The 71590-nt window shown below is 43.2% G+C and overlaps 3 protein-coding genes and 1 pseudogene across 11 annotated transcripts in view; 1 reads left to right on the top strand and 3 right to left on the bottom strand.

The window, feature by feature from the left end:
* Positions 1-734: 734 nt before the first annotated feature.
* LOC139540239 (RIB43A-like with coiled-coils protein 2) lies at positions 735-1929 on the bottom strand (annotated as a pseudogene).
* Positions 1930-3492: 1563 nt separating this feature from the next.
* LOC139540238 (NADH dehydrogenase [ubiquinone] 1 alpha subcomplex subunit 9, mitochondrial-like) lies at positions 3493-9858 on the bottom strand. The gene is made up of 11 exons (XM_071343909.1): positions 9707-9858; positions 7835-8005; positions 7508-7605; positions 7265-7356; positions 6835-6976; positions 6542-6644; positions 4717-4787; positions 4569-4645; positions 4108-4203; positions 3846-3912; positions 3493-3754 (listed from the first exon to the last, which is right to left on the bottom strand). Exons 1-11 carry the CDS (start codon positions 9759-9761, stop codon positions 3584-3586), a joined length of 1143 nt encoding a protein of 380 aa, XP_071200010.1. The 5' UTR covers positions 9762-9858; the 3' UTR covers positions 3493-3583.
* A 5438-nt stretch (positions 9859-15296) lies between these two features.
* On the bottom strand, positions 15297-49340 carry dyrk4 (dual-specificity tyrosine-(Y)-phosphorylation regulated kinase 4). 7 transcript variants are annotated; one of them, XM_071343911.1, is made up of 14 exons: positions 49186-49340; positions 48386-48458; positions 24521-24595; positions 22965-23114; positions 22217-22531; positions 21437-21573; positions 20698-20838; positions 19064-19202; positions 18806-18887; positions 18486-18658; positions 18290-18350; positions 17809-17938; positions 17478-17659; positions 15297-17349 (listed from the first exon to the last, which is right to left on the bottom strand). In XM_071343911.1, exons 1-14 carry the CDS (start codon positions 49215-49217, stop codon positions 17081-17083), a joined length of 1959 nt encoding a protein of 652 aa, XP_071200012.1. In that variant the 5' UTR covers positions 49218-49340; the 3' UTR covers positions 15297-17080. The 7 variants fall into 7 exon arrangements, with proteins under 7 accessions (XP_071200012.1, XP_071200013.1, XP_071200014.1 ...); XM_071343912.1 differs by having other exon boundaries at positions 48386-48468; XM_071343913.1 differs by lacking the exon at positions 24521-24595.
* A 12176-nt stretch (positions 49341-61516) lies between these two features.
* The window catches only part of LOC139540242 (FERRY endosomal RAB5 effector complex subunit 3-like), a 15063-nt gene continuing 4989 nt past the window's right edge, over positions 61517-71590 (top strand). Inside the window, exons 1-10 of one of the 3 annotated variants that reach the window (XM_071343918.1) lie at positions 61517-61606; positions 63122-63310; positions 63408-63553; positions 64820-65001; positions 65128-65227; positions 65342-65463; positions 67053-67159; positions 67363-67560; positions 67852-67980; positions 70838-70912. In XM_071343918.1, coding sequence (XP_071200019.1) covers positions 63130-63310; positions 63408-63553; positions 64820-65001; positions 65128-65227; positions 65342-65463; positions 67053-67159; positions 67363-67560; positions 67852-67980; positions 70838-70912 — 1240 coding nt within the window. In that variant the 5' untranslated portion in view covers positions 61517-61606; positions 63122-63129. Of the gene's footprint in view, positions 61607-61836; positions 61972-63121; positions 63311-63407; positions 63554-64819; positions 65002-65127; positions 65228-65341; positions 65464-67052; positions 67160-67362; positions 67561-67851; positions 67981-70837; positions 70913-71590 lie in introns of those variants that run through there. The other 2 variants (XM_071343917.1, XM_071343919.1) reach the window with 2 other exon arrangements.

The raw sequence follows: 71590 nt of genomic DNA on the forward strand, positions 1-71590 counted from the left end.
TAATCCTTCTAACCCCCCCCCCCTTAAAAGAGTTAGATGCACTATTGTAAAGTGGTTGTTCCACTGGATATCATAAGGTGAATGCACCAATTTGTAAGTCGCTCTGGATAAGAGCGTCTGCTAAATGACTTAAATGTAAATGTAATCTGGGATGTTAGTGTACACATTATCCAAGTACTTTTTCCTGAAAAGAGAAGAAAAATGCATTTGGAATTTGATAGTGTATGTCATCTATTGTTGGGCAGGTCAGCACGTTGTTGTTGATTTGTTCCGTCCATTAACTGTGCTAATCCTGTTGGTGACAGTTTCTTCTGCCCAATTTAATTCACAATTCAAAATAAAATGACTGACATCAAGCATGTGAATGATACTGTACATTAATGGACTGAAAACAACAAACAGATCAAAAGGTGTACAGGTGTGTCCATGTGTCTAAACCTAATCCATGTGGAAAGCTTCTTACTGCTCACGGTTGGCCTCAGACAGCTGTGCGTTGGCGTTATCCAGGGTGCGACGGAGCTGCTTGTTGATGCAGGCCTACCGTCTCTCCAGTAGTAGGGCGGTGCGAGCTGAGGTCACACAGAACCGATCATGGCGGAGCTCCCCCTTCTGCTGCTCAGCCTGCACAACCAAACATGAAGAGAGAGTTTCATTCCATTCGATGCTTCTCGATGAGAAAAAATAAGAATTGGAATTTAATTTTCATTCCTGAATTGAACTGGAATTGACCCAAAACCTGGTCTGCATTCATGGTTGTTGCTATCCACCCCATTTCCTCTTTTAGAACTGTTTAATTGTCAAATATCTTTGACTGCTCAACGCAGACATCCCAAAACAGGCAAAAGAGACAGATAGATAGATGTGGCAGATGTACACTCTTCTCCTCTATCTGTTGCTGATGGCAGTCTGACGTGCTGCAGCTGCTCGTTTGTGAGGCAACTGTCAGGCCTGAGGTGGGGTAGACCCAGCACACTGATGCCCTGCTCCTGGCTCTTACTCAGCAGCTCCCCCTGAAGCTGGTTTAGGATCTCTGTCCTGTTGTCCTCCTCCTGCTGCCACTTTTCTAACTGCTTCTCTGTATTCTCTGCTGCCTACAAACAGAGACAATGTCACACAGTAAACATATTTTGACAGAAGGATGTCCTATTCCACTACATACAAAGAACAGGAATGACCACCACACCTGGTTAGAAAAGGCTACTGTACTACCAATACTAATAACGCACCTTTGCCAGTTTGACAACCACACCTGGTTAAGCATCAGGTAAAGTATAATGACTCACCTTTGCCAGATTGAAATCCTTTGTAGCCAGGGCTGCGGCTCTCCTCCTCGATCTTCTGGAGCTGGAGAGCTTGGATGTCCAGGTCCACTCTGTCCTGGTCATACTGCTGCTCTGCAATGGTGAGGCAGAGAGTGTTTGAGATGAGGCAGTGTGAATGTATGAGAGTCGAGCGACAGGCCAGTTTGTGTTGAGTTGTTTCCTACCTTCCAGTCTCTGCTGGTGTCGTGCTGTGGCCAGCTCATGTTGCTGCTGGACGGACCACTCTCTGAGCTGCTCCTGCTGCTTCTTCAGCCTCCCCTGGCTGTCTGGGTCCTCACCCACAAGCCCCGGCAGCATCTGGATCCCGTCCTGATTCATAACTTTGTCCGGGTTGCTTAAGTCATACTCTCGTCGGCTCCACCGCGGCTGGAAGTCCTCTATGGCTCCCTGCAGCAGACGCTCATCCTTGAGTTGGCGTTGTTTAAGTAGAGAGGCAGCCTTGTCGTAGAGGGCATGCATTCGACAGACATAGCCTATGACACTAGCTACTAAACAGAATTCCATTGAATCTCATGAATAGAAGCTTATAGAGCTCTATTATAGGCCTATCAATCATCACATTGAATTGAAACACCTTAGTCCTTTGTGTTTTTGCCAGATATAAAAACGTCTGCCCATACTGTATTTTATTGCACTTGCCATATGCTTTTAGTGACTCTGGCTTTTCTTTTTTCTTTCTTTCATTCACTTGGGATTCAAGAGCCACTTTATCTGTCAGTAAGAGAAAATTGTGACAAAATGGCTTTACAACTAACATGAATGGACAGATGTCACAGCCGGTTACAAAGTTGCAAGCAAAGTTGTAATGATTTACCTCAATTGTTCTAACTTTAGCATTGAAAATCCTATCTTGACGTTGCGCCTCTCCAAACTATCCGCAGCAATGCGGTCCGAAAGTAATTCTATATTGTACATTTTCTATCTTGTAATGAGGTTTTCCCGTACTGTCTCGCTGCAGTTAGAATCAAAGAACGATGGGCCGAATTCACTCCGCCAACATATTCGTTGCTAGGATACCTGGCTTCCCGATACTTTCAGGTCTTCTGGGTCTCAGACTAGTATTCTGCCAGCGACACAAATGACGTCACCAATGACGTCACCTTTGTATGGTAATGTAATCAAATGTTATTTGTCACATGCACCAAATACAACAGGTGTAGACCTTACAGTGAAATGCTTACTTACAAGCCCTTAACCAACAATGCAGTTTTAATAAGAATACCAACAAAAAAAGTAACATAATGAAAGAGCAGCAGTAAAATAACAATAGCGAGGCTATATACAAGGGGTACCGGCAAAGACTCAATGTGCGGGGGCAGCGGTTCGTCGACGTAATATGTAGGTAGAGTTATTAAAGTGACTATGCATAGATAAGAGTAGCAACAGTAAAAAAAAGGGGGGGGGGGCTAGACTTGATGCTCTGGTATAGCTTGCCATGAGGTACTTGAAATACTCAGTAGGGTTTCTACTAAGCAAATATGTTTAGTTTGAGGGGCCGGCCTGCTGCTGGCTTTTCACTCCGCCCCCAATGCAATATTTTTTGGGAACTGGCTCTATGCACACTCACTGCACTCTACCCACACACATACTACACTGACACTCCAATACACACACACACACACATGCTGCTGCTACTCTGTTTATAAATTCTGATTGCCTTGTTACCCCTACCTACATGTACATACTGTATTACCTCGTACCCCTGCACATTGGCTTGGCACTGTACTCCTTGTATTGTCTTACTATTACTTTTTAACTCTGCATTCTTTGGAAAGGGCTCATAAGTAAGCATTTCACGGTTAAGTCTACACCTGTTCTATTTGGCGCATGTGACCATTTTGTTTATTTGATTACATTGTAATAGACTGTACATGGGATATATTTAGCTTGAAGAGAACTCTTGTCTCAGCTAAAATGGGGTGAGAAATACTCAGTAGGGTCTCTACTAACCAAATACAGTTAGTTTTGGAAGGGGAGTGTCCTACATATCCAGCAGCACTTTGTTCTCCATAGCCCCCAATGTAATATACTGTACATGGGATACATATTGGCTTGTAGAGAACTTTTCAACACCTCTCAGCTAAAGTGGGGTGACTTTTTTGCTACACAATGAAAGTCATTTTCATGGATCCATGGAATCCATTAAAGACTAAAAACAGTCATGACAAAATAGTTTGACTCATTTATTTATGTACAGAATATTTGTATAGGAGGATCAGCCTGTGGCTATAGTGGTGGTGCTGGGCTGATAGACAAGCTACTCAATAGTTAACTGTCTTGGCTGGCTTGGTATCGGCCAGCTCAGCCTCCAGGAAGCGGAAGCGACGGTGGCGACGCAGGACCTCAATGGCCTTCTGCTCTACGGAGGCAGGGACGATGCCCAGGTCCTCCAAGCCAGGAAGCCCTGGATACTTCATATCTGTGGTGTGGAACTAGAACAAACACATTCATGTCATCACACAAATCCATCATAAGACAGTGTAAAATAAGCTTTACAAGGCTGTTCATGTTGCTTTTTCTTACCCGATCTACTTTGTCAGGAGTTGTCCAAGGCTCGAATGGGTTCATTGCAAAGAAACTTGCAACAAGACTGAAATCAGAGACAAAAGGTAAGACATTTTTATCACAGTATCTGAAAGGATTGCATTTAACCAAACCAACCAAGCTTCCTTGCCACCTCAACTAACAGCTTGGCACACAACTTTATCAGACAGCCTATACAGTACATTTTCTTCTGAAACTAATTGAGGTTACCATGCAGAATCAGCAGTGGGTGCATACTCACTGATAGAGAGGGCGTGGGAGTGGGTAGGGCACAAAGGGCCTGTGTGCCACAGCATATACATACTCCACCAGATCATGAAGGAGATAACGGTTAGGTCTGTGTGATGGAAAAACAAATCTAACCAAATGGCTGAGAAACAGGTTGGTTGCTACTGACCTTTTAAAAATAATGTACTGCATGTGTGAGAATGAAATTGCCATTGCACAATCTATTTTATTTTAGATTCAAGAAAAGTCCCATATCCTGGATGAGAACAAGATACAAACCAATGGCACACAAAGAGCAACTCATCAATGAGATGATCAATCGTTTATGACTTATACTAGGTTTACCTTATATTCATTGATAATGAACAGTTTCTAGTCAACGGATTGAATGTTACTTCATTCTCTGAACTGATTAATGCAATTGACACATCCCTAACAAAACAGACAAAAGTCAAGCCCATAACAAGTCCTTACCCGACTAGTGCATATGTCTTTCCATTAGCATCAGGGTCTTTGATGGCGTTGATGATAGCCTTTGCCACATCCACCACCTGAGAAGAGCAGAAGCAGAGTGAGTCTGTTGAGTACACAGGGCTGACATCATGAGGACAGACACACTCACATGAACAGGCTGCTTCACGGTCTTCTTTCCCATGGAGATAAGAGGCACAGCACTCCCAAACCAACGCATGTCTGTGCAATGGGGGGGGACAAATTCAAAACAATGACTGAGAACTCATCCTGTTTTAAATGATAATAGCATTGCATCAAGACCAATTGGAACTGTTAGATCACCTTAACTTCTTATGGCTGCAGGGGCAGTATTGAGTAGCTTGGATGAAAGGTGCCCATAGTAAACTGCCTGCTCCTCAGTCCCAGTTGCTAATATATGCATATTATTATTCGTATTGGATAGAAACCACTCTGAAGTTTCTAAAACTGTTTGAATGATGTCTGAGTATAACAGAACTCATATGACAGGCAAAAACCTGAGAAAAAATCCAAACAGGAAGTGGGAATTCTGAGGCTGGTCGATTTTCAACCAAGATCCTATTGAATTCACAGTGAGATATGGATGAGTTTGCACTTTCTACGGCTTCCACTAGATGTCAACAGTCTGGAGAACCTTGTCTGATGCCTCTACTGTGAAGTGGGGCCGAAGGAGACAGGAATTAGTCAGGTCTATCATGACCTGACCATGCGCGTTCACATGAGGGAGCTATGTTCCATCGCACATCTGAAGTCAATGTAATTCTCCGGTTGGAACGTTATTCAAGATTTATGTTAAACATTCTAAAGATTGATTCAATACATTGTTTGACATGTTTCTACTGACTGTTACGGAACTTTTGGACATTTCGTCTGCTTTTAGTGAACGCGCTTCCTGACGTTGGATTTGTTTACCAAACACGCTAACAAAAATAGCTATTTGGACATAAATGATGGACATTACCGAACAAAACAAACATTTCTTGTGGGAGTCCTGGGAGTGCATTCCGACGAAGATCAGCAAATGTAAGTGAAGATTTATAATGCTTTTTATGAGTTTTGTTGACTGCACAATTTGGCGGGTAACTGTATGGCTTGCTTGTGGCTGAACGCTGTTTTCAGATGATTGAATATTGTGTTTTGCCGTAAAGCTTTTTGAAATCTGACACAGCGGTTGCATTAAGAACAAGTGTATCTTTAATTCTATGTAAAACATGTATCTTTCATCAAAGTTTATGATGAGTATTTATGTTATTTGACGTGGCTCTCTGCAATTTCTCCGGATATTTTGAAGGCATTTCTGAACATGGCGCCAATGTAAACTGAGGTTTTTGGATATAAATATGAACTTTACCGAACAAAACATATATGTATTGTGTAACATGAAGTCCTATGAGTGTCATCTGATGAAGATCATCAAAGGTTAGTGATTAATTTTATCTCTTTCTGCTTTTTGTGACTCCTGTCTTTGGCTGGAAAAATGACTGTTTTGTCTGTGATTTTGCGGTGACCTAACAATCGTTTGTGGTGCTTTCGCTGAAAAGCCTATTTGAAATCGGCCACTTTGGTGGGATTAACAACAAGATTACCTTTGAAATGGTATAAAATACATGTATGTTTGAGGAATTGTAATTATGAGATTTTTGTTGTTTGAATTTGGCGCCCTGCACTTTCACTGGCTGTTGTCATATCACCCCGTTAACGGGATTGCAGCCATAAAAAGTTAAACAAATCTTTATTTTGGCCACACTGCAAATTCAAGTGTTCAACCATGCAACAAACAGCTCCATCCACAGTTGTCATTCCTATACAGTCAACGAAGGCTGTGTAATTATGCTAACATGATCCCACAAATATTGACACTGTCTGCTTAGCATTCTGACAAGTCACAAATAAAAGATCATTTCACTTTTGAACTGTTTTTACACTGAAATTAACTCTATGCTCTGCTAACTCACTGGCAAAATGGTTGAAGAATCTGTCTTCCCTTCCAAACATCTCAGAGGGCTTCATGATGATGGCATCAGGGAATTCTTCTCTCACAGCCATCTCACCTACTGCCTGCAAGGTAACATCACACATGACTTCATCATGACATATTAAACCAAATGTCAAGCTTTACCGATTTTCACCCATCTGAATATTCAGAATTGTTACGCATATCAGGCAAATAAATCAATATTTCAACCTAAAATGAAATATGTTCAAATGACACTGAAAGAGTTCAACCGTGCCCTGCATTGGCCAGTACCTTGTTCCTAAGGTATTTGGAGGGGCTGCGGATGTCAGCGTTGAGGTGAGATACGTGGATCAGCTTTGTGATGCCTGCCTCCCTGGTGGCCTTGGCAATCTGCTGAGGGATGCTCACATAGGTGTCCTCAAAGGGATAGTTCCTTTATACACAGAAAGAGGAAGAACAGAACACTGAGTACAGCCAAGTACATCAAACATTTTCCAGAAAGCTGTAAAATAAGTGTACCCAATGGTGGAAGCACTGTTGAGGTCCTTTGCTCCACTAAGGAGTAAGTCAAGCCTCACTGGTGTAGTTAAAAGTAGGGAGATTCATATATTGATGGAGTGATGGAGCAACTCTTTATAAGAATGTTAACCACCAGTGGGTTCTTTTTAGGTACAATGTATTTCTCAAAAATATTTTCTGTGTTTAGTCAGTTGGGCCATACTTCGTCTCCCACTCTCGTCCCACCAAGTTGATAACCACATTGGAGTGCGCCAAGGCTTCTCTGATAGAATCCTTGTTCCTGGCATCCCACTCCTGAAATAAAGTAAGATGGAGGGGAACATATGAGGCGTGGCATAACTTGGCATGAGAAAAAAACAACACTTAGCTAACAAATGACGAGATGAAGGGACTTCAAAATGAAATGGTTTGAGATGTCACACCTGATAAATAGTATTTCTCTCACCATAAAGATGATCTGGCCGAGATCCCCCATGGGCCTGAGGTACATGAGGTCATACTGGTCACATCGGTGAGGAATCACAATCTGAGAACCCATACGACCTGCAAAACCGCTAGACAGGTCAACAAACACATAACTGCTCCATAGGAAACCCTTGTATGGAGTCACTACAGTGTATCCAAAAAGGATTAGCACATTACCAAACAAATGAAGGCATCCCTCACAATCACATAGAAACATAAGACATAAGTAAAAGAAGACCAAGGAGCTGCTATGTCATTTGAAAGGTTATCATGTGAAGCCTTTGGGACAGATGATGGTGAAACTTACCCAGGCGGTTGACAACATATCTGCCCAGGAAGCCGGTGGCTCCGAAGACTGTGGCTGCTACCCCACTGGAGGAGGAGCGCCCCCCTTTCCCTCTGGGGATGACAGCATGGTGGACCTTCCTCTGCTGGACTGTCAAAGGGATGGCTGACAGCACCACAGGGGAGCAGGAGCCTGCAGGGGGAGCAGTGCAGAGGACGCTGTAGTCAAATTGCCCAAATCAGAAATTGTCAACCAACCAAAAACATAGGCCTAGTTAGCGATGTTGCATGAGATCACAAACAGATCTTAAATTACATTTTTTAGCCCTTTTTTTCCTCCCCAAATTTGTCATATCCAATTGGTAGTTAGTCTTAGTAGAAAGAGGAGGAAGGGAAGCACTACTAAGGTACACAATAGTATATTTGGTATACAGAAGGTGCTCTTTGGTAAAAGGGGTAAATTGGTAATCAAAAAGAAAGGAGGACCAAGGCACTCTTAATTATAATTATATGAAGAGTGCCTTGGTCCTCCATTCTTTTTGGTAGTTAGTCTTGTCCCATCGCTGCAACTCCCCTACTGACTCGGAAGAGGCGAAGGTCGAGAGCCATGCGTTCTCCGAAACACGACCCTGCCAAGCCGCGCTGCTTCTTGACACACTGCTTGCTTAAGCCGGAAGCCAGCCGCACCAATGTGTCAGAGGAAACACCGTCCAGCTGGCGACTGAAGTCAGCTTGCCCGCCATAAGGAGTCGTTAGAGCACGATGAGACGAGCCGCCCAAACCCTCCCCTAACCTGGACGATGCTGGGCTGTGACACAGCCTGGGATTGAACCAGGATTTGTAGCCTCAAGCACTGCGATGTAGTGCCTTAGACCGCTGCGCTTCTCAGGAGGCCACAAACAGATCTTTTAACTACTTTTGGGACACAACATCAGGAGTCTGTATTTGTTGGATTCCCTGAGTTGTGAATCCTTCTGGTGGGTGGCGACAGAAAACAACCCTACTAGAATATAGCCGGCTACACCCCCCCCCCCCCCCCCAAAAAAAATATCCTGTCAACAAAGGCATATGTATAATCTATAGGAACTCTACTTACCAGATGTAAAGTGAAATGTGACCCTCGCTATCAAATAAAAGTCTGAATCCAACTTTTGTCCAAAATGCACCATATTCCTGCTATGTAGACAGTGGTAGATTTTGTGGTAGGAAGTCTTGCGTGAAATGCGTGGTTTAATGGCATCCCGCTGTCTAACTCAACAGGAATATGATACACAACTCAGGGAGCCCAACCAATAGACAGACTCCCGATGTTGTGTCCCAAAGCTACTTTTAACTAACCTTAGTATTGGTCACTGGGATACAACGAAGGTCCACTAAATAGGTACCACAGTAAACAGCAGACATAACCTGGCATGCATATTGACAACCACGGTCTGTCTAGACGAACTAGCTAGGTAACGTTAGCTAGTTGGCTAACTAAATGGGGAAATTGGGAGATAACTAGCTAACTGTTTGGCCGTGGAGTTAATCCAGTGAAAGTGATACAAATAACTTTATAAATTGGTCATGACTGCCAAAATGGATATACAGGACTGTCAGGAGCATAGCTTTTTATTGGTTTACATATGACATGGTGCTAGAAACCAGATCGCTACGTAGTTAGTCGTATTCGTCGGCAAGAGTTAGCTAGCTAACCGGCTCCTGTTAGTTACCTAGCTAACGTTAGCTCGCTATCTTAGCTAGGTCATAGCACAAACAGGGTCACAGATGGTTGCAACGTTGCTTAAAAACAATTATGTGTTCAGGATAAACATTATTGTTCCCACTTTCTCGCAACAGTGCAGCTATCAGTGCATTTCTATAATATAAAATTGCATGTTTTGGTGTTACTCACTAGAAAACCTGGGAAGGACACTCGCAGGACGGCTAACGAGCACAGCAGCCGCCATGTTTCTTGCTACGGTATGACAGACCGGTCAAAAGCAAATCAACCGAAAAATTCAATTCTGCGTTTTTCGTGGAGGTAATAGATTTCTGCATGTAGGTATGTATCTTGTTTGTATAGGTACCTTGTTTTATGTTTGTTTGAACATTGTATAATTAACGTGTTGACAATGTAAATGTCGGTAATTTGCTATAATGTAATCACTGTTTTGAAACGTTACCAGCCAGCCAGGGGCTGAAGATGGAAATTATCATAGTGATTCTATTAAATTACTAGTATTCCAATTCATAATGCTATGGAAATTAGCCTGTCGTCAAATATGGTGTAATATTAATAAATTCTATAAAAAAAGATTGATCATCAGGTATTCTTACTGATCTTATAATATATTTTTGCTCTTGCAGTGCATTGTTCTTCTGTGTTATTAAGGTGACCAAACCGGTGTGATGATGATATAACTTGATCCGGTGGAATCGATACGAGCGCTCCGTAAGCCACGCCCCAGTGGGCAGAGCTAGGCACGTTCAAATCAAATCAAATCAAATGAAATTGTATTGGTCACATATACGTGTTTAGCAGATGTTATTGCGGATGTAGCGAAATGCTTGTGCTTCTATTTCCGACAGTGCAGCAATATCTAACAAGTATTATCTAAAAATTCCACAGCAAATACCTAATACACACAAATCTAAGTCTAAGGATTGGTACACGTTTTAATATGATGAAAAGCCTCTCATTTTACAGTGGGCCCGCCATGGTTCTGTGTAGCCTAGTTTTGCTAATATATTTGAGACCAGTGTATTGCAGTTAAATTCGTCTTTGATTTAATAAGTCAAATATATTTTGACTAGTAAACAGGGAAACAACAACGAGTCTCCGGGCATCGCTTACTAGGCTACCTAAATTATTGGGATCATCTGGTTACCACAAGTCTTACAATACATTGAGCCCGTTGACAAAACAGACCATGGAACGCCTTTTCCCAATAAAGTCCGCGGTGCGTCTGTGTAAATTATGCGATTATAATGGAGACAGTTTTATAGCAGTAAATGGCATCTATTAATTTACTCATATAGTATTTCTAAGTAGAAGCCATATGAGCCAGGGAAACTAATTGTTCTCACTTTATGATAGAACATTCAGATTTGTCTGTCTGACTGTTGGGGTTCTTTACCGGAATTATTGGAAGTTTCTTGTGATCACGACAAAACTACCTACATTTGCTCAAATAGAGATATAATTTAATTGTGTTTCAATGAAACGATGGGCCTGGATGAGCATATAACATTCCGCCACAGTGTGGCGCTGTTTATCGCATTTATCTGGATTATCTTGTGACCAGAACAAAGCGATTTATTTGACTCAACTATAGACTGAAATAAATGGTGTTTCTTAATGAAAAAATAATAATAAACAGGACATTTAATGATACCTGAATTGACTCAGAAAAGTAACATAAGAAGGCTTACAGTATCACAGCTAGGTCAAACAGGTGTGCCTGAGGCTCTTGGACTGCTACTAGCCTGTTGTTTCCTACATTGGTTCTTTCTCCCCCTCAAGTCACTGACCCCACACAGACAGAAACTTGCATTCCATTACTTACCATGACGTCTTTATGAAAAGCCATCTTTCCAGCTGACCAGGGCTCAGGTCAAATGTCGCGCATTATAGAGGGGAAAGTTATAGGGAATAGGGTGCCCTTTGGGACCCATAGCCTGTTGTATTTATTATGAATCAACATTAGCTGCTGACAACAATTAAAACGTTACATTTCATATTTCTGTATTTTGAAAGTTACATATCTTGATGGCTAACAATCAAAACATTCTGGGACTATGTCAACAATAGACTAATGAAACAAATACCAAAATATAGTTTTGGGGTGGAAATTTCCTTTAAGTATGTGCGCTCAGGCCACTACTCTACAACACAAAATCCATGTGTATGTGTATGTGTATGTGCGTCTGTGTATGTGTATGTCACTGCACAGTCTCCGCTGTTCCATAAGGTCTATTTTTATCTGACTTACTGCTTGCATGACTTACTTGATGTTGAATAGAGTTCCATGTTGCAGTAGTGTAAAGTACTTAAGTAAAAATACTTTAAATCAAATCAAACTTTATTTGTCACAAGTACCGAATACAACAAGTGTAGACCTTACCGTGAAATGCTTACTTACATACAAGCCCTTAACCAACAGTGCAGTTCAAGAAGAAAAAAAAATAACACAATAACATAACAATAACGAGGCTATATACAGGGGGTACCGGTACCGAGTCAGTGTGCGGGGGTACAGGTTAGAGGTAATGTGTACCTGTAGGTAGGGGTGAAGTGACTATGCATAGATAATAAACAGTGAGTAGCAGCAGTGTAAAAGCTAATTTGGGGGGGGGGGGTCAATGTAAATAGTCCGGGTGGCCATTTGATTAATTGTTCTTCAGTCTTATGGCTTGGGGGTAGAAACTGTTAAGGAGCCTTTTGGTCCTAGACTTGGCGCTCTTGTACCGCTTGCCGTGCGGTAGCAGAGAAAACAGTCTATAACTTGGATGACTGGAGTCTCTGACAATTTGATTTGCTTTCCACTGATACGGCCTATTATATAGGTCCTGGATGGCAGGAAGCTTGGCCCATTGATGTACTGGTCCGTACGCACAACCGTCTGTAGTGTCTTACAGTCAGATGCCGAGCAGTTGCCATGCCAGGTGGTGATGCAACCGGTCAGGATGCTCTCGATGGTGCAACTGTAGAACTTTTTGAGGATCTGGGGACCCATGCCAAATCTTTTCAGTCTCCTGAGGGGGAAAAGGTTTTGTTGTGCCCTCTTCACAACTGTCTTGGTCTGTTTGGACCATGATAGATCGTTGGTGATGTGGACACCAAGGAACTTGAAACTCTCGACCCGCTCCACTACAGCCCCGTTGATGTTAATGGGGGCCTGTTCGGCTCGCCTTTTCCTGTAGTCCACGATCAGCTCCTTTGTCTTGCTCACATTGAGGGAAACGTTGTTGTCCTGGCACCACATTGCCAGTTATCTGACCTCCTCCCTATAGGCTGTCTCATGGGTGTCACATTCATGACACCCAGGTTAAAATACCAAAACTAACTGGGAACTATATTCATTTGGGGAGGTCAAAACACATATGAACATAATTTTCATAGACGTTTAGCTAGCATGCTGCTGTTAGCTAATTTATCCTGGGAGATAAACATTGGGTTATTTTACCTGAAATAGATATGGTCTTTTTTTTTGCTGGATCTTTGAAGGATTTTGACCTATTTTGATTAAAACCAAATTGTGTGTTCTCTACTCTGACAATTAATCCATAGATAAAAGGGGAAACCTAGATAGTTTTTAGTTTTCTTTGATTATTCTCGCCTCGTTCGTTCTTCTTCTGTTGATTTTATATGGAGGTTGGCAACCAACTTTAAAGTGTTTGGCGGATCCCATCCACCTTTTAAGGGAAATACACCGCCATCTATTGTACTGGAGTGTGATGCCAGTCATTGCATACCTACATTAAATTCTCTTCATTAGCCTCAGCAGGTGTCATCCTGAAGGGACCCACACACAATCTCAGGGCCCTTGACTGTATCCTATCTAGCGTTTTGGCTGTCAATCCATATACAAAGCCACCCATAATCCAAAGACAACCTGATCAATGCCTGATACATACACAACAGTGTTTGTCTATCTGACCTCCAATCATATCCTGCCACTGCCCTCATGGGGTTCAGCACCTTCCTACACTTAATATACTCAACATGTCTCTTATCTAACCACATACCAAAATACTTAAACTCAGACACCCTACCTATATCCTGGCTGTATATTTGCTGCCTAACATCTTTAACCTTCCTCCTAGAAAACACCATAAAGCAGGACTTGGCCACAGACATCCTAAACCCCCATGTTAGAGGCCAATCTTCCACAACTCCCACAGCTTCTTGCATCTTCCTCATCACATATTTTACATTCCCACCACTCTTCCATACAGCCCCATCATCAGCATACAAGACCACACCCACTCCCTGTCCCACCTTAAAAATGTAATCTATCATCAGGGTGAACAACACTGGACTAACCACACTTCCCTGAGGAGTACCAGTGTCAACTTCAAACCACATTGACAATTCTGACCCCATCCTCACCCGCATGACCTGATCGAACAGGAAGTCCATGATACAGTTATACAGACATCCCCCAATGCCTAATGTACTCAACTTGACCAACAACCCTTCCCTCCATATGGTATCGTAAGCTTTCTCAATGTCAAAACGTGTTCATCTTTCAATCACCCACGTGGGTATATGCTCGTAAATAACCAATGAGTAGATGGGAGAGGCGGGACTTGCAGCTAGTCAATTATATAAAATAGAACAAGTTCTGGTGCCTGGCTACGCAGATGCTCGTTGATGCGCGTGAGCAGTTTGGACAAAATGATTGAACATGTACACTGAACAGAAATATAAATGCATAATGCAACAATTACAGTTACAGTTCATATAAGGAAATCAGTCAATTGAATTAAATTCATTAGGCCCTAATATATGGATTTCACATGACTGGGAATACAGATATGCATCTGTTGGTCACAGATACCTTAAAAGAAATAGGCCTCACAATGGGCCTCAGGTACTCGTCACGGTATTTCTGTGCATTCAAATTACCATCGCTAAAATGCAATTGTGTTCTTTGTCCGTAGTTTATGCCTGCCTATACCATAACCCTACCGCCACCATGGGGAGCTCTGTTCACAACGTTGACATCAGCAAACCGCTCGCCCACACGACGCCATACATGTGATCTGCAGTTGTAAGGCCGGTTGGACATACTGCCTTATTCTCTAAAACGAAGTTGGAGGTGGTTTATGGTAGTGAAATTAACATAAAATTACCTGTCAACAGTTCTGGTGGACATTCCTGCAGTCAGCATGCCAATTGCATGCTCCCTCAAAACTTGAGACAGCTGTGGCATTGTTTTGTGTGACAAAACTGCACATTTTAGAGTGGCCTTTTATTGTTCCCAGCACAAGGTGCACCTGTGTAATGATCATGCTGTTTGATCAGCTTCTTGATATGCCACGCCTGTCAGGTGGATGGATTCAAAGGAGAAATACTCACTAACAGGGATGTAAACACATTTATGCACAACATTTGAGAGAAATAAGCTTTTTATGCGTATAGAACATTTCTGTGATCTTTTATTTCAGCTCATGAAACATGGGACTGTGACATTTAGTCACACAAATAAAGATTGACGAGTAACAGGATTGAACAAGAATATGAGTGGAAAGTGAGTAATTTCATGTTATGTTTATATTTTTGTTCAGTGTATGTGTACATTTATTTTGCAACGCTCGCGCACGAGGCACGGACGCTTTGGTCAGCAATTACGCTGTTATTTCTCTGCAAGTAAACTAGCATATGATTATATGTAATGGAATGGGTTTACATGGCATAGTCTTCTAATTATACAAGACCTGCAGTTTGGTTGTTATTTGTGTGTGAATAATTAAGATCAAAGACTGAGACATACAAGTTGAAGCAACTATTTAATTTCACAATAAAAATGACTCACTTTCCACTTATATTCTTGTTCAATCCTGTTACTCTTCAATCTTTATTTGTGTGACTAAGTGTCACAGTCAATTCATTTAGTTGTATATACTATTGAGATACAGACAGATTATGGTGACTCTCCCTGTATGCTTGTGTAGCTAGTTCATTTATCAGATGCAAGTGAAATGACAGCATACATTTCACAAAACACTGTACTCTGGCCTTACAGCTACAAAGACATTATGTCACCAATACAAAGATGTTTAATATGTTCTATTCTTTGCCATTACATTGACTTATAGAAATTGCCATGGGATAACACACAATGATGCTACTCCCTAGCTGAATATTTCCTGGCAAGCAATATCAATAATTACATCATTCTCATCTGATTACTTTTACATGGAGAATCTTAGTCTTTTATCCCAGGTACATACAGAGGTAACCTGGTCCCCAGGCTCGAATTGCTGGAATCTCAACAGAGAGAGCAGCCGGCTGGTGGGCGAGATAAATACAGAGGTAAAGTGCAAGGATTCTAATACTGCAAGGCACAAACTATTAATAGGATTGTCTCTGTCTAATAGTAAAAACAATTCCAAACACAAACATAATCGAGTACAAAATGTTTTTTTTCATACATAGATAATACAAGTAAAACCTTGTCTACACTTTACAATAACCTGTAACATACTCCATACATTCTTTTCTGCATTACATACATCAACCATCACAGCAGGTATGTACAGGGAAAACAAGCCATTACAAACATACCCTCTATGTCTGGATAAATGTACATAAACAATCCTCATAATCATCCGCATAATAACCATGATAATAATGTAATATCGTGCCAATCTTATTATTCAATCTAATAAAGACGCCGGTCATAAAGGTTTGAATAGCACATTTTTTCTTCCAGGGCACAACTGAGCTGAAAGATCAGTAGTGACAAAAATGTCTCAGCCTGTATTGCACACGCTCCATCAGAAACGAAGAGCCATTTTGTTGAATGTAAAACCATTTAAAGGAAGATCTGTTTTTGTTTTGTTTTGTTTAAGCCATGCAAAATATTGCGCAACACAGAGGCTTTGGTTTGGAATATCTACACAAAAAGTACAGTAGTAAAAGATGAACCTAAAATAGAAATAATACATTGTAAGAAGTAAATGTACAAAAGGTAACACTAGGTGGGACTGAGGATTGTGGTCTTGGATACAAAGGGGGCACATAACAAAAGCGTGCCAGGGTGCCAGGGTATGTCGTGCGTGCCAGGGTATTCCGCATGTTTAACTTCAACTGATCCTGTCTCTGAGCCTCTTTTATACAGTAAATGGAACATCAACAATAACCTTTGTTTCAGTCAGGATTGGTAGCTTGCCAAACTATCAATATTTGCTCTCCTCCATGACAAGTAGACAATGCAGGGTTTCCCAAACTCGGTCATCGGGACCCCAGGGGGTGCACGTTTAGTTTTTTTCCCTAGCACTACACAGCTGATTCAATTAATCAGCTAATCATCAAGCTTTGATCATCTGAATCAGCTGTGTAGTGTTAAGGCAAAAAACTAAACATGCTCTTCTTAGGTCCCGAGTTTGGGAAACCCTGAGCTAAAGTGACTTTATTAAACGTATTGAATGCGTGTCATAGACCACAGGAATGTTACAAAACAGGAGATCCCCTAGACATGACCACAGTATTCATTATCCACTGTGCCTCTTTGAGGATGTTAAAGTCCATAACGCCTAGTGCTGCCTGCCTGTGCTGCTACATGATAGGGGGCAGACACTGGGACGACTCCTGGCACTCTCCGTCGGTGCCCACATCTAGCTGAGGCTTGATGACGATGTGCACGGGCCTCTCCTCGCTCGCCTCATGATTGGTGTCCCTGTTGACCTTGGCCACGCCCTCACACAACTGCTCCTCTGCTGACGCTCCAATGGGACGTAGTCGCTCAGCGGTCACCATCTTGCCCCCTGCCTTGGCGGAGAGGTCCCTCTTCAGCTTGTTGTTGCTATCGGACCCGATCTTCTCAGCTGCAATGTAAAATGGGAGGACATGGTGTTTCACACATACAAAATGATGTGGTTTAATCCATAAATTGATCTGACACATTGTGAAGATTGATTTTAGAGAAAAAAGCAAGCGAGAGGCCTGGTCTTACCTGTCCTGTTAGTAACTACTTTGCGGTAAGTGGCCTTGTAGTTGTTTTCTGTGCTGCTCATGCTTTCACTGGGCTTCCTCATCATGGGTCGTGTTTTGGGCCTGAGCTTGTTGAGACGGGCCTCCTGGATCCACTCATGCTGCATCGCCTCATCTGGTGTCATACGCTTGGTTGGATCCCACCTAGATAGCACAGGAATACACAGTGAGTGTGGGTGGAGAAGATGGAGAAATCTCATGACAACAGTAACTCTGCTATTCATGACGGTGTCACCATAGCGTAATAAGCCTGTGCTGAATGCTAGATTTCTAGTGTGTTGGTGTTGACATACATGAGGCAGCGTCGAAGGAAGTCCAGGAACAGAGGATCATTGGTTTTCAACACACTGGCCAGGTCTTTGGAATTGGGTCGCCTCTTCTTCCCTTTGCTGTTTGTGATGTTTCTGGGGTTTCCTTTGGAGTCTGCAACAAGTCATCAAACACGCCAGTTAGAGACTTACCAAACCTCATGCTTCAAACACAACCCAGAGATTCATCTGATTAATCCTAGACATAATCCTTTGTTAAAATGTTTTATTGCTTGCATTGTATACGTCTATACGGCTGCGTTTAGACAGGCAGCCCAATTCAGATTTATTTTCTCACTAATTGTGTTTTTGACCAATCAGATTTGAAAAGATCTGATGTGATTTGTCAAAAGACCAATTAGTGGAAAAAACATCAGAATTAGGCCGCCTATCTAAACGCAGCCTACCTTATATATCCGAGCTAAAGAAACACATTTTTACTGTACAAACCACAGAAAGTTCTTACCGAAAAACAATCTTTTCCTGGATGCCGTCTGCACAAAATCATTGGGAGGCATACCGAATACCTAAGAAATAAAATAACAAGAAGGTTCTTGAATGGTGATGGATAAATGGATTGCTAAAAACATCCAACATCAGATAGTCCAATTGGCTAGCGCTGAGGTCTGAGGCTGTATGTCTGCAGGTGGTTGGTTGTGTACCTCCATGATGCAGGCGATCTGCTCCACCTCGCTCTCCCCAGGGAAGAGCGGGAAGCCGGTGTAGAGCTCAGCCATGATGCAGCCCAGGCTCCACATGTCGATGGCCATGCTGTAGGGGTGGCCCAGAATCACCTCTGGGGAGCGGTAGAAACGACTCTGGATGTAGGTGTAGACTACAATGGCAGGCAAGGAGAAGAAGAGGGAGAGAACAGTGTTTATGTTCAAATGTGGCTCCTGTATATGAGTGCGGTGGCTTTGGAGCTTTAAATATCAGACTTATACCAAGTGTAACAGGTATTTAAATCAGGTGAGACACTCACCTCTCTGCTGCTCATAACAGCTGGACCCAAAGTCCACCACCTTGATATTTCCTTGTCCTTTCTGAGACAGAAGGATGTTCTCCTTTTGTGAAAAAGAGAAGCAATGTTCATTTTCCAAGTAACCAATCAAAGTGCAGCGCAATTCATTTTCTTTATAGAGCACTGGTACTGTGCATTAGCATGTCTGACTCATCAGCCAAATATTATTTGTGTTATTACTCTATGCAGAGCCGATACAGTATGTCTGAGGAACCTTACCGGTTTGAGGTCACAGTGAATGATCTTCTCCTTATGCAGCATCTGCAGGCACTTGAGCAGGGAGTGGGTGAAACGACGAATCAAGGCCAGACTGAAGCCCTGGAAGTTGTTCTTCTTGATCAGCTCATACAGGTTGACTCTTTAAGAAGACACAAAGACACAATCATTTAAAGACCTGGTAGACCGATAAACACAGCTTTCTGCCACTAGTCTCAGTCTCGCTTCTTTCTCTTTTTCCCACAATTGCACTTGGCCTCAAACGTTCCAGTTTATTAGTCCTCTAGAGGGCAGCACTTCAGTGTTTTTTTTCATGCCATGGCTCTGTCGAATCTAGCAGGACCATGCAGTTTAGTAATCAGATATGGAAACGGAAGTGAACATGCTATATCAGATTACTGAACATTATAGAATGTCTTAACATAAAGAAGAGAGACTTAAGAAGAGAGATATTCCTGGTATTTTTCAGTACTTATGTGAAGCACAAATTTCTCTGGTCAGTGTAACCGGAGCCTTCACACCCCGAGCAGGCAGAGGATAGAGATAGGGCCCTAATCAAGGCATTAACTAAGGGATTGGGTGACGGTAACGCTAGACAGGGCAAGGTGGCAGTCTACGACGTCTACTAAAGGTCAGCCAGACTGGTATAGAAGGGTTGTTCCACTAAATTAGTCCCTTTGATATTTTAGGTTGAAATTGTGCACAAATATTGATTTTTAAAAGCCTGATATATTAAATGAAGTGCCCCTAAATATAGACCACATGGAAAATTCAATACATCTGTTTTTTTATGTGAATAAAGGCATTTTGACATGTCCCTCTGTGACTTCTAGGAAGATTTTAACCCACCCACTTAACCCCAACATTTCTACAAGTTTTACCATCATTGTAAAGCCCTCCTTATTTTGTTGCTTTGCCAATGTAATTTCTGAAGATGATTATTTATTTCACGTGATTTTGTGATTCATTTTAAGGTAAAATAAAAACCTCTCATTTTAAGGTCAACCCTGTTACGTGAACTGATCTCTTGTTTTTATATGGTTAAACTATTTATATAATTACACTACTCAAAAAGGTACTCAATTGGTGGAATGACCCAGAAGACTATCTTGTCTCCGAGGGAACCTAAGGCTAGTTTGTTTGAGGCAGATTGTTCTAGGTGGGAAGCTCACTTTGCTCAAGTAGTGCAGCACATGGAGTGACTAGTGATAAGCGAGCTGTGTATGTGATAGGGGAGTTCAGGGCTTAAGTCTTGTTGTTGTGCCCCGGGAGAGGTGCCCAACCTTGAATACCTTTGAGTAACACATTCATTATTCAGGATTTCATTTATCTTCTACCGGGACTATTTTGATCGTATTTGCGCATGTGTGTGTGTCAGGGCTGGGGTCAATTCACGAAGTGATTTTAATTTCAAATTCAAAAATGGAAAACATTTGAAATAAATATCTTCTACTTCTCAGTTTATTGATTAGTCATTGCAAATAGATGCCCCGTTATTCAAATGTTGAATTGCATTTAAAGTTTATTTTGTGAATTGACTGCCTTCAATCCGAATTGACCCCAGCCCTGGTGTGTGTGATCGTTTAATCACAGCCTAATTCCAGTTGTCTTATAATAGTGTTATACACACTACACACCCTAGCAGCTCGAAGGAGATGCAGAGATGGTTGCGGAAGTAGAAGTATTCCTTCATATGGATGACATTGTGGCAGTTTTCCCTGTCTTTCCTCCTCACAGCATCCAGGATCTTTAGTTCCACTAGGGCCTGGTGATGAAACCTGAAGTCCAATAAGAGTTAGTCAGGTCATATCTCCATTCTGGATTTAACCATTCAAAACAGTATGAAAGCCCAACAAAAATAATATAACATGAATCACAGTGACAGATTTTGACTGACAAGCTTTAGTTTTGCAGTGACCATGGAAAATCTTTTAGCTAATATTTTTCAATTCCATTTAATGTCCTTTGATGTGAGAAATTATGACAGCTGTAAAGAAGGGAAAAGCTCCTCTCCTCTCCCAGGAGAAACAAGATTTTTGAGAGAGGGCTTTGTTCAAGACAAGGCCACAGTGGCGAGACCAAGGCAGCCCTGAGGCGTTAGGCGCCTATTTTGTTTTCTGCATTATTGAAGGGCAGTAAGCACTGATGACATCTGCATCAATCAAAGTCAAAGAGGAGAAGGGGGAGTACCATTGACACACAGAGCTTTGGATCACCTGAGAGAGGACTAGTAAAGCAATAGCGAGGAGACTCCTTTGGACCTCCCCATGAAAAGGTCACGAAGAGGTCCATGTTTAATGACCTCACACAAGAAGGTCAGTTTCAGAGTCTTTGAGCACTGGATGCACATTCAAAAGCAAAACGTTTTGTTTCTACCTTTTCTTGTTGCGAATGACCTTGATGGCAACCAGTTCTTGGGTCTTGTGGTCCAGACATTTCAGGACCTGTCCAAAGGATCCCTTCCCGATTACCTCCAACACCTCAAAGCGGAAGCCAATGTGGTCGTGTAGAACCTGGATACGGGACAGACAGAACATTCAATAGGATGTTTTTGGTGTACTGTGGTGTATGGTATGTCGGACAATATTGTTTAAATACAAGAGCTTCATTGTACGTACTTAATTAGTAGTTCATGATACAGTACAATGACATCCTTTAATGATGGTTGTTTGTAATGACTACATAAGGAACATTTCCCCTACTACTTCCAGTGCCAAACACTAGTTCTGGTCATGAGTCTAAACAATCCTCACAATGCATTGGACTGCTGTTCTTGTGCCTTAACGTCATTTCAAAGAAGTTTACCTTGAAACTGAGACAGAGCTCACAGCATAATGTCTTGCAAATAAACAAAAACCCTCCAACTTCTTAACTTAAGGAACCACAATAATATTTATACATTTTTTTATTTAACCTTTATTTTGACAGGGAGTCATGCTGAGACCAAGGTCTCTTTCACATATGGGCCCTGTATATACATCAATAGACATCAAACACATCAATATACACATCAATATTCACATCAATATACACATCAATATTCACATCAATATTCACATCAATATTCACATCAATACACAAAAAGCAAAACACAATCATAGAAAATAAACACATGCTTATGAGAAACATGTATTCAAATCCTTGATGAAACGTTACCTTGTTGTAGCTGCCGTGCTCGTCGTCGTAGCCTGCGTTCTGAGGAATCCCGTGAGAGCCCTCAATCTTCTTGGTCTCCAGACCCAGGAACCAGATCTCTGAGTAATCCATGATCTCCTCCTGCTCAAACTCTGTCAGACGCCCCTGGAAGTGCCTCAGTGCCTCTGTGGGAGACATGGGCAGCCTCTGTCCCTCATAAAGCTTCTTCTCCTCCAGCTTGTTGCTGAGGCTCTTGGTGGTGATGGAGTCAGACAGGTTCTCCACGGAGGAGCCGAACCGCATGGGGAACTGGGAGGAGGGCTTTGATCTCTCATCCTGCCAATCACAAAGGACAGAAGAGGTCAGCTGATCTGATCTCACAACACTGTGGCACTATCACTTAGCCTAACCCTGATGAAACAGGTCTCACTTCCTTTTACATTGCTGGGAGCGATACATGTCAGATACAGCTCAGAGCACAGGAGGCTGGTGGCACCTTAATTGGGGAGAACGGTCTCGTGGTAACGGAGCGGAATCAGTGGAATGGTATCAAATACATCAAACACATGGTTTCCATGTGTTTAATGCCATTCCATTTGCTCTGTTGTTATGAGCTGTTCCTCCTGGGGCTCAGAGGGTTCATCTGAAGATGTATAAACTATCAGCGACATATTATTTACATGTGCATTTACAATTGACAACTGGAGTCAAGTGATCTACTGTTGGAGGCCAACAGTATAGTGTGACACAGTGTGAAATGTAGCCTCACCTGGTGTGTCTGGTAGTTGCTCTGCACCCCCTTGTTGACGATGTGGGGCAGGATGCTATCGGACTGCTGGTGGTGTAGTTTGGCATTGCTGACAACCACCTGTATCACTGGGGGCTCCAGATGGGGCAAGGTCCCCTCCGAGTTAAACTTCTACAGGAGAGAGAAAAAGGTTCAAATAAAGGAAGTTTTTTTTAAACATGCAGATGAAAACAGTAAAAGTGCAATAACATATTGTATCGTCGTAACTAGTCTTGCTTGCCAGACTCATGGCGCTCTAACCCCAGTGTTGTCAGAATTACAGCGGCTGTGGGAAGAGACTATGTGATCACATACTTTATAGCCAAGGTTTGGAGAAGGGAGAGGGAGTTGGAGCAAAAATAAAGGGAGGGATAGAGGGAGAGATCTGCTCTGGCCATTCTAAATGTGGTGGCTCAGGTAACCAGGACCCCCAGGGTTGAGGCTGGAATTACTGAGCAGGGTGAGAGTGAGTCGGGGACAAAACATCGGAGACTGGGCCCTGACAGACCGCGTCAGCACTAACTGCTGCTGTGGGGGAGCTGAACTGGAGCAGGCCTTTCTCTAGCTGACATCTTGCTTGCTGTAGGAGCAGGTTTACATGTGTCACTGGCTGCCTTGCAGGCATAGCCAAGCTAATGATGGGGAAAGGAGACCTCTAACCTAGACTGCAACAACGGCAGGGATCATGAGTTTATTAAGAAAATCATAAAAATGATGCATACCAGTAACATATTTAATGACTTCCTACACGGTAATGACTGTATCAGCCTGTATAAATAATGTAAATACATTGATGTTATTATAGACAGTTATTGTATATTGGAACCGGTAGTTATATATCCCTTTGCTTTGGTTACAGCAAACTGTAGCCTCACCTGGTGTGAGACTACAGTTTGGTTACAGCAGCCCAATGTTCCGTTACAGCAGCCCAAAGCAACAGGTTGAAAAGTGCACCCTAATCTATACATAGCGGTGATATTTAATCGCACGTGCACAGGCTGCTGCAGTAGCGGCCAACTTGGTCATGAGGCATAGAGACACGGGCTGCTGCAGTAGCGGCCAACTTGGTCATGACGCATAGAGACACAGGCTGCTGCAGTAGCTGCCAACTTGGTCATGACGCATAGAGACACAGGCTGCTGCAGTAGCGGCCAACTTGGTCATGACGCATAGAGACACAGGCTAAATATAGGTCCAAGCACCTGCCATAACAAGCACATGGATGCAAATACAGTATCATGCTTATGCACAACTGGATTCACGCTGACTAGACTACTACTCTGTGTTCTTAAACACATCCAGGTCTGACAGTGAGCAGCACCATGATTTTACCCCTTGGGAGTGGTTACGAGGTAGTTGCTCCATATATTCTGTGTACTCCAGTGCCCTCCAGTAGCATGACCTAGCTAGGGTAATGAGTTCTGGTGGAGTGAAAGGGGAGGGCGTCGCACAGACAGAAAGATACAGGATTGAAAGAGTGGGTCTGCAGGGGCTCAAATGCTCTGCAGGTCAGGGGTCACCTGTGAGTAAAGGCTCACCTGTAAATAGGGCCGGTTGGTTGCCTGTTGGGTCTGGAGTCTGTGTGAGTGGGGGAAGGCCTCTGGTTTTGAAGACTGTGGAGGAATATGGGAGACTTGACTTAACATTACATTTACACACAAAACTCGCTTCTATATACCTCTTTAAGTCAGTGAGGGGGCGGCGATGGATACAGCATTGCCAAGGGAATCTCTCTAAAATCAGATTCAGTTTTGTTAAATAGATTCAATATGACTCATAACAAGTCATTGAGGTCATTCATCTGAATTATAAATCACTTATTTTTTTGAATTATATTTTTTTGTAACCGAAACTGATTAACTTCAAAGCGCCTCTGTGAATGAGGAGAATAAACAGCCTGGTTGTTGCTGGTGGGACTTTCAGCACAGCGGTGGGTCCCACAGATATAAACAGCCAGTGGGCAGTGAAGTAGGATTATTACCACGCAAGCAAAGATGATGCACACTCCCTGAAATTAGAGTATTTTATGCAAGTCGCTACCACAGTAAAAATGGTCTCTTTATCACTCAGTTTTTCCACAACCTGCAATCCTTTCCTGGAGCATAGGCTCTGATGTTCTATGAAGAGTGTAAGGGTGTGGTGATGATGGTGGTAATGGAGAGGAGAGCAGAGGGCTGTTGATCGTTGACTTCATTTCACAAAGCACAATTCAGTCTGGTGCCAGGCTATATGAGCCACTGCAATTCTATTAGTTCTGGTGCAACATTGTCAGCGTAGCTGTACTAACGCGTGCCTTAATCAGAGGGGAGCATGTCAACTAACAGTCTGTTGAGAGACTGAGAGACACCGTATGGGTGGACTAAAACCTCCAGCCCAGATGGGCACAGGCTAAACTCTGAGAGCCTGAGAGGGCATGGGCAACGGTTGGCTGGGTACTTGGGTAGCAGAGCAGATTTATAATTGAACTTGACCTAGACCTCCAGTAACACTATACTTTTTCACGAGTTCACTAAACAGATATCTCTTCCATCCATATGCTCAATATTCCTACTGACCCAGTTGGGTTCCTTTGCGAGAATATGACAGTATTTTGATTCCCATGCATACATACCCAGGGCCATGTATAAAAGGATATGGCCCGGTATTTTGTGTGGATTTAGAGTCGTAGGACAACAGTGCCCACACCATTGGCTGTTTGGAATCTGAGTTCAAGGCAGCACACACACATTCAAATATTAATGCAGGATGCACACATAACACAACCTTGGCTGCCCCCTGGGAGGTTTGTGAGAGTGAGGGTTGTACTGCGATGTGGGTCACTGTGGTAGGGCACTAAACTTTACTGTAGTAATAATTATTATTTTTTGGTGGGTGCTTTTATTTATGCAATTTCACACATGTACAAGTGTGTATTGGAAATGTTGTTGTTTTTTGCATATCCCAACTCCCCCTCCAGCTGAGACAACCTCAGAGAGTGGGATCACAGCCAGGGTCTGCCATTATCAATGGTGACCCTGGAGCAATTATTGTTAAGTGACTTGCCCAAGGGCACATAGACAGATGTTTCACCTTGTCGGGTAGAGGATTCGAACTAGCATCCTTTTGGTTTCTGGCCAAACACTCTAACCGCTAGGCTACCTGCCGCCTACTGTCAGCAGATACAATCCAACAAAACAGCTCCTCCATTTGAAATGGGCACTCAGCAGACATATATTATACCAACAAGTCACATACTACATGAAGGAGGGGCACTTTTCGAGAAGGATGTGTAGGCTACATAAGCAAAGGAGCATTCCAAGCAGGCAATACGTCTGTGTGCAATGATTTGTCTTATATAGGCCTACTGTCGTATTACAAATAGTCCAGTATCTGATAACTGAAGTAACTTTTTTCTCTGGTGTCACAATATGTGTTACCCTATATTTCCACTTGGGCTGTTTCCATAGTGGTCATGAGAGGAAGTTTTGCAACAGCGATAGGTTTAGGCTACTACATGATACTCTAATTTTCCCTATACCCATCATGAGGTTGCTACAACCTAGCCTATGAATGAAAGTTTACAATGTAGGTGCACACAATATATTAGTAATACCAAAAGCTTACCTTGATTTGGAAGAGTTCCAAATGTGTTGGGAAGTCATAGCAAGCTAGCTAAAATAGCATCCCTCTGTTACTTTGAGCAGGGTGTTTCAGTAGGCTAAACTAGCTAGCTGCATTTGCTAGCTAAGTAAGTGAATTACTCAGAAAAATGACACACTCTCTATTTCTCTCTTGCTTTTCCTCCAGTTTGGAAGAAATGTATTTGTTCAAAACTGTTAAACTACTGTCTTTCTTTCTCTTTGAGTCAATGACTCACAGCATGTTATACACTGCAGTGCTAGTTATCTGTAGCTTATGCCTTCAGTACTAGATTCATTCTCTGATCCTTTGATTGGGTGGACAACATGTCAGTTCATGCTGCAAGAGCTCTGATAGATTGGAGGACGTCTTCCGGATGTTGTCATAATTACTGTGTAAATCTATGGAAGGGGGTGAGAACCATGAGCCTCCTAGGTTTTGTATTGAAGTCAATGTATCCAGAGGAGTACGGAAGCTATCTGTCCTCTGGCTACACCATGGTGCTACCCTAAAGAGTGCTGTTGAGGCTACTGTAGACCTTTGCAAAATAGTGTGTTTTAATCAATTATAAAAAACGTTTTTAATATTTTACAATTAAACATTTTATAAATTCACTGAGGAGGATGGTCCTCCCCTTCCACCTCTGAGGAGCCTCCACTGGTCTAGGTGGGTCAGTTGGTCTGAGGGCAACAACAAAAAAACGTTGCTCAGAGCAATAACGAAGCTACCCCATTAATTGGTTGCAGTGCACATCTCACTGGATACTGGAAAGGTCCTTGAAAGGGATCACAGTATTCCAAATACACTACATGACCAAAAGTATGTGGACACCTGCTCGTTGAACATCTCATTCCAAAATCATGGTCATTTATATGTAGTTGGTCCCCCTTTGCTGCTATAACAGCCTCCACCCTGGGAAGGCTTTCCACTAGATGTTGGAACATTTCTGCAGGGACTTGCTTCCATTCAGCCACAAGAGCATTAGTGAGGTCGGGCACTGATGTTAGGTGATTAGGCCTGGCTCGCAGTCGGCGTTCCAATTCATCCCAAAGGTCTTTGATAGGGTTGAGGTCAGGGCTTTGTGCAGGCCAGTCAAGATATTTCTGTATGGTGTTGCTTTGTGCACAGGGGCATTGTCATACTGAAACAGGAAATGGCCTTCCCCAAACTGTTGCCACAAAGTTGAAAGCACAGAATCGTCTAGAATATCATTGTATGCTGTAACATTAAGATTTCCCTTCACTGGAATTAAGGGGCCTAGAAAACCATGAAAAACAGCCCCAGACCATTATTACTCTTCCACCAGACTTTACAGTTGACACTATGCATTGGGGCAGGTAGCGTTCTCCTGGCATCCGCCAAACCCAGATTTGTCCGTCGGACTGACAGATTGTGAAGCGGGATTAATCTCTCCAGAGAACACGTTTTCACTGCTGCAGAGTCCAATGGCGGCGAGCTTTACATCACTCCAGCCGACGCTTGGTATTGCACATGGCGATCTTAGGCTTGTGTGCGGCTGCTCGGCCATGGAAACCCATTTTATGAAGCTCTAGACAAACAGTTCTTGTGCTTCCAGAGGCAATTTGGAACTCCGTAGTGAGTGTTGCAACCGAGGACAGAAGATTTTTATGCGCACGCACTTCAGCACTCAAAGGTCCTGTTCTGTGAGCTCGTGTGGCCTACCACTTCGCGGCTGAGGCGTTGTTGCTCCTAGATGTTTTCACTTCACAATAACAGTACTAACAGTTGACCGGGGCAGATTTAGCAGGGCGAACTGACTTGTTGGAAAGGTGGCATCCTATGACGGCGCCATGTTGAAAGTCACTGAGTTCTTCAGTTAATTTTTTTATTTCATCTTTATTTAACCAGGTAGGCTAGCTGAGAACAAGTTCTCATTTACAACTGCGACCTGGCCAAGATAAAGCAAAGTAGTTTGACACATACAACAACACAGAGTTACACATGGAATAAACAAACATACAGTACAGTCAATAATAAGGTAGAAAAAAGTCTATATACAGTGTGTGCAAATGAGGTAAGATAAGGGAGGTAAGGCAATAAATAGGCCATAGTGGCGAGGTAATTACGATATAGCAATTAAACACTGGAGTGATAGATGTGCAGAAGATGAATGTGCAAGTAGAGATACTGGGGTGCAAATGAGCAAAATAAATAAATAAATGCAGTATGGGGAATTGGCTTTGGGGGTGACCAGTGAAATATACCTGCTGGAGCGCGTGCTGCGGGTGGGTGCTGCTATGGTGACCAGTGAGCTGAGATAAGGCGGGGCTTTACCTAGCAAAGACTTGCAGATGACCTGGAGCCAGTAGGTTTGGCAACGAGTATGAAGCGAGGGCCAGCCAACGAGAGCGTACAGGTCGCAGTGGTGGGTAGTATATGGGGCTTTGGTGACAAAACGGATGGCACTTTGATAGACTGCATCCAATTTGTAGAGTGTCGGAGGCTATTTTGTAAATGACATCGCCGAAGTCGAGGATCGGTAGGATAGTCAGTTTTACGAGGGTATGTTTGGCAGCATGAGTGAAGGATGCTTTGTTGCAAAATAGGAAGCCGATTCTAGATTTAATTTTGGATTGGAGATGCTTAATGTGGGCCTGGAAGGAGAGTTTACAGTCTAACTAGATACCTAGGTATTTGTAGTTGTCCACATATTCTAAGTCAGAACCATCCAGAGTAGTGACGCTGGTCAGGCGTGCAGGTGCGGGCAGTGATCGGTTGAAGAGCATGCATTTAGTTTTACTTGCATTTAAGAGCAGTTGGCAGCCATGGAAGGAGAGTTGTATGGCATTGGAGCTCGTCTGGAGGTTAGTTAGCACAGTGTCCAAAGAAGGACCAGAAGTATACAGAATGGTGTCGTCTGCGTGGAGGTGGATCAGAGAAACACCAGCAGCAAGAGCGACATCATTGATGTATACAGAGAAGAGAGCCGGCCCGAGAATTGAACCCTGTGGCACCCCCATATGCCAAAGGTCCGGACAACAGGCCCTCTGATTTGACACATTGAACTCTATCAGAGAAGTAGTTGGTGAACCAGGCGAGGCAGTCATTTGAGAAACCATGGCTGTTGAGTCTGCCGATAAGAATGCGGTGATTGACAGAGTCGAAAGCCTTGGCCAGGTCGATGAATACGGCTGCACAGTATTGTCTCTTATCGATGGCAGTTATGATATCGCTTAGGACCTTGAGCGTGGCTGAGGTGCACTCATGACCAGCTCGGAAACCAGATTGCATAGCGGAGAAGGTACGGTGGGATTCTAAATGGTCGGTGATCTGTTTGTTGACTTGGCTTTCAAAGACTTTAGAAAGGCAGGGTAGGATAGATATAGGTCTGTAGCAGTTTGGGTCTATGGCATGGGTGTCAAACTCTGGCCCGCGGGCCAAATTTGGCCCTTGGGGTAATTATATTTGGCCCGCGAGACAATACCAAATTACTACTAGAGCTGGCCCGCCGGTATTATACAGCGCATTCACCGCTAATACTACGAATCCCATAATGCTCTGCTGTTGTTTTCGCGCGCCAATCAGGACAGGACCCAGAAACGCCCTCTGTGACAGTAGTCATAGCAACATAGACGCTACAACTGTCAGCGCGCTATCCCTTCCCAAAAATGGCGAAAAGAAAGGCAGAAAACAGGAGCTTTCTGGACAAGTGGGAGGCAGAATATCTGTTTACATATGTAAAAGACAAACCTGTTTGTCTTGTTTGTGGAGTCAACGTGGCTGTAAGTAAGGAGTACAACATTAGACGACACTATGAAACGAAACACCATGACAAATACAAGGACATGGACATGACTCAAAGGAGCCAGAAAGTAGAGGAGATGAAAAGAAGTTTGGTTTCACAACAGAATATGTTCAAAAAAGCCACATCACAAAGTGAGGCTGCTGTAAAGGCTAGTTATATAGTGGCAGCAGAGATCGCAAAATCAGCCCGGCCCTTTAATGAGGGAGAGTTCGTGAAAAAGTGCATGATGAAAGTTTGTGACCTCGTATGCCCAGAGAAAAAGCAAGCATTTTCAAACGTGAGCCTGAGCAGGAACACAGTAGCTGATCGCACATGTGATCTTGCCACCAATCTGTATGACCAGCTGATGGAAAAGGGAAAAGATTTCGTTGCGTTCTCCCTCGCTGTGGATGAGAGCTGCGACGCATCTGGAAAAAGTTTATTTTGGTATTTAAATCAGAAGGCTGCAAATAGAAAAGAGGCATACGATTTTTATTTAAATTTTATTTATTTAATAAATGAATGCCATTGATGTGTTTTTTCATTTGAAATTCGATTTTGCATGTCTCCACTATTAAATTATATATTGTATGGTAATAAGCGATGCTTGTTCCATATTCAATGTTAAAGCAAAACTTGTTTGGGTCCATATTAAAAGGTTCATTTGTTCAATGTTGGCCCGCAACTTTGTTCAGGTTTTACATTTTGGCCCACTGGGTATTTGAGTTTGACACCCCTGGTCTATGGTGTCTCTCCCTTTGAAGAGGGGGATGACCGCGACAGCTCTCCAATCTTTGGGGATCTCAGACGATACGAAAGAGAGGTTGAACAGGCTAGTAATAGGGGTTGCAACAATTTCGGCAGATCATTTTAGAAAGAGAGGGTCCAGATTGTCTAGCCCGGCTGATTTGTAGGGGTCCAGATATTGCAGCTCTTTCAGAACATCAGCTATCTGGATTTGGGTGAAGGAGAAATGGGGAGGCTTGGGCGAGTTGCTGTGGGGGGTGCAGGGCAGATGACCGGGGTAGGGGTAGCCAGGTGGAAAGCATGGCCAGCCGTAGAAATATGCTTATTGAAATTTTCAGTTATTGTGGATTTATCGGTGATGACAGTGTTTCCTAGCCTCAGTGCAGCGGGCAGCTGGGAGGAGGTGCTCTTATTCTCCATGGACTTTACAGTGTCCCAGAACTTTTTTGAGTTTGTGTTACAGGATGCACATTTCTGTTTGAAAAAGCTAGCCTTAGCTTTCCTAACTGCCTGTGTATATTGGTTCCTAACTTCCCTGAAAAGTTGCATATCACGGGGGCTATTTGATGCTAGTGCAGTACGCCACAGGATGTTTTTGTGCTGGTCAAGGGCAGTCAGGTCTGGAGTGAACCAAGGGCTATATCTATTCCTGGTTCTAAATGTTTTGAATGGGGCATGCTTATTTAAGATGGTGAGGAAGGCACTTCTACTTCTACAGTAAGGCTATTCTACTGCCAATGTTTGTCTATGGAGATTGCATGGCTGTGCGCTCGATTTTATACACTTGTCAGCAACGGATATGGCTGAAATAGCCGAATCCAATTATTTGAAGGGGTGTCCACATACACCATATATACAAAAGTATGTATTTTCTGAGACTCATATGACACCAGTTACAGTAAAGCATGAGGAAAGTAACGCCTCAATGTCAATGATAATCAAAGTATAGAAAATATTGAATTGACAATTGCAAACAACAACTGTCTTGGAGTTCAATAGTTTATAAGTAGAATTGTTTTAAGATTTCCAGTAGCTATACTCAAAATAAAGCCTTTTTGCTCATGAAAAAGAGAGTATCAACCCTATCAAGAAGAGCTGAATAAGAGCAACAAACCTTTGCTATTCATATCAAATAAAATGTTGCACTTTAACTGAGGTACAGTCGGCTGGTTAGGTTATCAATGTGACAATGATGTTGCAAATAATTAATGACACATGATTACAAGGCTAATATTCTTTGTAAACAGTGGATGAATGTGTTGCTGGTTCCCTGTCCTTGATCATGTTTGATCCTATTTATGGTAAAGCTATAGAGCTTATCTCAACACCATGACTCATAAAATAAAGTGTACACTGAAATATCCATGGATCATGTTTACTGTCTCAGATAATCACAACAACCTATGGGCAAATTAGCCTACTAAATGGGACACAATGTTTAGGCCTACTTCATAACACATATTATAATAGTCTGTATTTGTGAAATAAGTGGAATACAAAAGTGAAATTCCATACAATCTAAACAACAATAATTATTATTTCAGACTTCAGACATAAAAATACATAACTTTCTAATATTCAAGCAAAATATAAAATACAATTCAAGTCGACAAGAGAACAGAAAATAAATGCTGTAAAAAAACATTATTGTCAAAATCTGTAGCCTGAAGAGAGAAATAAATAACGGATTCGTGGATATACCCAAAATGGATGATTGACCTCACCTTGTTATTAATTTCGGGAAACATGCTGCTTTGGCACCTGGGTCCTTAGTAAATCCCAATCTCAATGTAGCCTACACGTGAAAGTAACTACTGTGAAAGCCAGGTAAATGCAAGGCGCCAGCACATCTTCGAAAGTCCAGACGTCACTTTCAGATTCGCTGACACTTGGAGAAAAAAACGTCTGGCAACGAAAGTCCAACCGAGGAGCGACTGTCACTTGAATCAACACGAATTGATCGGGTCAAACTGCGATAGACATAATTTTGACCGTAGGGTCAGTATTGCTGTCGTCAGCAGAAGATTAGAGAAAGAGGTAAGCTGTTAGTCCATTCACCTTCACTCGTAAGTCTCTGGAGAGGCCACCTGTTCACGTTTCTGCATCTGACAGCTGGGTCTTCCCGATATAGATTTGTTTTTGGCTACCTATCCTCCCCTACATTCGACCGACACTCCTAAAATCCAATAGTGCTCGGTGAGTGTGCGCCATTGCGCACATTACTATACAGTAGCCAATATACTGTAGCCTACTGCTGAGGCACTGTGGCTAAAACGCACACTGTATCCCTGTGGATAGCCTATACTGAGTCGCAGTACTGAGCTCCTCACGTTGCAGGAAATAGGTTGGACTATGCCTATATGACAAATAAAGACTGTATTGAGGCATAAGACCTCTCAGGGGGTAGATAATTATTTTTTTGTAAATATGTTAAACATTAATTCCCCCCTGTGAAGTTTTGTCCCCTTTCGACCTCATGTGTTAAAAGTTGAAATTGCAGGTTTGCACTGGCAGACACAAACAATGGTAAAGGCGTGCTGGATTTTACCTCTCTCTCTCTCTGTCACACACACGCACGCACACACACAAAATAAAGACTGATGCAACACGTAAATGTAGCCTACATAATATAATACCTGCCTTCTCGTAATGCACAGCTTGTTTTATAATAGGTTGTACCACTTTTATAATAGGTTATACAAATCATCAATATGAGTAGTCCTACGCTGCAATGGAGGCTTATTATGTACCAGCACATAAAGACTAGTTGGTGAACAGTAAAATCACCTCAACTCATGCTGACCCGAGAAACGGCGTGTTTCAATGGCGTAGTGGGAGACAACAACACCAGGCGTCCTTCACACCCGAACATCAATGATGTAAGTGTAAGATGATTTTCCATTGTAACATGGGACGAAGACCGAATGACTAATCACAGACAGGGTGAGGCGGATGAAAACAAAACCCATCCCCTTACAAAATGAGGAAGCTTGGAGTAAAGCTGCAGATGATTCAGTTGAATATGATTATAGAGTGGCTGTTATGTAACAAGGGCTTTCCAGTAATCAGACAGGAATATAGGAGGATGATCTATCCATGATGGAGAGTGCTCCTTCAGTCTACTACCCCTGTACCCTTAGTCAAACCTGTTGGAACTGGGCAGCTCTCAAGTCCTTTCTGATGGAAAACTTCCAGAACCGCCATGTTCGGCATACGCAGGCTTCATTTACAGTGAAGAACATTTGATTGAGCCAAGCCTGATAAATTCTGGTCCCATAAAATACGTTGGTTTTTTTTACCCTTTTTTTCTCCCAAATTTCGTGGTATCCAATTGGTAGTAGTTACAGTCTTGTCTCATCGCTGCAACTCCCGTACGGACTCGGGAGAGGCGAAGATCGAGAGCCATGCGTCCTCCAAAACACAACCCAACCTAGCCGCACTGCTTCTTGACACAATGCACATCCAACCCGGAAGCCAGCCGCACCAATGTGTCGGAGGAAACACCGTACACCTGGCGACCTGGTCAGCATGCACTGCGCCCGGCACGCCATAGGAGTCGCTAGTGCGTGATGAGACAAGGATATCCCTGCCGGCCAAACCCTCCCTAACCCGGACGACGCTGGGCCAATTGTGCGTCGCCCCATGGACCTCCCGGTCGCGGCCCATAAAATAAAGGTTTAAGTGAAGAGTGGTGGACTTAAAATAATGCAGATTGATCAAGGGATGTTGTCGTCGGTGGTTGCTTTTTCACTATCCTTTTCAAAACATACAGTGCATTCGGAAAGTATTCCGACCCCTTGACTTTTTCCACATTTTGTTACGTTACAGCCTTACTCTAAAATGGATTACATTTTTTCACCCTTATCAATCTACAAACAATATCCCACAATGACGAAGCAAAAGCAGGTTAAGACATTTTTTTTGTTTTCTAAATAAAACACGGAAATATCACATTTACATAAGTATTCCAACCCTTTACTCAGTACCTTGTTGAAGCACCTTTGGCAGCGATTACAGCCTAGAGTCTTCTTGGGTATGACGCTACAAGCTTGGCATACCTGTATTTGGGGAGTTTCTCCCATTCTTCACTGCAGATCCTCTCAAGCTCTGTTAGGTTGGATGGGGAGGATTGCTGCACTGATATTTTCAGGTCTCTCCAGAGATGTTCGATCGGGTTCAAGTCTAGGCTCTGGCTGGGCCACTCAAGGGTATTCAGAGACTTGTCCCGAAGCCACTCCTGTGTTGTCTTGGCTGTTTGCTTAGGATCTTTGTCCTGTCGGAAGGTGAACCTTTGCCCCAGTCTGAGGTCCTGAGCACTCTGGAGCAGGTTTTCATCAAGGATCTCTCTGTACTTTGCTCTGTTCATCTTTCCCTCGATCCTGACTAGTCTCCCAGTCCCTGCCGCTGAAAAACATCCCCACAGCATGATGCTGCCACTACCATGCTTCATGCCATGTTTCCTCCAGACGTGATGCTTGGCATTCAGGCCAAGGTTTCATCAGACCAGAGAACCTTGTTTCTTAAGGTCTGAGAGTCCTTTAGGTGCCTTTTGGCAAACTCCAAGCGGGCTGTCATGTGCCTTTTACTGAGGAGTGGCTTCCATCTGGCCACTCTACCATAAAGGCCTGATTGGTGGGGTGCTGCAGAGATGGTGGTCCTTCTGGAAGGTTCTCCCATCTTCACAGAGGAACTCTGGAGCTCTGTCAGAGTGACCATCGGGTTCTTGGTCACCTCCCTGACGAAAGGCCCTTCTCGCCCGATTGCTCAGTTTGGCCAGGCGGCCAGCTCTAGGAAGAGCCTTGGTGGTTCCAAACCTCTTCCATTTAAGAATGATGGAGGTCACTGTGTTCTTGGGAACCTTCACAGCTGCATAGTGTTTTTGGTACTGTCGTGGAAATTTTACACGGGGACACTCAAAGTCAATCTTAAATGAATCCTTGTTTATTATCAGCGCGCTAGAGAGGTTTCAACCAACTCAATGCACCAAGTACACATGTCGATCAGGAGCTCTACCCGGGGCAGTCCTGTTAGTTCTCTTATATACAGACAATCATTAACGTCATAAACGTTTGCTTCATTCATGTGACCGACCAATACTTGGTCATGCATGTGACAGACCAATACCTCACAAGGCTTATTCTCTCTAAGCTGAGATCTTGAAACTGAGATATCCCTTTCTCAAAACAAGGTTCTGGGAGTACTGCCAAATTGCAGGCACTGATAGTGAGGATTTGTTCAGTCAGTCACTTGCATGAACACAGAAAAATGTCCATAACAGTACCCTTCCCCAAATCTGTGCCTCGACACAATCCTGTCTTGGAGCTCTACGGACAATTCCTTCCACCTCATGGCTACATGTTTGCTCTGACATGCACTGTCAACTGTCAACTGTAGGACCTTATATAGACAGGTGTGTGCCTTTCCAAATAATGTCCAATCAATCAATTGAATGTACTACAGGTGGACTCCAATCAAGTTGTAGAAACAGCTCAAGGATGATCAATGGAAACAGGATGGACCTGAGCTCATTTTCGAGTCTCATAGCAAAGGGTCTGAATACTTATGTAAATAAGGTATTTCTGTTTTTTATTTTTAATACATTTTCAAAAATGTCTAAAAAACCTCTTTTAATTTTGTCATTATGGGGTATTGTGTGTAGATTGATGAGGGAAAAAATTATTTCATAAATGTTTTAATAAGGCTGTAACGTAACAAAATGTGGAAAAAGGGAAGGGGTCTGAATACTTTCCGAATACACTGTACATGTACATCTATTCATATCTCAATGTATGCTGTCTCCATTCCTGTAACGGCTGTCGTCCTCTTCTTCCTCCGAAGAGGTGTAGGAAGGATCGGACCAATACGCAGCGTGGTAGGTGTCCATGTTTTAATAGGGAAAACTGAACATGAACACAAATACAAAAACAATAAACGTGAACAAACCAAAACAGTCCCGTGTGGCACAAACACTGACACAGGAAACAACCACCCACAAACCCCAACACAAAACAAGCTACCTAAATATGGTTCGCAATCAGAGACAATGACAAACACCTGCCTCTGATTGAGAACCATATTAGGCCAAACAACAAACCCAACATAGAAACACAACATATAGATAACCCACCCAACTCACGCCCTGACCACACTAAAACAAAGACAAAACCAAAAGAACTATGGTCAGAACGTGACAATTCCTAAGGCAGTAAGACTGACTTGCCTCTGAGTATGCTGGCATGGTGCCAGAAATCTTGTCCTCCAGAGAAATTACCACTATTCTGTCAAAATATGCCTCCTACACATCTAAAACTAAACTTGTATCTCCTATCAGTATAAAAATAGCACAGGAGTTCTCTGATCAATAGGACTGAAAAGTACAACATCTCACATATTGGTTATGATGAGACAGATTTATATTGGTTATAATGAGCTTACACATCAGACAATAATCCTTTGACCAGGATCCTTGCACAGCTCCCTGTGTCAGCCAAATAATAAAACAATACTTGAATCACAGCACAAAAAAATCCACACTGGCAGATAATGATGAGATAAGCTAGAGCGATGCTGCAGTGTCTTCTCCTATTTCAGCACTGTGGTCGTTATCTCCTGTAATCAAACCCCGCTGTTCAAGCACTTCTGACCACCAACATGCTTCCCCCCCCCCTCCCCTGTCCACCTCATCATCTCAGCCCCTTCCTAAAATCTCTTCCTTTGCCCAGTTCAAAATCCCTATCTACATTGCCTGACAAAAAGTAGAAATATGGAGTCGATAAAATAACTCAAATTAACTACAGTTAATTTGCAATTGTTTGAGCTGAAGAGTTATAATTGTCTAGTAATCAAACTAAAAGCGTCATGTATTGCTCAACAATGTAAATACAAACGTGTTTAAAAAATGAAAGATGGGGGGGGGGGGGAATACACTGAACAACAGATGATTCTGTTAATGTCTCAGTCTGTAACAGAAAGGATGTTAATGTTGTTAATTATCAAACACCAAGTAAATAAGCCACTTTTAGATCTGCCAGAGTCCATAGTGGAGACAGACACAGTCATTATGCAGTGTGTCTTCTACCACCCAAGTGACTAAGTCTGGTTTAGCGAAGCATAGCTAGCTAAAGCAGATCAAGTCACTGTGCAATGTCATCGTCACTGCAAATTTGCCAAATGTATAACATAACGTATCATTCACCACAGTTTAATTTACTTTTGTTGCTAAGCAAATGATCACTAGTGACTCGACTGAAAATAGCACCATATCAAAACAGAAAGCAAGCCAGAGAAAAGAGATTGAGTTATAAAGATGAAGGGATTGAGGAAAAGAGAGCCTCAGTTTACCATCTAAAGTTTACCCACCAATGTAACTCCCTCTGTGCCATGAATTACCTCATGTGTCTCAGGCTGGACCCTCCTGTTCCCGCAGCCCTGGCTGCCCCAGCAGCCCTGGAGGAGGTTAAAGCCACAGCAGGCAGGCGAGGTCCCGTCTCCCCCCATAATGAAGCTCCTCCATGCTGCCACACCTCAGCCCCACCACACCCAACTGGAGGGGGTTCTTTTAGTCTTTTAGAGATTAGGGTCAGATCACCCCAGAGCAGAGGGAGGATGCTGTTCCTTAAGACTCGTTTTACAAAACCTTTTTCCTTGTCTTCGCAATGCTGGTAATGTAGATTTTTTTCTAGCACTCCTTAATAAGGCTTCCTCTGGTAATTCACATTGTGGAACAGGTGGAACAGAAGCTGGACTGAGCAGGGTGGTTCCCTGTATCATCTGTATCAGCCCTCGCAGAGCCTGGGATTCTCTCTGGTCCAGGAGACAGATGGGCAGGCAGGCAGGCAGGCTCACAGACAGGGAAGGGAGGCTGCTGCTGCTGTGCTTGGTGAGGAAGGAGGAGGCTTATGTGTGGAGGGGGTTCGATGAGGGACCCATCCTGAACCGGAGTTGCCACAGCAGGGGCCTGGCGCTGGCTTCCTGTAAGAGGGGCCTCTTGGGGAAGAGGAGTGCAGGTGACAGATCCCTCTCCCTCGCAGGTGGGCTCTTCATGGGGCTGTGGAGCCAGACAGGGGCACAGGCAGAGCACTAATAGGGTTCCCAGGTGGCCCGGCTGACGCCTCTCCCTGCTGCGGTCTCCTGGAGACAGAGCCACTAGAGCTGACATATTTCACCCTTCACCACCTACTCTGCTGCAAGCCCCACGGGATGCCGCCGCCTTGCTGACAAACAGCGCAGTGATGAAATCTAATCCTGGTGCCTGCCACGCTGCCAGCCTCCACTGCAGCAGCTGGAGGCTCCATAGTCCACACCAGGACAGAGCCCAGAGGATGACTGGCGGTGCTTTTTAAAGGCAGGAGTTTAGGGGCACTAGGCCTAAACTAACCTTAATGTTACAGAAGATGGTCGATAGGCCTACAGGTAAGAAACTCTGTGAACTTGTGACATCACACTCAGAATATCTGAGTTATATTTTACCACATCACTTCTACGCCTATAGTCCAGGCCTCACTTTAGTTTGCAATTGTTTCAGCATAATGTCGTGTCAGTGGGTCTCTCAACTGACATTCATGACAGCTTGCCTCGCAAAGGAGCCAACCTTAGAAGACTTATCTTGATCCATTTTGTCTCTGCGTACTCAGTACATACTGTACTTGCAATGAGTAATGTGTCTTTCATGGTGGAAACGTACATATGTGATTATGTCAATCAAACTACAGCTATTGTTGCATGAAACAGCTGCTATTCCCTACTAACGTCATCAGGCATTCTGGAGCAGTGCAGAAGTGTCATCCGAGGCTGCCATTGTCTTTGTTTCCTCCTCACGCAGCCTCACACAGCTTTACCAAACAGGAACACCTGAACAGACTGCTGGATTCCCAGGGCCCCAGATAGCTGGGGTTTATAGACGGGAGCTCACAGTCAGTAAGTTAGCCAAGCAGGGAGGAGACTCATGGGAGGGGAGGGAGTGAACAGCTCTGAAAGTATTCTATTTATTTGGTGAACAGCAGGCAGGCAGTGCCTAGCTGGCCAAACCTCAGACTCAGAGCCAGAAACCCTGACCTGCAGCCTGTCGTGGCTCCCTAATAGGAGTCAGGTGCCAGGAGCCGCCGCCAGGTGACAAAGCGCAGTCAGTCTCCTGACGCTTGGCAGATGAGGAGTCTGGGTAATGACCTGGCTACAACACGGCTCGGGGGGAGAGATGTGGGTCACATTTACGGGTGATGATAAGGTTGCCCCTTTACAGAATTGCTTATGGCGCCAGTGTGAGTATTAGTAACCAGATACACACCACTATGAATTTGTATGAGTCACATCAGAAATTAGGAACTCAATGAAATCAACATGTAAAAACACTTTGAGACCTACTGAAAAGTGTAAATGTAAATGTTATCCATTATTTTTATCATCAAGTATTTATCAACGCAAAGTTGTATTCTATGCCCATCTAATAACAACTTATGTAGAGTCCTCCTGACACCTATCAAGATGAGTAGCTGACAGCATGTTACAAAGTCATTTCAATCACCAGAACCTCTCTATTTATTTATGTCCATAAAACCAATGTGGCCCTGTGGTCACAGTGTCCTGTGTCAGAGTAGCTGCAGAATAATCAGGCTCAGGCCAAATCCCATTAACCATGTGAAGAGCCTTTCACAGTCTTGGCAGGGAAAGCCAAAGCTGGCCTCCTAGCAAAAACACAAGTTTCACCCAGACAGACCAAATTGGAGGGTAGGTATGCTAATGTACTAAAGGATAAGTATTAAATGATAAATATACTGTATGTGAGCTAACAGAGACATAAGCAGCTTTGGGCTTTTGATTACACATAAATATATATATATATATTTTTTTTTGTAAATACAATTTAAGTAATCTCACAAACAAAGCCATCAAAATATGAACTTTAAGAGAATATTATAATCAATACCATTACTCTCTCTGGCTGTTTAGGCCTATAATATCTTATTGCAGGTGTTTAAGTGCTCCAGAGTGGCGGTGGGCAGAGTGGACCAGCGGCCTAGTCACTCACCGTAGCGTCAATAATGTGTGGTATCAGGGCCAGCCATCTGGACTGACAGAACTCACATAAATTATATCCCCACAGTACTGACACTTTCCCACTAATACTAGATTCATATTCTATTCATATTTCATACAATAAATACATGGAGTGGAAAACCTCAAATCACACTAACGAGGTCTGGTGTTGTCATTTCTGGTTTAACCCCAGACAGAAAGATCAGAACCTCGGAGTGGATAGACGCCAACTATAGACAACATGGCACACATTCTACTATATAGGGAGCACCTTCTCTGGCCTGGTTTAGGGAATGAGTGTACTTTAGAATGACAGAATTGTCTTGTTTTAATTCCTTTGTCCCCTACCAGAATCCCTCAAAACCAAATCCCCAACCTACCACGAGCCACCACTTTACCCTGCATGATCACAATCAGCAGTGTGTCAGACTATCTATGGTCTGACCCTGAACAGGAGAGAGTCATTCTCATCATCGCATTATAAATATAATGGGTAACTCCTAATGCAGCATCCACGTCATTTACAGTCGTCATCATGACTATACTCTGCATCCTGCCAACTTGCTGTTGATGACCCTGGGCAATGCAAACAATACACAGTATCAAGAATATAGCAGACAGATAGGGTACCGAAACCATTTCCATACCCTTGCTCTCAGCAGAGAAGCTTCAGCAGTGCAATGAGAACCAATCAATATCAGCAACATTGTGCTGGCCAAATCTGATTTAGTCAGATTTAGTCCATTAATTCAGCTCGTCTTTGCCAAGCCCCTGCTAAACTGCACTCTAAAAATATACCTGAATGCAATTTCCTGTGTGGGGAAAATGACCGCCAGCTGAGCGCAATTAAGGAAATGCAGGTAAGGATGTTAATGTGAAGGGATTACGGTAGGTGGACGGGTGTGGTCACGATAGGAGGCCTACAGTAAGTACTAGACTGTGCAATAGGCTACACTGTAAGCCTAATGAGAGAGAATGTATTTTGTTAGTTCTGTATTGCATTAAAGAAACCCTGCAATCTCAACACTGCTTGTTTTGTCCACCAAAACATGCACACACACACACACACACACACACACACACACACACACACACACACACACACACACACACACACACACACACACACACACACACACACACACACACACACACACACACACACACACACACACAGTCATTTTACAAGGCAAAGATCAAGTGTACTGTAGGTACAGTACTGTATGTTCTTTCAATTTCTTATCCTTCAAATAAGCAAAATGGATCAATAGTGCCATGATGTGCAGAGTAAAAATATATGTCGGAATGGATTTTTTCAAACAAAACAACCTATTTAATGAGCTCAGGGGCACTATTTCCTGCCGATCAGCTACTGTACAGTATTATCCTAAACTGGAGCAGACTGCAATGCTGTTGCCTTCTCGATGCCAAATGTCACACTGCTTGAAGCAGCGTGAGCAGTACATACCGTAGTAGGTCAGTAGCTCCCTGGAGGTCTTACCTCATCATCACCCCTGTCCTCACCTAGGGTCTGCTCTCCCTCCTGGGCATGTGAGCCAGCCCATGGCCCCATGTCCAGCTCTGGTTGCCCCAGAGAGAGTGAGAGGTGGCAGGGGAAAGCAGGTAAGATGGACCCCTGGAGTACTGGCTCCCTGTCTCCAGGTAAATGGCTCAGACTGAGGTCTACGGCTGGGTTGAGGGGTGGCAGGGCGGAGTGAGGTGGGGAGGTTGAAGACACTAGCAGCATTGCTGGATAGTTCTAAATAATACCTACTGTATCATGTGAGGCTTGCCACTGGTGGTGACCTGGCTGCCCCAGACAGAGCACCTAGCTGAGCCAGGAACCTGAGGATGGAGCAGTGAGTGATGATGGCCTAGTGTCCCTCTGTATGGCCCTTGACCAAGTCCTCTGATGGATGCCCTGAAGGGCTTTGGTGCCACAGATATTAGGGGACCAAGATAGTTCATTATTGTATATTGAAAATGTCCGATGTGCAAATTGACAATAAGGAATCTGTTGACAATTGCCCTGTTTATCAAAAGTACTGTAAAAACTTGTCAATAATCAACTGACTGGCTTTCTTGATGTCTATAGTATTCTCTCGATTATGCAATCTGGTTTTCGCTCAGGTTATGGATGTGTGACTGCAACCTTAAAAGGTCCTAAATGATGTCACCATTGCTCTTGTTTCTAAGCAATGTTGTGCTGCTATTTTATTGACTTGGCCAAAGTTTTTGATACGGTAGACCATTCCATTCTTGTGGGCCGGCTAAGTAGTGGTGTCTCTGTGGGGTCTTTGGCCTGGTTTGCTAACTACCTCAAAGAGCACAGTGTATAAAGTCAGAACATCTGCTGTCTCAGCCACTGCCTGTCACCAAGGAACTACCCCAATGCTCGATCCTAGGCCCCACGCTCTTCTCTTTTTACATCAACAACATAGCTCAAGCAGTAGGAAGCTTTCTCTTCCATTTATATGCAGATGATTCAGTCATATACTCTGCTGGCCCCTCCCCGGATTTAGTGTTAAAAGCTCTACAACAAAGCTTTCTTAGTGTCCAACAAGCTTTCTCTGCCCTTAACCTTGTTCTGAACACCTCCAAAACAAAGGTCATGCGATTTGGTAAGAAGAATGCCCCTCTGCCCACCGGTGTGATTACTACCTCTGAGGATTTAGAGCTTGAGGTAGTCACCTCATACAAGTACTTGGGAGGATTGTTAGACAGTTCACTGTCCTAATCTAAGCACATATCAAAGCACATTCATCTATAGTGTTTTCATGTGTTGCTGCAATGCTATGTTGTCGTCTTAGGTCTCTCTTTATGTAGTGTTGTGGTGTCTATCTTGTCGTGATGTGTGTTTTGTCCTATATTTTTATTTTAATCCCAGCCTCTGTCCCCGCAGGAGGCCTTTGCCTTTTGGTAGGCCGTCATTGTAAATAAGAATTTGTTCTTAACTGACTTGCCTAGTTAAATGAAAGTTTAACAAAAAAATAGGATGACTTACTGCTCCAAGTGTATAGTGAATGACCAGTGGTCATCATAGCCTCCTCTGCCAGCCTGTACCATTCTTGGCCGCTTTCCATGGTCCAGGAGAGGTGACAATTAGAGGAGCACTGTGTCACCCAGGTAAGACGAGTGTCATGATGTCACCGCCAGCCCGTCTTTCACATGTAAGAACTCACACAACGCCTGTCACCTTCCACAACAAACTTCGTAAGGTGATCCCCTTAACCCCTTTTGTCACAGACTGGACACAATAGGTGTATTCCAAAACCAGTGAGACACGAACGAAAAGCTCCCTTCAAACTAGAACAATTACAGAACAATTACCACAAATGGGGGAATTAACCCGATGACATCATGTGTCAATGTACTATGGGAATGTACACTTGTTTTCTCAAGGTCCTAAAGCCGCCAAATACAAGGGCAGTTCCAAAGCGTGTAATCAAATCACATCGATAGCCAGGTCTTTGACAGAGATACCTTCACAGAGCTCCCGGGATCCCGAGTGGCGCAGCGTTCTAATGCACTGCATCTCAGTGCTTAACACCCTGGTTTGATTCCAGGCTGTGTCACAACTGACAACTGGCCGTGATTGGGAGTCCCATAGGGTGGCGCACAATTGGCCCAGGTTTGGCCGGTGTAGGCCGTCATTGTAAATAAGAATTTGTTCTTAACTGACTTGCCTAGTTAAATAAAGGTTTAAGAAAAAACAGAAAAAACAAAGACCCCATGGTTATCTTTATCAGATGGGGTAAGGCGCCATTCAAACATCACGCCAGGGTAAGCCTACACAAAACAAAGCCCTTATTTTAAGTGCTTCTTAAATCCCCTATGGGAAAAATGGTGGAAAAAACAATTGGAACCATTTCCTTGTTTGACTGATAGGTTTTATGGTTATTATGACTCATACTGTGGTACTCTATACTGACACACTATGGCCTCAAAGACCTTTTCTGACCAACACATTGCTATTTTAACATTGCCCATGGAATCATTATTTTATTTTCTGTCTCATTATGTTTGATGGAGTGTTTTTTTGTTGTTGCTGTAAAATGTATTTTTAATGTTTTTCATATAAACTCAGATATCTCAGATCTCACTTCATTCTTCAGAAATCACTCAAATAGAGGGAGGTGAAATACAACATTCTTAATATCTTTCTGAGCAGGCAGGTCTTCACACATTACACAATGATGGTCCGGTCCCCATGGAGGAGGTGGGTTATGTTTTGGGACTACCATCCAACCGTGCATACTCTACCATGACTCAGTGTTGAGGAACAACAGAGTTTAATGCGACAAAGCCAGTCACTAATTAACAACCCTCCTGGGTTGCTGTTTACCCAGCACTCACTGCAAATCATATGAATGTATATTAGACTTTGTTGAGCCACCCAGCTGTCCTCTTTCAGCGATGCCACAGTGACCGTGCCATGGAAACAGCGTCCAGGACAACGGTCTGTCCCATGGCCGTCACGGCCCTGTGGAACAAAGGGACAGATAACAGCCGCCCCTGGCAGAGGGGACACCTCTTGGCTCACTGGCTTCATTGTGGTGGCAGCGGAGCTCCACACGTTTGGGGCCTCGACCATGTGACAAGCTGTGACAAAAAGCCTGACAGCCTTTGTGCTCGCTGGGCACTGTGGCCCAGCATACAAGCCTCAGCGACCCTTTAACTGACACATTTCACCTCCATCTTAACACTGACTAAGCCACAAATGAAGTGGAAAGAAAATAGTCCGAATTTTTTTTAGCAAGAGAGTTGAATGAGAAACAGTGGTTTGGATGAGTGGTGGGTGAGTATACATACGTGTGTGATTCTGACCTGAGTGGGGATGGGGAATGTATAGGATTCTCACTTATGAATATCAAGCAATTCATGAGTGTAACTCCTTTTAGCCTCAAGTTAGGCCAACACCCAGAAGGGCTGACTATATCTCCATCTTCCCTGCTCCTGTCATGCGAGTAAAGTGACAGTGTGAACCCCCTGCTTTCTGACCCAGAAACAGCCCTGTAATCCACTGGAGGTGAGGTCTCTCTAAATTACCTGCTTTAATTCTGAGCATCCAGTGTCAGCCGAAGAACCATATCAGGGACAGGCGGCAGTGTAGTGCATACGGTGGCCCGTCCCCAGAGGGGTGGCAGGCTGAGTTGGGCTAACTAGAAGTAGGAGCTGAGCCTTAGGGCTGGAGCACACAACATGGTCCAGGCCACACAATCCACTGGAGCCAGTCTTATGAATGTGCACCAGGTCCCCCTCACTAAATGTTTTACCACTGCAAAACAGAACAGGGTAGACAAGTACCCACTAAAAAAAACAAAGTATGAAGCAGTTGGGGTGTTGAAAGTGTCTTTTCATGTAATAGCACTTCTCCTCGGTGTATCGAAAGTATGTCATTGCAGCAAAATACCATTGACATTTCACATCCTGCGGTGAGGCACTTCATGCCTCTGTGTCTTGTGATGCCGCAGTGGGTTTCCAAGGCTGCCTACAGAGACCAGCAACAACAACATCACCAGTCGATAAAAGAGCCTGAAAGTCAACCAGCCTCTGCTAAAAAGCTCAAAAGATACAACTGTTTTCTTTGCAACAGTTCTTGTTGAACATTTCTCATTATGTACAAGAGGTTCTTATTATCAAGTTTTTTTGTCTCTCTCAGTATGAAGTTAAACGTTCTTCAGACAAACGCTGACAGTGTCAATGCCAACTAATAAAACATCCTAGCCTGAGGCTTAAGTTCAAAGCACTACTCTGGGAAAAAGGTCAGGGAAGGGCATCACTGCCACCGTGCTCCAATTAGATTTACATGACTAAAATGAGATGATTGACATTATTCATGATTGACAATGTTAAAGGACTTGACTGTAGTAGCATATTGAAGTTTCCATATTTCTGTTGTGCCTTTGGACTGGGTGATTTATATTTGTTTGTGGGTGCTCATGTCATTTCCGAGAACATATGCAATGTTTTTCCACATTATCACAATCTACTACATGTAATTTCTGTGCTGATTGAAACGACCAACAAGGAATTCTTAACCACTTCTAACCATTTTTCTTCATCCAAAAGAGCCCCGTCATACTTCATAAGCTAACTTGTCTTAAGCCATTTTTCTCCTTCATTCTTCCATTCCTTGTTTTTAGCCTCATTTCACACTGACATCCTGTTGAAGTAGTTATTAATAGTCCCAGTCCCAGGTAGCATGGAAGACACTTCCTGTTCTGTCTCACTTCAAAGAGAATGAGTCATTCCTGCCTGCAGGTGACTGTCAATTCCCATTGCAGTGGTAGCCTGTACGAAAACTTAATCAGCAGAGAGTGGAACCAGAGTGGAACTTGGCCTGGTGTTGAGATGCGATGTATGGCCCGCGTGAATCTCCCTGAGGTCCAGGTGAACGGGTCAGTAGGGGAGTCAGGTCAGGGTCCTACCTGCGTTGCTGGAGCTCTCAACACTAAGAAAGCCTAGAGAGCCCTCTATTGAAACACTGTAGAATGCTATGCTGCACCAATAATGTGGCCCAGATTTGAATGATCCCAATGTTCCTTACTTTATAACAAGTCTCAGTTTAGTCGTACAGGTGTATGGATGCACGCAGGGTACACCTCACATTTTCCTTCAGATCAATGTGATTTTTTTCTATGACCATGTAATTAACCGGGTTTGTGACACGGGTCTGGTTTACTCTGCTTTCTGTTGACAGTAAACAGGTTGTAGAGAGGGCAGAGGCGAGAATCAGCTGATGGGCAGTCGGCATTTCTAATAGTACATGCTCAGTGAGTGTGGAGTTCACAACAGTCCAGCACCCTGTCTTCCAGCCCAAGGGGCAAAGACTCCGCAGGCACAACGGAAGAATGTGTTCATGAATAAATCAGCCCGCTGAGCCCACACAATGAGCATAAACATTTGTTTAATGGCTACTAAATGAGCGTGGGCCAAATTGACTGCTGCACACACCACAGCCCTCCCTCCCTCTCCTAACCTCCTGATCTAAAGAGCTGCTTATGGAAAGGGGGTGAATAAGAGCAGATAAGACCTATTAGCTCCTTCTCATTTCTCTATCAAAATCAAGCCACGTTTTTTTTTACAGTGGCTCAGTCTAAGTAAACATAGCTAATACGAGCTTTGGAAATAACACCATCGCTTTAGGGTACTTTGAGCAGACATAAGGATCTACTGTATTGAAAAGAGTAATGGCAGACTCACAGGCCAAATATCTGGAAAACACCCCTGTGCTTTTCTGACAGTGTTTTTGTCCTACCTTTTTTAGCAGTGGTAGGGAGACATTATTCCTCTCCTTTATCAGATTTTCCAACTTCTTCGTCATTGCATTCCTGTAAAAAACTAATTAGATTAGAGTTTATTAGTCACATGCACAAGGTCACAGATGTAATAGCAGAGTAATGTGAAAATCTTAAACTCCGAGCTCCAACAGTGCAGGTTAAAGAGAAGTGGATGAAACAATAATACAAATAATAATAATAATATACATATTTACAATGGTAACAATGATAAATGTCCATTGGGGGTGAGGGCAGAAATACATAATATCCTGTGATATAACATATTTATGTTAGGTGTTTTAACAGCCTCGTTTACCTCAGAGAAACTAAAGGTTTTCCCATTTTTATTTTTATTTATTCTAGAAAGGATGCCCTTTTCTTGGTTTGTGTAGGCTGAGGTATATAATAGCCTAATCTCTACAGCTCCAACGAGCAGGGAGCCTGGATCTGTTGTAAACCAATGGCAAACTACTGACCCCCACTGGCAAAGACCTGCTTCAAAATAAAAACATTTCCCACCTTTCTCCATTCCTTTCTAAATGGGCTCATTCTTGTTCACAACTTCTATTACACGTTTTGTTTTGGCTTATGATTATATTTTTCCAACACCTGCCACCACTGCTACAATACAGTAGGCCTAGGCTAGACTATTTGGATATTATTGCAATTTCACATCGCTATTACAAATGTGTCATGTAAAAATCGGACATGTAATTATAGTCAATCACATAACATGCAAAAACATTTTGTCCCCATCTGCTACAAATAGCCTACTAACCTCTTCTCCGTGGATCTATTAGTCGCACTCATGGTTTATCATAGTCTATCTACTCTTATGGTAAAAATCTAACATATTACTGTGCTGTGACGGTCATGGTTGACCTCCCGAGTACTTCCTAAACAATGATGATAACGTGAGGACGGGTCCCGCTGCGTCAATGTAGCTGAGCTGTGGAGGGGGGGGCGTGCCTCCCTCGCTTCAACCGTGGCGCTCTATGGCGTTCTCTCCGTAACCAGGGGGATGTCTCATTACTCCAAACACTACGGATCTGATGGCGTCACAGTTACATTAGTTCCCTAATGTCTATTTGTTCTAATTTCGGTCGATTCCATGAGTCCTTTTGGTGTTACAGTTGAAGTCAGAAGTTTACATACACTTAGGTTGGAGTCATTAAAACTCGTTTTTCAACCACTCCGCACATTTCTTGTTAACAAACTATAGTTTTGGCAAGTCAGTTAGGACATCTACTTTGTGCATGACACAAGTAATTTTTCCAACAATTGTTTACAGACAGATTATTTCACTGTATCACAATTCCAGTGGGTCAGATGTTTACATACACTAAGTTGACTGTGCCTTTAATCAGCTTGGAAATTTCCAGAAAATAATACCAGGGCTTTAGAAGCTTCTGACAGGCTAATGACATAATTTGAGTCAATTGGAGGTGTACCTGTGGATGTATTTCAAGGCCTACCTTCAAACTCAGTGCCTCTTTGCTTGACATCATGGGAAAATCAAAAGAAATCAGCCAAGACCTCAGAAAAAAGTCTGGTTCATCCTTGGGAGCAATTTCCAATCGCCTGAAGGTACCACGTTCATCTGTATAGTACACAAGTATAAACACCATGGGACCACGCAGCCGTCATACCGCTCAGGAAGGAGACGCGTTCTGTCTCCTAGAGATGAACGTACTTTGGTGCGAAAAGTGTAAATCAATCCCAGAACAACAGCAAAGGACCTTGTGAAGATGCTGCAGGAAACGGGTACAAAAGTATCTATATCCACAGTAAAGTCCTATATCAACATAGCCTGAAAGGCCGCTCAGCAAGGAAGAAGCCACTGCTCAAAAACCGCCATAAAAAAGCCAGACTACGGTTTGCAACTGCACATGGGGACAAAGATTGTACTTTTTGGAGAAATGTCCTCTGTTCTGATGAAACAAAAATAGAACTGTTTGGCCATAATGACCATCGTTATGTTTGGAGGAAAAGGGGAAGCTTGCAAGCCGAAGAACACCATCCCAACCGTGACGCACAGGGGTGGCAACATCATGTTGTGGGGGTGCTTTGCTGCAGGAGGGACTGGTGCACTTCACAAAATAGATGGCCTCATGAGGGAGGAAAATTATGTGGATAGCAACATCTCAAGACATCAGTCAGGAAGTTAAAGCTTGGTCGCAAATGGGTCTTCCAAATGGACAATGACCCCAAGCATACTTCCAAAGTTGTGGCAAAATGGCTTTAGGACAACAAAGTCAAGGTATTAGAGTGGCCATTACAAAGCCCTGACCTCAATCCCATAGAAAATATGTGGGCAGACCTGAAAAAGCGTGTGCGAGCAAGGAGGCCTACAAACCTGACTCAGTTACACCAGCTCTGTCAGGAGGAATGAGACAAAATTCACCCAACTTATTGTGGGAAGCTTGTGGAAGGCTACTTGAAACGTTTGACCCAAGTTAAATAATTTAAAGGCAATGCAACCAAATACTAATTGATTGTATGTAAACTGCCGACCCACTGGGAATGTGATGAAAGAAATAAAAGCTGAAATAAATCATTCTCTCTACTATTATTCTGACATTTCACATTCTTAAAATAAAGTGGTGATCCTAACTGACCTAAGACAGGGACTTTTTACTAGAATTGTGAAAAACTGAGTTTAAATGTATTTGGCTAAGGTGTATGTAAACTTCCGACTTCAACTGTATCGGGTTTGGACCAGGTAGTGTCCTTCCCCGAGGCCCCAAGGTCATAAACGTATTATAAAGAATGACCCAAATAAGAAAGGGATTTTTTTGTCACTTGGCATGTACAGTAACTGTAGCCTAGAAAATCATATCTACAATGGTAGGCTATGCCTGCTGTGACTTTTTTCTTCATACATCTTCACATCTGTTGTTATTAGGAAATGATCTGATAGTCACTGATGTGTTTACTTATCTTCAGCCAACAGTCCAATAAGCTACTGAACAATTCCACTGAAGAAATCAATATCCTTGCAGTTGCCACCAGATGCAGTATACACCATCAAGATAATTCCTGATTAAATTCAGTGAAACACCTGTAATGCTTATCATGCAGTCACTACAATAAATGAAGTATGACAATAATACTGTAGTGGCTATACAACCCAATAATAGTGGCTAGGCTATCTGAGATATTTGTTAAGTTCAGTCTATGTGCGATTTGTGGCTGATAAACTGTCATCCAGGATGGAGAGACGTGTAAGAAAATCAGTTAAATACCTGTAATGGACACAGCATGCATCTTTAATATGGGTCTTGTCTATGGATTGTGAAATCAAAACCTGCTTAAGTCCCTGTAACTCCAAACAGAGCCCTTCTAAGGTGCCAAATGCTTGTAGAGTTCTACTACAGACACAAACAACTGGCTCACAAACAGGGCCATTAAACAAGTGTATCCCTCTAAGCCAAAGGGACATCAGAACACAGTTCAGGTTTCCATAGATACTGTATATTGAGAGTATAGTAAGCCTGGGCTACAACAACACATGCTGTATGTTTGACTGCCATGACAAGAGTTACAAATGCCAACTGAGAAAAATGAGACTTCCATTCACTGAAAGGGACTTGTAACGTGTAAAGCTAAAAATAGATATATAAATAACTAAATTGTAAAATGAATCATTGAAGAGCTCATTTATGAAACCTTTCCACTAACATCTCTAGTCTTTCTTCTGTGCATGAAAGCACTGCAAGTTTGGGGCTTTGGAAAATACACAGAAGCCACAGCCAAGCACATCTATAGGTAGTAAAAACATTGTTGAAGATTTTGAAATATCCCTTTCTTTATTCTTCAGTGTTTTTAGGCTTCTTTTCATCTGCTTTCGTAGAGGCTGAGCTGTCTTTGCAGTGAACTCCTCATTGCTCTAATCCTCCTCATCAAAAATCTGGTCATGCTTTGATGGGTGGTTTGGTGGAAACAGATTAAGCCTAATCCTAGGCTAAATTGCACTTTTAAACTGGGCTAACTGAAATTGCATTTCTCAGACATGGTTTAAAATAGTCTCAGGCTTGCCCTAGTCTAGATTGAAAAAGTCTGATTTCCAGAAGGACGATTAGAGTTAATCTAGATCTAAGTGAAGGCTTAAATGAAACCTGGCCAGAGGCAGGCTTAACTTCAGATTAATGGATGTTGGCCGCCAGGTTGACCTTGGCAATGGAGGAGAATGGATTACCTGGACTATTTCAATGATGATCAAACAGCACCACCAAGGCCAGACAGAAAGGTGGTTATAGACAGGAGTAACCCACGGAAGGATTTTGATGAAATCAATTTCCGTGACCATTTCCGTATGTACAAAGAAATTGCAACTGACATTATTTGTTTGCTTGAGCCAAGGATTTTAGCTGACTCTCTTCATGGGAGGTCCATCTCTCCTTCCCTACAAGTACAGATCACCTTGAGGTTTTTGGCATCTAGATTTTTGTGCTGTAAGTGAACCGACTCTATGTAGAATAGTCCACAAAGTCTGCAATGCTACGTGTGAACTGAAAGACAGTAACATCAAGTTCCCTGATGCTGCTGCTCAAGACAACTACGAGGAAGAGTTCTATGAATATGGGTTTCTTCTCTGGAGTCATTGACTGTATAGATAGATGTCATGTTCCCATCAATTGTCCCTCTTCATCAGATGCTGAGGATTACAGGAATCTTAAAAACTGGTTCTCAATAAATGTACAAAGTGTGTGCACTACCAATTTGCAGTTCTCCAACATTGTTGCACGTTGGAAAGGTGCAACTCATGACAAGGATTTTCCAAAACTCCTCTTCGTATGCTTAGCTTGAAGGCGTACAACATAGTGGAATCATACTTGGTCGACAGTGTGTATGCACAAACCAACTTCTTGTTCACCCCCCCATCTCCATGCAATAGGACCTGAGCAACAACGGTACAACCAAGCTTACATCCGCATAAGCGGTATAGTGGAGCGCATGTTTTGAGTGTGGAAGAGTATTTCCAGTGTCTCGGAAACACATAGCGCTTTCAACCAAGATGCTGCATTCTCATAATTGCAACAGCCGTGCTACACTGAGGCAGACAATGACAGAAACGTACAAGACTGCAGAGATGCTTTTGCTACGCAGCACTTCTCACAACAAAGATAGCTCACGTGGGGCAGCAGGTAGTGGGGCGGCAGGTAGGCTAGTGGTTAGAGCGTTTGGCCAGTAACCGACAGTTTGCTGGATCGAATCCCCGAGATGACAAGGTAAAAACCTGTCGTTCTACCCCTGAACAAGGCAGTTAACCCACTGTTCCCTGGTAGGCTGTCATTGTAATTAAGAATTTGTTCTTGCCTAGTTAAATAAAATGTTTTAATTAAAAAGTGATTGGAGCAAACAGTAGCCATGGATTGGTAACAAAAAGGTTTTTAATTCACAAATGGAAATGTCAGGACCTCAAACTGGTGCTGGTTCGAGAAGAACATTGGTACTGCTGCTGCTTCGTGTTTCTCTCCTCCTCCATCATAGCCAACTCAACATGAAGAACATTGGTACAGCTGCTGCTTCGTGTTTCTCTCCTCCTCCGTCATAGTCAACTCAACATGAAGAACATTGGTACTGCTGCTGCTTCGTGTTTCTCTCCTCCTCCGTCATAGTCAACTCAACATGAAGAACATTGGTACTGCTGCTGCTTCGTGTTTCTCTCCTCCTCCGTCATAGCCAACTCAACATGAAGAACATTGGTACTGCTGCTGCTTCGTGTTTCTCTCCTCCTCCGTCATAGCCAACTCAACATGAAGAACATTGGTACTGCTGCTGCTTCGTGTTTCTCTCCTCCTCCGTCATAGCCAACTCAACATGAAGAACATTGGTACTGCTGCTGCTTCGTGTTTCTCTCCTCCTCCGTCATAGCCAACTCAACATGAAGAACATTGGTACTGTTGCTGCTTCGTGTTTCTCTCCTCCTCCGTCATAGCCAACTCAACATGAAGAACATTGGTACTGCTGCTGCTTCGTGTTTCTCTCCTCCTCCGTCATAGCCAACTCAACATGAAGAACATTGGTACAGCTGCTGCTTCGTGTTTCTCTCCTCCTCCGTCATAGCCAACTCAACATGAAGAACATTGGTAATGCTGCTGCTTCGTGTTTCTCTCCTCCTCCGTCATAGCCAACTCAACATGAAGAACATTGGTACAGCTGCTGCTTCGTGTTTCTCTCCTCCTCCGTCATAGCCAACTCAACATGAAGAACATTGGTACAGCTGCTGCTTCGTGTTTCTCTCCTCCTCCGTCATAGCCAACTCAACATGAAGAACATTGGTACTGCTGCTGCTTCGTGTTTCTCTCCTCCTCCGTCATAGTCAACTCAACATGAAGAACATTGGTACTGCTGCTGCTTCGTGTTTCTCTCCTCCTCCGTCATAGCCAACTCAACATGAAGAACATTGGTACTGCTGCTGCTTCGTGTTTCTCTCCTCCTCCGTCATAGCCAACTCAACATGAAGAACATTGGGACTGCTGCTGCTTCGTGTTTCTCTCCTCCTCCGTCATAGCCAACTCAACATGAAGAACATTGGTACAGCTGCTGCTTCGTGTTTCTCTCCTCCTCCGTCATAGCCAACTCAACATGAAGAACATTGGTACAGCTGCTGCTTCGTGTTTCTCTCCTCCTCCGTCATAGTCAACTCAACATGAAGAACATTGGTACTGCTGCTGCTTCGTGTTTCTCTCCTCCTCCGTCATAGCCAACTCAACATGAAGAACATTGGTACTGCTGCTGCTTCGTGTTTCTCTCCTCCTCCGTCATAGCCTATTCAACATGGAGGATTTGCATCTTCAAATCAAATTTTATTTGTCACATGCGCCGAATACAACAGGTGTATTCAGTGAAATGCTTATTTACAAGCCCTTAATGTCACATGCGCCGAATACAACAGGTGTATTCAGTGAAATGCTTATTTACAAGCCCTTAACCAACAATGCAGTGAAGAAAAAAATTTGTTAAGGAAGTATTTACTAAAATAAACTGAAGTAAAAAATATTTTTTTTAAAATAAAAAATAATTAAGGAGCGAGGCTATGTACAGGGGTTACTGGTACAGAGTCAATGTGCGGAGGCACCGTTTAGTCGAGGTAATTGAGGTAATATGTACATGTAGGTGGAGGTAAAGTGACTATGCATGGATAATAAACAGAGAGTAGCAGAACTGTAAAAATGGAGGTGAGGCGGGGCAATGCAAATAGTCCGTATAGCCATTTGATTAGCTGTTCAGGAGTCTGGGAGTAGAAGCTGTTAAGAAGCCTTTTGGACCTGGACTTGGCGCTCCGGGACTGCTTGCCATGCGGTAGCAGAGAGAACAGTCTATGACTAGGGTGGCTGGAGTCTTTGGCAATTTTTGGGCCTTCCTCTGGCACCGCCTGGTATAGAGGTCCTGGATGGCAGGAAGCTTGGCCCCAGTGATGTACTGGGCCGTACGCACTACCCTCTGTAGTGCCTTGTGGTCGGAGGCCGAGCAGTTGCCATACCAGGCGGGGATGCAACCAGTCAGGATGCTCTCGATGGTGCAGCTTAAGAACTTTTTGAGGATTTGAGGACCCATGCCAAATCTTTTCAGTCTCCTGAGGGGGGAATAGGCATTGTCGTGCCCTCTTCACGACTGTCTTGGTGTGTCCTTGTTTCCATGATAGTTTTGTTGGTGATGTGGACATCAAGGAACTTGAAGCTCTCAACCTGCTCCACTACAGCCCCATCGATGTGAATGTGGGCGTGCAAAGCCCCCCTTTTCCTGTAGTCCACAATCATCTCCTATGTTTTGATCACGTTGAGGGAGAGGTTGTTATCCTGGCACCACACTGCCAGGTCTCTGACCTACCTATAGGCTGTCTCATTGTTGTCGGTGATTAGGGCTACCACTGTTGTGTCATCGGCAAACTTAATGATGGTGTTGGAGTCTTGCTTGTTCATGCAGTCATGGGTGAACAGCAAGTACAGGAAGGGACTGAGCACGCACCCCTGAGGGGGCCCCGTGTTGAGGATCAGCGTGGCAGATGTGTTGTTACCTACACTTACCACCTTGGGTTGGCCCGTATGGAAGTCCAGGATCCAGTTGCAGAGGGAGGTGTTTAGTCCCAGGGTCCTTAGCTTAGTGATGAGCTTTGAGGGCACTATGGTGTTGAACGCTGAGCTGTAGTCAATGAATAGCATTCTCACATAGGTGTTCCTTTTGTCCAGGTGGGAAAGGGCAGTATGGAGTCAATAGAGATTGCATCATCTGTGGATCTGTTGGGGCGGAATGCAAATTGGAGTGGGTCTAGGGTTTCTGGGATAATGGTGTTGATGTGAGCCATGACTAGTCTTTCTAAGCACCACATGGCTACAGACATGAGTGCTATGGGTCGGTTGCCATTTAGGCAGGCTACCTTGGTGTACTTGGGCACAGGGACTATGGTGGTCTGTTTGAAACATGTTGGTATTACAGACTCGGTCAGGGACAGGTTGAAAATGTCAGCGCATGCTCGCATGCTTGGTCAGCGCATGCTAAGAGTACACGTCCTGATAATCCATCTGGCCCTGCGGCCTTGTGAATGTTGACCTGTTTAAAGGTCTTACTCACATCGGCTACTGAGAGCGTGATCACACAGTCATCCGGAACAGCTGATGCTCTCATGTATGCTTCAGTGTTGCTTGCCTCGAAGCAAGCATAGAAGTTATTTAGCTTGTTTGGTAGGCTCGTGTCACTGGGCAGCTCACGGCTGTGCTTCCCTTTGTAGTGCTTCGGAGCTGGTGTAGTATGATTCAATCTTAGTCTTGTATTGATGCTTTGCCTGTTTGATGGTTTGTCGAAGGGCATAGCAGGATTTCTTATAAGCGTCCGGGTTAGGATCCAGCTCCTTGAAGCGACAGCTATTCGTATCATGCTCCTCTTTTAAATACATTAATTTGCGCTCATTAAATGCCATGGCCAGTTTCTCATGCATGCTCAGCCTCTGTTTTTGTCCTCTGGCCCAGTTTAGTGACATGTTCGCGTGCTAACCTTCATCCTGTTAAGACAAGTCCCCTCCAAGCTATGGTGATCATCTGCCTCTAGAAAATGATTACATTGCTGCATTAGAGAGCATTATGTCTTCAAGAGTTGTGTTCATTACATCATTTTTATTATGGGAGTGCAAGAGATGACTGACAACATCACATATTCCCTGCTGTCCAGGGATGGCATATGTTGAATGAATGTGTCCTACTAAATGAGGATTGGAACGGTCCCCAATCAGAACTGTCCAAATGGTCATCATCTGGGATACCTTCCAGGGGTTACTGGTTATCAATGGTCCCGGTCAACAAGTCCCCCAGCTCATCTGTCTGTCACACCCTGATCTGTTTCACCTGTCTTTGTGATTGTCTCCACCCCCCTCCAGGTGTCGCCCATCTTCCCCATTATCCCCTATGTATTTATACCTGTGTTCTCTGTTTGTCTGTTGGCAGTTAGTTTTGTTTCGTCAAGCCTACCAGCAGTTTTTCCCTCTGCTCCTGTCTCTCGATTGTTGCTGTTTCCTAGTTTCCCCAGTGTTGACCATTCTGCCTACCCTGAGCCTGCCTGCTGTCCTGTACCTTTGCCCCATCTTTCTGGATTTACGGACCTCTGCCTGCCCTGACCCTGAGCCTGCCTGCCGTCCTGTACCTTTGCCCCACCTATGGTCCTACCAGTCTTGAAATGCTCCCTACGAGCAACAGCATGTCTTCTTTAAGTAGATTTGTTTGTTTTTTCACAGGAACAGGAAGTCAAGAGAATACAGAAATTATATTAGTCATTATGTATGATATTGTTTGTTACATTTGTCACACAAATACATTTAGAGGCCACTGTGTTGTATTACACAAGAACATTTTCCAATTTTACATTAAGTTGTTGTCGAGTCCTTTTGTTTACTTTTTCAGTTGAGTTAATTCATTACAAATGGTAGTCCAGGCCTTCTTTTTCTTATTTTCTGTTGTTGACTCTTGCTTTTTGTTGTCGATAATTAGGTGATTTGACACAATTCGCTTCAAGACGTTTTTTCAAAGTCACTGTAATTCTTTGAATGTTTTCTTTCACCTCCATCCATTGTTTGGTTTAGGTGAATTGCTCTAATTCCACACAATGCTTATGTATTAGGGGTCCATACCTGTTTTTTTAAGCATCCTCAGGTCCGTACCAAGTACACACTGTTAATGTAATCAGGCTTCAAAGATGAACTGGTTAGTCCTTACTTACCTTAGTCTGGGACTCCCTTGTCTATAACTAATTAGTCTGAAATTAAGCAATGTCTCAAAGTACCATTTTTAAAATCTGGATTCATTTAAGTAGAATTAGCCTAGTCCTGATTTAAACTCTGTCTGCCCCGGAGTGTGTAAGAATGACAGTAGTAGTAATTGCATTGTAATCCAGAATCGTGTTTTACACATATGTTACTCACAGTTTGAGACCACTAAACCAAAACACTGCTATGCAGTCCAACAAAATGAACAATATATTCTGGGCTTTAATACACTGTACATCAGTGTTTCCCAACTCCAGTACCCCCAAACAGTACACATTTTTGATGTATCCCCAGACAAGCACACCTGATTCAACTTGTCAACTAATCATCAAGCCCTCAATGAGTTGAATCAGGTGAGTTTGTCTAGGGTGGGGCTACAACAAAATGTTTTGCTGCAATCATAATTCTCCCCACCATCTTCAGTACGGATCTCTGTTGATCTGTAGCTTTGGCAACTGCCTGTCTCTCCCTGGAGGGGTTGACATTGGATCCCCTCTCATTTGTGACCTCATGAAGGCCTAAGAGAGAGAGAAACTCATTAGAACAAAGAGACTATAGGCAGGGTTTAACGTTACGGTCATGATTTACAGTATGTTTAGCTCTGTCTGACATGTTATACAGCAGGTTTGACAAAGTACTGGGTGCTTTCTCTAGGACAACTACAGCTCTTTGATCACAGAGAGAGAACAGTATGTTGGTGAATCCACTTCATTCTCTTTGTCATGCTAAAACAATCTGATAAACACACACAGTGACTGTCTATACGCTTGCCTAGCATGGCTATGATTTCCCCTATGAAGATCCATGTTGCACGGATGGATTCACTGATCAAAATAGTGCCTAACTTGTTGGCAGTGTGTGAAGATGTTTTTCTGTGTGACACCTACAAAACATGTAGCGTTTTTAAAAATCAAAATACAAATTATAGGCCTACATTCTTTGAATCCTGACTGAAAGATTTGCTTGATTGACACAGACTCTTGTGTCTCTGTGGTTCTTTGACAAGGACACAATCTTTCTTGCTGGAAGGTCCTTTCATACAGGCAAAATCTTCATCTGATTGAACAAAAAATAATAATAATCCAAAACCTGGGGCTTTGACATTCTGTAACAGTTGGTATCATCATCATCATCATTCCCATACCATCATCAAGCTCCATCAAGTCTGAGTAATTTAATTGGTTCTTGGCTCTGTTGACAAGAAAAAATAGTCCTCATTCATCACACTCAAATGAAACAGTTATCATAGTCTTTGCGGCTGGGTCGTGCCATGTCATTTCAGCAAGCCATGACACCCACCATCTCAGATTGTTCTGAAATCGTTTCTGTAGTTAGAAACAGATAAAATTAGCATTCCTGCTACATTATTATGTTGAAATATAATTTGATCTGAGAAATTAAGTTTATTGATTGCACCCAAATTGGCCGTTTTAAGTTATAGGATGCATATAATATTAAATAAAGTACCTAACATCCGAGTTGGACAAAACTTTTTTCTAACAATGTGTTAGACATGAGGTATCCAAAGAAAAGGTCAAAAGCCACCCACGGACCCCCAACCCCCCCACACCAATCCTAACCCAACAACAAGTATACAGTATCAGTTCTCTATCTCTGACAAGTAGCCTGGTATAGAGCTGCGGCTCAGAGTACTGTTCTCAGTGAATTTGGTGTTTTTTCCCCGTTCAGAGAAATTAGTGATTGACGTTGTTAGGTTTATGTCCCATCCTACATCCTGATATTACCAGCTTCTGATCCCCCAATGTTAAAGGGATAGTTCACCCATACAAAATGACATTGTTTTTCTTACTCTGTAAGCAGTTTATGGACCAGGTATGACAGCAACCATGCTTTGGTTTAGTTAACCTGGTCCTTGTTTGAAATGCTAACTTTTTAGCATTTGTGGCACAAATCCAATGCAAGTCATTGGTACCTATATTAGCATTTTCACACTTCATATCCAAATAATCTATAAGTAGCATCATTGAGTTGCAATCAATTTTAGATACTTTAGGATACTTCGAACATGAAGCGTGAAAATGCTAATATAGGCACCATTGACTTGCATGGTTGCTGTCATACCTGGTCCATAAACTGCTTACAGGGTAATAAAAACAATGTCATTTTGTATGGGTGAACTATCCCTTTGTGGCCAACAAAACCAAAGCATGGGTTGCTGTCATACCTTGTCCATAGACTGCTTACAGGGTATGAAACAAATGTACATTTGACATTTGGGTGAACTATGCTTTTAAGATTGAGGTGGATCTTTAAACTTGTTTTACCTAATGGCAGAAACAGCACCATCTAGTGGTCAGGGTGTAGTATGGGACATTAACCTAACTTCAATTACTAATTTCTCTGAAAAGGGGGGAAAGAAACATTAGCAATTTCACTGGGAATACATTACATAGGATGAAGAAACAATTCTCAGAGCCGCAGCTCCATACTAATGTCAGACACAGAGAACTGATACTGTATAGCTAGCTAACGTTAGTTGCTAAATGACGTGTCTCAAGTCTCTTAACAGTATACAAACTATAACGAATGAATACTGAATAACTTAGCTAAAAGACCACATTGAAATAAGTACTTGATAAGTACTTATTTCAAGCTAAATAAGTACTTATTTCAAGCTATCCAGCGACAAACTGGCATATCTATATTGTGTTTCTGTTTAGGTGATTCGTTCTTTTTTTGTGTACATTTTTGTGACAAAATGTTGAAATATATAACCTTACTGTTAATGACAATGGAAAACCATTATTCGACTACTAAGATATAAAACTCTATATGGTTACACTTGTGTGTCCTACATTTACAAAAAAACGAAAGTTGTATTTCAAAAGCCCAGCTAGCTCAGTTGTGTCAATCAGATGATTGTCCAAACAAGGACACTTACACGGGCGTCAGTTTACATCCACAAAATACTAATGTACAGGTAAAACTAGACTTCTCCCAGCTTTATTCTTCTGAAACAAATGTATCACGGCTGCAGTATGATTAGTGTCAATATTGTTGCTATTGGTTGCACTAAGCTAGGCACCGACCACTGCAATATTAGCTACTATTGCTAACTAGCGAAAGCTTTAGTTACGTAACCTGACGCATAATGACTATATACAATACATGACCAAAGGTATGTGGACACCTGCTCGTCGAACATCTCATTCCAAAATCATGGGCATTAATATGGAGTTGGTCCCCCTTTGCTGATATAACAGCCTCCTCTCTTCTGGGAAGGCTTTCCACTAGATATGGAACATTTCTGCGGGGACTTGCATCCATTCAGCCACAAGAGTATTCGTGAGTTTGGGCGATTAGTATGTGTGGCCTACGACTTCGCGGCTGAGCCGTTGTTGTTCATAGACATTTCCACTTTACAATAACAGCACTTACAGTTGACCGGGGCAGCTCTAGCAGGGCAGAAATTATTTGGAAAGGTGGCATCCTATGACAGTGTCACGTTAAGTCACTGAACTCTTCATTAAGGCCATTCTACTGTCAATGTTTGTCTATGGAGATTGCATGGCGGTGTGCTCGATTTAATACATCTGTAAGCAACAGGTGTGGCTGAAATAGCCAAATCCACTCATTTGGTGTCCACATACTTTTGTATATAGTGTAATACCTAACGTTAGCTGAAGGGACCAATGGGGCTAACACATTAATGCTTATTGTTTTTACTAGCTATCTAGGTATCTGTCAGCAATAATCTGAACCTTGCAAGCCTGGTAGTTAGTTAAATGATTCTATTTCCAATTGATACTAAATGGCCCCAGTCTATTTCTGTAGCCAGCAGATCCGACCCGGTTGCTTACAGATGCTCTAGGGTCGGACAGGCTTCCTGTGTAGATTAAGATACTGCAGAGCCGGCGCGAGATATTGCCTGGAAACGTACCTCACTCCAGGGATGAGAAATACGTTGTACTCCGAATTGTCCCATTATCCAACTATTACACCGAGAAGATTGAACGACTACTCGTCGTTCAATCTTCTTGGTGTAGTAGTTGGGATAATGCAACAATTCGGAGTACAACACATTTCTCATCCTTAGATTGAGTTATGTTTTCCAGGCCATATCTTGCGCCGGCTCCACGGGGTCTTAATCTACACTGGAAGCCTGTCAATCAAACCATGATGGCCACGCACAGAGACACTCGTGTTTAAGTCGCGTTAATAACACTTTCGTGTGGGTATTTTGTCTCATATTTCATCCGAATAACATTAAAGTCAGCGGACAACATTCTTGCTAGTAAAAGGACTGTTAGGAATTTTTTGTCGTATACGTTCGAGAGGAAGGAAATTCCACACTGATTGGAAAGTGGCAAAATGATAGTCTGAGATGCATATCTGGTATACATGACACAGGATGTGATTGCATTCTTATTACTGTACATATACTCACTACTCTATTCATTTTCATTGGTTTATAACTTCTTTCATCTGCTTTCAGCTGAGAAAATGAAGAAAAACAAGGGAAAGGTGAACACCACCACTGAGAAGGAGTTTGTGTTTCAGTTCAGGGCAGGGAGGAATGTCTGTGTCCTCAAAGTACCTCTGCAATTCCCTGTCCAAGAAAATGTCAGTGATCTTCATGGACGACTTATGCTGCTGCACAAAATACCTTGCTTCGTTGAGAATGGTGAGATTTCCATTTAACTAAATAAAATGAAACTTTGTCACTTCTAATTATCCACACATACCTTTTGGTACTAATCATTTCATGTATACTGGTTTAGAACTGAAGAGCACACTGTCCACCTTTATTGAGAGTGAAACCATCCAGGACTATGACAGAGAAGCAGAGTTGGCCCTACGGAGGCTGATAACAGGAGAGGTGGACATCAACCAGCTTACAAACACATGGGCAAAGGCCTACTCGGAGGTAAAAGCAGAACTCAAAACCAAAGACCATGTTTAGAAGCATATTTTCATATTAACTTGTTTGTCCCTAAAGCTTCTAACCCCGTCCCTGCTTCTGTTCTCTCGCTTCTTCTCCCTGATCCCTCGCTTCTGTCTGATAGTGTCGCACACGCTGATTATAATTATTTTTTTTCATTCCCTTATGTTGTTCACCTCACATTACAGAAGTGGATGACACTGTTGGATATATGAGACTACAGTGCAATCTGTATTCTTATGCTATTTTCTGTATGGAACAATCCAACTATCTGAAAGATGAGCTAGAGAAGTGTTTGCATACTGTGCCTCCTGATAATATGATTATCTATCAGTGTCTGAGTTGTGGTCATAGATCATTATATTGATACAGAAAGTCAGTGAGTCACAGACAGTTGACTGCTCCTTAAGTTTCGGAAACAATATATCAAATTAGATTGGAAAGATTTGCTAAAAGTTCTTGGGAGTTGCCAAGATGTAGTGTTTGTCTTTGAGTTGCAGCTCATCAATTTTATACAAGCAAGACCTGCGTCATCTGTCTGACAGTTTGAAGGGGAATGTAAATCATTAAAACATCTGTGGTCTGATGAGAGAGATTTCTAGACATGGTGGCTTTTACTTTAAATGGATGAAAGCGGAAACTCCCTTTGAAACAGAATATCTTCCCTATTTTTTATTTTATTTTTTTGTCTTTTAAAGTCAACAAGATCATCGGCTTCATGCACTTCAAAGTTCTGGACTTAAAATTCTGCTGCCACTTGCTCAAGGACTTGTAAAAGTAAACAAGGCTGCCCCTCCAATAAAGCTTGGTTGCTCACTGCTGTGATGTGTACAGGGTAACCATTAACGTTTTACTGCACTAGCACAGAAATACTCATGGATGCTGTCCAGTGTATTTGAAGGAACTGCGATGGTCTTTTTAATGTATATCATGTTTGTTGCGTAAAGATCCCTGGACTTGTATTAATAGAGGAAGTGTCTAAACTTTTCTATGCCCATTCTAAATATGGCACAAGTACAAGGTCCCTCTCGTAGCTTCCCCTCTATTACGTTTGTTAAGGAGAATCACCTCTTGCTTTTCACGCTGTCCACTCACAATTGTTGACCGGGTCTTTCGTACAGCACAGTCACTCACTTTTTCACTTTCTACAATTTCCTCTGATCTACTAAACAATGTCTTCCTGTGATTTTCCTTTACTCTCAAAAGATTACTCCCACACGCCATCATCCTCTTTTCCTTGTTCCTATTTAGACCACGCTGGAACATGCTCGTCCTGAGGATCCCTGCTGGGATGAGGACTTTGCAGATGTTTACCACGAGCTCATCCACTCCCCGGCCTCTGACACCCTGCTCAACCTGGAACACAACTACTTTGTCAGCGTCTCGGAGCTCATCAGTGAGAGAGACATGGAGCTGAAGAAGTTACAAGAGAGGTTGGTATGATCATAGAGATAAGTCCTCAATTGCAAAGGAGCCAATTAAGTCATCGTAGTTGAAGTTAGTTTCATATAACAAATGCCTAATGCGTTTAGCATTGTTCTGTTTTTCTCAACTCCCAGACAGGCAGCAGAGATGGACAAAGTCATGCAGGAGCTGGGAAAGACATTGACTGACCAGGATGTAAATGCATTTGCCTCTCAACACTTCGATGCCCAGCAGGTAAGACACCGAACCAGTCAGTTTGGCCGTTTGAGCTACAAGCATAGCAATGCTCTATGCACAGAGCTACACAGTCATGAATATTCACGATTGGTGATTCTTCTCTCTGGTCAGGTGCTGGAGAACAAGTGGGCCAATGAACTGAAACAGGTGACTCATATTCAGAAGCAGGAGTATCAGGAGTGGGTGATCAAACTGCACCAGGACTTGCAGAACCCCAATAACAGCACTATTAAGTAAGAGAGAGAGAGAGTGTTTGTGTGTATATGTGTGTTTGCGTGCTTGTGAATGCATATGTGCAGAAATGTACTTACTCTCAAGTAGCTTTTTAGGGGGGTGCAAATCAGCAGGTTTTTTTCTGTTCCTTGAAATCCTACTAACACTTTCAAGGCTCACAGTGAAGCAACATTGGTTAAATCAAGATAATGAGTAGTCGAGTCAGGTGGTTAAGTGCTTGGATGGGAAAGAAAGCCTGCAGACACAGTGGAATGACATCTGCACACACAGCAGCACTTTCAAATGCACGCGCAAGAGGCATTGAAAGAGCATCCTTGCTGATTTTTTTGATGTTATATATGGTTTACTCCTTTTTATGTGCAGTTCGTCAGTCCCAATGCATCTCATCTGGGGTTTGATTAATATAATTTATTTGACAATTTGTAAAATACATACATAAGGGCGCTCCAGCTGGTGACGCCTCCACATACAATTTAAGAAAATCATCAAGGATAACACCATAAAGCTTAACAGCTTATTTCCATCCTTGTCCTTTTGAAGAGGGAAAGGGGAAGGGGGAATACAACAAGGTTAGGCGGGGATTGTAATGACAACAGACAATGACAAACACAATGGTTGTTTGTTTCACAACATCCGATAATTAATACAATTTCCGTTCCTAATAAACAACTATGGACAGGTACATCTTCCTTGTCTCACATACCCTTAATATATAAACAATATATATATCTATACACATACACAAGACAGTCACAATATAATAAATAACAGGCACCAAAAAGGCAGACCCTATGCTATCCTGGGAATGTCCCTCTCTGCCACCTACTTTAATCTTACCACTCACTTTAGAGACAAGCTACTATTGAGCCATTTTTTCAGTGAGAACTTGAAACTACCTATGGAGGTTATACATTTAAAAATGATTCGGAAGATTATTCCAAAGAATGGCAGCCGAGTATACATTTTTTTCCCCCTATACCACTTTTAAATCTAAAAGGAACAACGTCAGTTTCACTCCTTCTAGTTGAATAGTTATGGTTATCCCTTACTAAGTTAAGGTAGTTACATAACTATCTGGGGACCATACTGTGGACAATCTTATGTACAAGACACAATTTTATCTGAGCAACTCTCTGCTCCACTTTAAGCCATCTAAGGCTTTCAAAGTGGGAGTAGTCAAGATGCGTAAGTGCTGGAAGTTTAAGAGTAATCCTGACCAATTTGTTTTAATAAATTTTTTAATATCTTGGGGGCACGATTGTACCAGGAAGAGCTTGCATAGTTGAAGTGGCACTGAACAAGGGCCCCTGCCAATGTCCCCATTGCATTCTTATCCAAATATTTGGAGGTTCTTGCCAGGAATCTAATTTTATGGTTCACTTTGGCGATAACATTTTGTGCCATGCTCTCCCGTCAGATGGTTATCTTTGTAGCCCTGTGTCCACTCATCTTCCAGTCCCAGATCTGTTTGTGCTGTTTAGCCAACTTCTATGCTCATTGGCGTGGGCAAGACGGCAGACACAGGTCTGGGACAAGGCTAGTCATCTTGTAAACCCTGCCCTTTACAGTGTGAGGTTGTGTTTGTCAGTGAGGAGATCAAGGTGCAGCCCAGTCAGCTGACAGTGGAGTCTGAGCCTGGGGCCAGGCTGTATGAGGAGCAGCGACAGCTGGAGGAGAGCTTCACTATCCACTTAGGTAATATACTGTCTGTGTCCCCATGGAAACACTGCTGCCTGGTCCAACAAGCCTATGATAAAAATGAACCCTGATGACAGCCACTGGATTTATACTTTACTTCCTGACATCGTAAAATATAAAGACGTCCCATACGTGTTGAGTGTATATTTTTGTTTGTTTCTGATGTATTTTGACGGTGTCGTTCCTGTGGTGCCGTCCAGGTGCACAGCTGAAGACCATGCACAACCTGCGGCTGGTGCGGGCAGACGTGCTGGACTTCTGTAAACACCGTCGGCATGGCAGCAGCGGGACCAAGCTGCGGCGGCTGCAGACTGCTCTGTCGCTCTACTCCTCGTCCCTGTGTGGCCTGGTGCTTCTGGTGGACAACCGGGTCAACTCCTATAGCGGCATCAAGAGAGGTGAGAGGTCAAGGGCCAAGGGTCAGTGGTCAACATTAAGCAGGATACCACACTGTTAGGCCATGTTAGTTACATGAGAGTGTAAAACCCATTTATCATTACTGAATCAATTCATTCTTTCTTATTGCCATGACCACATATGAAGATGTTTGGCTTGAGGACACCAGTGAGTTAGATGTTTGAGCATGATGATAGCTCATAAAGGTTTTGTCACAGTCAGAACATACGCCAACCCCTAACCTTCATAAACATTGTAAGAGTCCTCATCATGTGTTTGTGTGTGTTTTCCAGACTTTGCCACAGTATCTAAGGAGTGTACAGACTTCCACTTCCCTCGGCTGGAGGAGCAGCTGGAGGTGGTCCAGCAGGTGGTGCTTTACGCCCGGACTCAGAGGAGCAGCAAGCACAAAGTTCAGCCGGGTGAGTCAGTCACACACACACCAACAGGGGTGAAAATGATTGGCACCCCTGTTTTCAATACCTTTCAATACATCCCCTTGTGAAGATAACGGCACTGAGCCTTTTTCTAACTGTTTTATGAGGAGAACACATTGGGAACACACAGAATCTTTCCAGATCCTTGATATCCTTCGTCTGCTCTTATGGACTGCCCTCTTCAATTCAAACCACAGATTTTCAATGGGGTTCAAATCCGGAAACTGAGATGGCAATAGTAAAATGTACATTTTTTTTGTGGTCAATTAACCATTTCTTTTTGGATTTTGATGTGTGCTTGTCTTCCTGGAAGATCCACTTGCAGCCAAGTTTTAGCCTCCTGGCAGAGGCAAACATGTTTTTGGCTGAAATGTCCTGCTACTGGGTAAAGTTCATGATGGGGCTCCCGAGTGGCGCAGCGGTCTAAGGCACTGCATCTCAGTGCTAGAGGCGTCACTACAGAAACTGGTTTGATTCTAGGCTGTATCACAACCGGCCGTGATTGGTAGTCCCATTGGGCGGCACACAATTGGCCAAGCATTGTTAGGATTTGGCCGGGTTAAGCCGTCATTATAAATAAGAATTTGTTCTTAACTGACTTGCCTAGTTAAATAAAGGGTGAATCATTTTTTTGTTGTTCACCTTAAAGGTCCAATGCTTTGTTTTTATCTCAGTCAAATCATTCCTGGGTAACAATTGAATTATCCTACTGTGATTATTTATTTTAATTTTAAATGAAAACAAACAAAAATAGTTTCTTAGCAAAGGGCAATTTCTCAAGCAAGAATTTTGCTAAAACTGGGAGTGGTCTGAGTGGGGAGGGTGAAAACTAAGAATTAGCTGTTATTGGCAGAGTGGTTTGGAACGCTCTTGCTTATTGGTCTATTAACTAATTTACCGCACTAAAAGGGCATTGTAAATTTCACAGTATTATTCCAAATAATACTGTGAAATACACTACATGATCAAAAGTTTGTGGACACCTGCTCGTTGAACATCTCATTCCAAAATCATGGGGATTAATATGGATTTGGTCCCCCCCTTGCTGCTATAACAGCCTCCACTCTTCTGGGAAGGCTTTCCACTAGATGTTGGAACATTGCTGCGGGGACATGCTTCTATTCAGCCACGAGCATTTGTGAGTTCGAGCGATTAGGCCTGGTTCACAGTCAGCGTTCCAATTCATCCCCAAGGTGTTCGATGGAGTTGAGGTCAGGGCTCTGTGCAGGCCAGTCAAGTTCTTCCACACCGATCTCGACAAACCATTTCTATATGGACCTCGCTTTGTGCACGGGGAATTGCCATGCTGAAACAGGAAAGGGCCTTCCCCAAACTGTTGCCACAAAGTTGGAAGCACAGAATCGTCTAGAATGCCATTGTATGCTGTAGCATTAAGATTTCCCTTCACTGGAACTAAGGGGCCTAGCCCGAACCATGAAAAACAGCCCCAGACCATTATTCCTCCTCCTCCAAATTGTACAGTTGGCACAATGCATTGGGGCATGTAGCGTTCTCCTGGCATTCGCCAAACCCAGATTCCTCGCGTCGGACTGCCAGATGGTGAAGCGTGATTCATCACTCCAGAGAACACGTTTCCACTGCTCCGGAGTCCAATGGCGGCGGGCCTTACACCACTCCAGCCGACGCTTGGCATTGCGCATGGTGATCTTAGGCTTGTGTGTGGCTGCTCAGCCATGGAAACCCATTTCATGAAGCTCCCGATGAACAGTTATTGTGCTGACGTTGCTTCCAGAGGCAGTTTCGAACTCTCTAATGAGTTTTGCAACCAAGAACAGAAGATTTTTTCACGCTTCAGCACTCGGCGGTCCCGTTCTGTGAGCTTGTGTGGACTACCACTTTGCGGCTGAGCCGTTGGTCCTCCTAGATGTTTCCACTTCACAATAACAGCACTTACAGTTGACCAGGGCAGCTCTAGCAGGGCAGAAATTTGACGAACTGACTTGTTGGAAAGGTGGCATCCTATGACTGTGCCACGTTGAAAGCCACTGAGCTCTTCAGTAAGGCCATTCTACTGCCAATGTTTGTCTATGGAGATTGCATGGCTGTGAGCTCGATTTTATACATCCGTCAGCAACGGGTGTGGCTGAAATGACAGAATTCACTAATTTGAAGGGGTGTCCACATACTTTTGTGTGTGTGTGTAAGAAAATCACGTTTTTTACTGCACTGGTTCTTTAACAAGGGCCAATGACCAATGGAAGCAAAAATAACCCCATAACATCAAAGGTTATTTTCTGCATATGCATCCTTCTTTCGATGCCAAACCCACCACCAGTGTGCGTGGTCAAAGAGCTCTATTTTCATGTCATCTGACCATAGCACCGGTTCCAATCCAAGTGTCCAATGCCCTTTAGCAAACTCCAGGTGTTTACATTTTGTTGGATGACATGAAAATATAATTCTTTGGTCAGGATGATTGAGTGATGATGTAACAATGGCATATATATGGTCCAGTTAGAACAATGTTAAAGATACTGGCCCAGTAAAGTCATGTTTGAACAAGGGCAAAGTAAATGGCAAACTAGACATATGTGTTAGAGATTATGTCAGGAGGAAGGACAAGGCTCTTTTGACATCATTGCCAACGTGTGTTGTCGGAAACCTCTGTCAAGATCCGTATAACAATCCCCATTGAATGGCTGTTTGAGTGGAGAGCTATCAGAGAGCTGAGTATGGAAACAATCCTCCTGGCTATCAGGCCTTATTTGGATGGGCCTGTGAAATCTGTTGCTATTGTCATTTACTTCCTGAAAAGGCATGTTTGCTCACACGATTTCCATACAGGAAATTCTGAACTCCTCTCTTGTTTTCCTTTTGACAGAGTTTCCTAAGAATGGAACTAATAGTGAAGATAAAAACAAAAATTTGGAAAGGAATCCCTCCAATATCTTACCAGGTAAAGTTGACTGAATACATGGTTTTGACTAATTCTTTAAGGGACGAATCCTGACTTTGTGCATTGTGAACATTTTACTTAGAGATGCACTATGCAGAAAACGCTATGCCATTTCCTGGTTGCTAAAATTCTAATAGTTTGCAAAATTTCAGATTGTGACAAAACAAGCAAGTACAGTGTAGCTAATCATTGTACCATGATGAGGGCGGCAGGTAGCCTAGTGGTTAGAGTTTTGGGCCAGTAACCGAAAGGTTGCTAGATCGAATCCCCGAGCTGACAAGGTAAAAATCTGTCGGTTTTACCCACTGTTCCTAGGCTGTCATTGTAAATAAGAATTTGTTCTTAACTGACTTGCCTAGTTTAGAAATAGGCTTTCATAGGGCCACCCGAGTGGCGCAGCGGTCTAAGGCACTGTAGTGCTTGAGGCGTCACTACAGATCCGGGTTCGATCCCGGGCTGTGTCGCAGCCGGCCGTGACCGGGAAACCCATGAGGCAACTCAGAATTGGCCCAGCATCGTCCGGGTTAGGAGAGGGCTTGGCCGGCCGGGATGTCCTTATCCCATCGCACTCTAGAGACTCCTCTGGCGGGCCGGGCGCATGCACGCTGACACGGTCGCCAGGTGTACGGTGTTTCCTCCGACACATTGTTACGGCTTGCTTCCGGGTTAAGCGAGCAG

Source organism: Salvelinus alpinus, chromosome 15 (assembly GCF_045679555.1).
Source record: "Salvelinus alpinus chromosome 15, SLU_Salpinus.1, whole genome shotgun sequence".
NCBI classification, from domain to species: domain Eukaryota; kingdom Metazoa; phylum Chordata; class Actinopteri; order Salmoniformes; family Salmonidae; genus Salvelinus; species Salvelinus alpinus.

Bases quoted from the DNA above. Each gene is read 5' to 3' on its own strand.
- LOC139540238 (XM_071343909.1), bottom strand. From the start codon at position 9,761: ATGGCGGCTGCTGTGCTCGTTAGCCGTCCTGCGAGTGTCCTTCCCAGG. The intron at 8,006-9,706 runs GTGAGTAACACC...CTCCCCCTGCAG, and splicing joins TGTCCTTCCCAGGTTTTCTA to GCTCCTGCTCCCCTGTGGTG. The intron at 3,913-4,107 runs GTGAGTATGCAC...CTCTGATTTCAG, and splicing joins CTCCCACGCCCTCTCTATCA to TCTTGTTGCAAGTTTCTTTG.
- dyrk4 (XM_071343910.1), bottom strand. From the start codon at position 38,589: ATGGGGGGAGACGGGACCTCGCCTGCCTGCTGTGGCTTTAACCTCCTC. The intron at 23,115-24,520 runs GTGAGCCTTTAC...TCTCTCCTGTAG, and splicing joins CCAACCGGCCCTATTTACAG to AAGTTTAACTCGGAGGGGAC. The intron at 21,574-22,216 runs GTAACGTTTCAT...TCCCGTATCCAG, and splicing joins AGCACGGCAGCTACAACAAG to GTTCTACACGACCACATTGG.